Here is a 72089-nt window from a genome sequence, read left to right on the forward strand (position 1 = left end):
TCAGCGAGTCAGGGAATGTGGTCAATCAGGGTGTTTAGCTGGTCCCAGGCTTGGCTGCAAGTCCTGATTCCTGACAACCTTGACTTTGCACATTACATCAATTTGCTATCCCATATCCATAGAGACGTGAAAGCCAAAACAAATGCTTTCCAGGCCTATGCACAATTAGTAGGGTTGAAAATCAACACCGAGAAAACTAGAACCAGGGAATCAACACACAACAAGAAACACCAATAACACTTTCTGGGACTAACATAGAAGAGGTCTGATATTTCACATACCTTGGCAGCATTGAAAGTACGTCAGATGGAAAAGATGAAGACCTCATAGCATATAGTTTTAACATATTTGCTTAAGTAAGAAATGAGGCTAAAATAACTGCTGTCTGTATGATTTAAATAAACACAATCAGGTCTTTTCTTGCAATACTTTTTATTGGACACAGATTTTTACTGTTTAAATATTCTGAGTTCATAGTACCAATATACAGTTTACTTCAATTATATATATATATCTAGATACAGATATTTGTTTCCTTAAAGCATAAAACTTAGAACAGAAACAAAATTAAGATGCTATAAATACACATTTACATTTGCCATAAATCTATACTATGTTATAAAAATAAAAATGTCACTAAAATATTAATTTTGTATTCTTGTAATTCACATACCATAAAAGGTTCAGATACATTGTTATAGCATTTCCTGCTGAACTTACATGCATAGTGTCACTGAGACTACTCACAGGGATAATGCCAGCAGTATTTTATCCCTTCAAATGCATCACCATTAAGATTTCTCCCACTTCTGTCTGTTCATTGTGGATTTTTATATTCACGAGAATCCTCTTTTTAAGTGAGATATCAGTCCATAAATATCTTTGAGCACAGTCCAGCATTGGGTGAGTGGGTGGGTAAACATGTGTATAGGCTTGGGAGGATTAGATTTTTATCAGTAAACATTGATTTCACCTTACACACACAAACTGATGAAAAAATATTTCCATTGATGATCAGAATCAAAATTTACATATAGGCAAAGGAAGAAAAACGTTGCTGAGAACTTGTTAGAGTTTGATTTATGGATATTTACTTTGTATATGTTGACATTTGATGTTGATAGTTTGTTTTTTAATGGTTATATAGCTTTAACTTTTTGAATCTGTTTCTACTGTCATTAAATAATTGTCTGACTCCCCCCATTTTCCTGCAACTCTGAAAATTTAAATAGATAAAAATTAAAAATGCTTAAAACCCATAATTTTGTGCAACTGTGAAAATTTAAATTAATAGTGAAAAAATGCTTAAAATAAGCAGATATCAATCAAAATTATTTAAAAAATAATTTTGCCAAGCCTATATACAGTATATGTTGGTATATATTGCATGAAACCTTACCATCCTAAACCATTTTGCAGTTAACAGGTGGATTTCAAGTGTCATCAACATGTTTATAATAAATCATTGCCACTTGCTATATTAATGTAATTATATTGAATGCATCCTGCCAAACAACATTCTCAAAACACTTGGTATGAGTGATCTATTCACAGCTTTGTAGTTGAATAATATGTAATAGTTTTTGGTTTGCTTTGCATAGATTCATATGCTGAGATTGTGTTTTAAAGCTGCAGAACAACATTTTATTCTACTGGTCTAAAACAACTAATTTTAAATACATTAACCAAAACTAACCACTTCCTGAAAGCCACAAAATATTCCACTGCAACACAGTTTCATAGAACATGGTGATATGCGATTTAGTTAACTGAGAGGCTGGACCGTAACTGAGAAATTGAGAACACTTTCTGGCATCACAGTTGCTATGAAGTTTTATCCAATTTGCATACATTAAGTACAAACTCTGCATTTCTTGTGCACAGAGACCCTGATTCAGTAACGTACTTCAGTACATGATTAACTTTAAGCATATGAGTAGTTAATATTAAGTATGTACTTAAATGCTCTGCTACATCATCCATGGTGGCATATAAGGATTTAGTGATGTGAAAAGCAGATGAATAGGAAAAACAGGTCAATATATCTAAGCCTGGAATCATTAAGTAATTGGTGGTAATCAGCAATCAGTAAATATTGGTGGCTGTTGATTTCTTATTCGAATGAAAGGATGATGACAAAACCTTCCATTGTTAATCAGTTTGCAGCGAGGAAAATAAAAGCATCTGCAGATGAGTGATGCATACTTTTGTGGTCAGTTTTTTCTGCCCGTCAATTAATAGTAAATGAATATTATAAAATACTATGATTTTTTATCCAATCTGAATTTCAATGCATACAGTTGTATGCTGAGTACATAATAATTAGTCTGAGCTATTTTATGGCATTTGCTTGTGCCAAAAAAGGTGTGCAAGTAATACTTTGAAATACACATTGGAAAAATTATTTTACATTTCGACAGATTTCAATCTTAAATATATCTAATCAGAAATAATCATAACCACATTTTCTATAAATTAGCAAACTTGGAACTTGGTCATAGTTTCAAAAAACTCAGAGACAATTTTGTGATAAAAAAATCAAGATATTTTGGTGTCAAGTTTGTATTAAAAGTGCGGACTGCCTTCATAGTGACATAGAACAAAGCAAGATTATATTGAGAATGTTTCAAGGTAATTCTCATAGCAGCAGTATGAAAACAAAATGTAAAGTCACATTTTAAACAGCAGATTAAAACAATAAAAAAGGTTAATTGCTAGACAACAAACTTGCTACATAGTTAATGTAATTTTTGTTATATTAATTTTGGAGCAAAATCATGCCATAGTATTATTTAATACTTTAAAAATAGTCTCCCTTTTTACTATTGACTGAAGGCAGTTCTGTGCTGTAATGAAACTGCTTTTTTAAAGCAGCAAATATGCATTAAAATATGGGATCACATCCTCAGCCACTGTAAATTAATTACACAAGTTGAGGAATAGGCCCACAGTGCTTAAATGTAATAGAGCCCTTTATAGCCCTCATCCAGCAGAGTACCTCAGCATGTACTTAACTGGAAGTACATGAATAGTTCCAATAAAGTTAATGGGACTGCTCGTGTTAAAAGCTAAGCATGCGCATATGCACTTTACTGGGTTGGTTTCTAAACTTAATTAAATAAACTATAATTATCCTTACAGCTATCCAGTTAGTTTGGTGTACTGGATCATATCTGGTCCCATGCTCTTAGGGCTATGAATGATGAGAACAGGCATTCATTTCAATGGGAGGAGAAAGCACAGATCTCTACTCCCTCTTGTCCAACTAAACATCCCTGGCTAAACTCCTGAGAGTGACCTTTCTGGCTAACTATGGGTCTCCTCCTGCTCCTAATTCAATTAACAAGAGTCTTTCTATTGACTACCCTGAGAGTTGGGTAGGAATCAGGATCGAAAATCTCTAGGCTGAACTAGCTGTGTCTTTCAGTCAGAGAGAGTCACTGAAACAGAGGTGGAAAGTATGGGGGGGAGGGGAGAGGCTCAGGTTCCCCCACTCCCAAAATATATTGTTCCAAAAGTTGTACTGGTGGTATATTGTTCTTACCATTTAGTTAATTATATTAAATAACATTGAAGCAAATGGTTTATTTAAGACACATACTCAATGCAAGACTAAAATGCTCTACAGTATATACTGTGTGTGAATCACTAATGTCTGCATCTAAAAACAAAAACAAAACAAACGGGATAATCAGAGGTTAGAACCAGTGAAAAGTATTCTTAAAAATGGATCATGTCTGTTACTTCTATAGTGAGGACTTCTGCATCTTGTAGAGCACATTTAAGTGCCTGCCTCTCTACTCCAGGTATTTGTAACTCTTGAATTTCTTATGGTTTCATGCAGCTCTACTGTTAGTCATGTGACTGAAATTCATTCCTCTGCAGAAAGCTGACAAAAGGATTTAGTGGGAAAGGCACATAGGCTTTGTGCTGGGCCTCTATAAAGGGATGTATTTCACCCAGTAAGAGGAGGAAATAAGTACATTTAGGGCAAAATTCTCTCTGCTTCACTTGACTCTGATGTACTGCTATGCACGCGGAGCTCCTCTGATGCACAGAGCCCATGTAGATTATTCTTGGCTTTACTAGGAACAGATGTGTGCTTGGGGCTAGTCAAGGTCAGAATAAAGATGGATGTTAAAACTACTTTTGCATATTGATAGGAATGGTGGTACAGTATGGTTCCATATTATTGCCATCTTCAGTTCAACTAAACCAATCATTATTGCTGACTCTAGAGCAAAAAAACTGAAACTTCAGTGTTATAGAGAGTCCTGTGGCACCTTTAAGACTAACAGATGTATTGGAGCATGCGTCTGACGAAGTGGGTATTCACCTACGAAAGCTTATGCTCCAATACATCTGTTAGTCTTAAAGGTGCCACAGGAGACTCTGTTGCTTTTTACAGATCCAGACTAACATGGCTACCCCTCTGATACTTCAGTGTTATAGTATTCTAGCTTTCATATTGATAAATGATAATCATACCTAAAACAAGCTGCATTTTTATTCTACAATAAAATGTTTCTCATTATACCTTGCCTTTGAACAGTTGTATCATTGTTTCTTCATAAGGATTTGCAGAGTGGGGGAAAGGAAAGGTTGCAGGAAAATAAGTCACACAGACAGTTAGAGCTTGCGTCCATTTTGAGATTTTGCAGCTGTTTCTTGTTTAGACAGTGATTTTGTCGTAGTAGAGTTGCATTTGCTGCACAAATCTCTCATTTCCATGAGACTTTCTTCCACAGCTTTAGCAAACATGACTGAGGAGGTCTCTTTACATTCTTTAAAGCTTGAGATGCAGAATAATATATGCTCTGGCTGTGGGTTATAACATGCACCATAACCACTGGAGACCACAGGCCCATAACAGCAGAACATTTCCATGGTGGTTGGAACCTGATGGTGGGGAAAGGGAAAGAGTGATTTCAAGTTTAAGCAGTGCCACTGAAATCTAGTTAACATTAAATAATTATTTTTTAAAAAGCCCCAAACATTTTAAACATAGAGGATCCCCTTACCAAATATGGTTGCCTTAATAGGAAGTCTGGAGCACAGAGCTGGACACCAAAATCAGCACTTTGGCAGATAAAACAGCTATGTATGGCTCTAAACACTGATCTGAGTGTCCAAATGCAGATTTTGGATGTTCTATTCAGTTGGCTATATTTGAAAACTGGGCTCATTGTCTGAGACTGAAATGCATATATTTCACTTATTCTACCATTTTAAATAGACCTTTAATGGCTATTAGCTTTGCATACTGATTTCTACAGAATAACTATCAATTTCTACAGAATGCCTTTCAACAATAATGCTGCCTAAAATTCCCCTAAGATTTCACTCAGCTTATCTCAATGTTAATTTAAACTTGTAATGTGCAAAGTTTAATTACTTTTGCAGCTCTTAACATTTATTATCAGGAGGCCAGGAAAAAAAACAGTATATTTTAAATCATTCAGCTATTAGTTGAAACAATTTTTCTGTTACAATTCAAATTTAATTGTGACATAATGCTGGATAAAACACTTCCTACTGAAGGAAATTTAAGATTTGTTAGAAATCTATACGTTTCAGACTTTGTGTACATGAGCCTTCAAAAGTGACATTTGGCTTTTTAATGGCGTAGAACAAGCCATTAGTCCTGCTAATAGAGTCATAGAATTGTCAAATAAATTTGCTGTGCAACAGCCGAAGGCCATAAAGCTATTCAGAAGCACTTTTTTGCTCATGGATGGTTTCTTGGAGAATTTATGTAGTGTATTCTGGCTACATTCACTCATGTCTGAAAGCCCACAAACATTATGACAAGATCAAATTACTTATTAAGGTTTTTATGCTTCAGCACAATATTATCAGTCCTTTTTATTGCACAGTCCCAGTCCTATATAGTTGCGGTAGAGTGTCAGTAAATGAATTACTATGTAGATTTCTTTTTTCACTAAACCTGCTACTGTATGTAGAGAAACATTTAATTTGTAAGTTTTGATGACCCCGGTATTATCGTTCAAAATGTTGAATCTAGGAAATATTGGTGTGGCTAATCATCTTGTTACCAGCATATACCATCTGTAAATGTAAAAGCTCATTTGCACATCAGGAATTGCAACTCTGACAATTTTTGTGACTATCTGAAGGATGAATAAGGCTATAGGTAGGATATTTACACTCTACATTCCCTAATCTGTTCATGTTGTTACTGCCTGTACATGTTGGACAGGCAGAGCCAGTGATGGTCTTAGCCTGTGCCAACTCTGAGCTTGCCTTTGGGCTCCACACATATCCAACCCACCAGTCACAGGATCTGAATAGCACACCCTCATTTCTAGTTGTTGTCTTGACAAGTTTTCATCTCACCTTCTGATTAAAGCTCTTGAATGTGTTTCTCTGCTGCTGCCTTCCTTCTAATTTACTGTTCAGTAGAATTTCCCATCTGGTCTATTTCAGAGACTGTAGACTAAAGTCTTGCAACCAGGTATATGGGAAGTGTGTCACAGTCATGTAACAGCCAGTCAGTATTGTTTTAAGTGTGAAGAGGTGGGGGTATTCACAGGTGAGGAAAGGCTGCGCAGGGCCTTGTACCTCTTAGTAGCATGCATAGGTCCTTGCAAAACCTAAGCTAGCACTAGCCTGAAATTTCAAACACAGCTGCTTTTAAAAAGAAATATTTGTTCATGCTTCTTGGCCTCTCTCTCCACAATGTCACCACATCTGGCTTGGTGGCTGTGCTGTCTCTGGAACACAAAATTACTACAGGATACCTGTAGAATGCCTTCAGAAGGGCAAGGGAGGAAGGGAGACCTAAAGTGGAAGGGAAGGAAGCACAAGGCTCTCATACAAGTTTTGTTGTTTGTTTTTGTGTTCAAGACTAGGCTTCACAAAGTTTGTCTGTCAGTTGGGGTACAGCTTTGGGATAGAGAAGGGAAGTTATGGCTTCAGTCAATTTTTATGTGTATTTTGACTAGAGAAAAATACTGTGGAATGAAAATCAGGAATTTTGCATGGTGGTTAGTGTCACTGTCACAATATTTCAAAGCCACCATTCTCATTGTGAACTATATAATCAGCTGATTAGGAATTAATTAGTTCTGTAACAGGGAATCTTGCTACAAGACGACCCATGAATTTGAAACACTCACCTGACTGGTTGAGAGGATAAATCGACTGCTTGTCAAATATGTTTCATCTGTAAATATCTCTGGCAGTTCCTTGAAGTGCTCCCGTGCTGTCTCTCTGAGCCCTAGCAAGTGATTGTCAATTGCCATTCCAGTAATGGCCTAGCAAAATATAAAAGAAAGCACATGGTTTTACTGACAGTATGCAGAACTACAGAACTCCCAACTGTTGCTGTCATTTCCCTTGGTTAGACTTGGGGGACTTTGTGTGGAATAATGCCCTAAATGTATTTTTAAATTACTCAGCGTATATACATTGTGGCTAATCAATAATAAAAGTTCATAAGGTACTTTTAAGTGCTATGTAAGAGCCTGATCCTGAGAAATGTTGAGCACCCACAACTCCTTCTGGGGTTATGGGTGCTCGTTCTCTCTGAAAATCAGGTCCTGTAAGTATTATGGGCAGGATTTTTAAAAGAGACGAAGTAAGTTAGACCAGTGTTTTTCAACCTTTTTTTGGGCAAAGGCACACTTGTTTCATGAAAAAAATCACGAGGCACACCACCATTAGAAAATGTTAAAAAATTTAACTCTGTGCCTATATTGACTATATATAAAGTAATTCTCTTGAATAGGAATCAAATAAACACAAAGAAAGTATTTTATAATTACTTTATTATGAAATAGTAAGTAAACAGAAATATGAAAAATTATAAAATACTTTATTCAGTGCGCAACCTGGGCCTGTTTGGCTGAACACAAAGCTGATATTCTGAGCTATTTATAGTCCTTAACGTCAGTGGTGGGATTCAAAAATTTTAGTAACCAGTTCCGACATTCAAGCATGGTTTAATATTTTTTTCCCACGGCACACCAGGCAACATCTCGCGGCACACTAGTGTGCCGCGGAACAGTGGTTGAAAAACACTGAGTTAGACATCCAATTTCCAATGAAACTCTGTTAGGCACTTGTGAAAATCTTACTTCACAGTACTTTTACTGGTTTCAAGGAAATTTTCTAGGAAGCTCCAAAACCTCTCCAAACGGTAGCAGATTATTCTCAGAAATTTCACTGCTTGTGGATCTGGGTCCGGGCTGATAAGGGGCTTAGGGTCCAACAGAATTTATATCCACAGAGTTATCTAGGGTTCCCAGTCACTTGAGAAGAATGGGGCCAGGTGGTGGGGATTCCCTCTGCTCCTTAGTGTTTGAAGCGACCACTGACTTAACTTCCAAAGTCCTATCCTGCCATGCATTGGCCTGGGCTGAATTCTCTTAGGGCCAGCTCTCCTCTGATTGCTCCAAAGTCCTTATCAGGAATGTGGAAGAGATAACCCTAAGAGCCATAACCACTTACTTGTTCCAACCTTCCTGTGCTTTAGGAGACTAGAATTGAATTTAAAATTATTTAAAAAAATCTTGGCCACAGCAGCCTAAGGCTAGGTCTACACTGCAGCGGGGGTCCGACCTAAGATACGCAACTTCAGCTACGTGAATACCGTAGCTGAAGTTGCGTATTTTAGGTCGGCTTACCTGGCGGTGAGGACGCGGGAAAGTCGACCGCTGCCGCGCTGCCGCCGACTCCGCTGCCGCCTCTTGCCGAGGTGGATTTCCGGAGTCGACGGCAGAGCGATCAGGGATCGATTTTACCGCGTCTTCACTAGACGCGGTAAGTCGATCCCCGATAAACCGATTGCTACCCGCCGGATCGGCGGGTAGTGAAGACAAAGCCTAGGTTTTGGCTGTTCTGAAGTGGGTGGAAGGTCATTCCAGATTAAAAGACACATTTAAATCTAACTTTTTCCTTCAGTTTATTCACCACAACTGCCAGCCATGGATGCCGTCAAAAACCCTTTTGGTACATATTCAAGTTCCTGGTGAATCAATTGGTGAATATGTAGACTTTATCTGGGACAGAAAGCTAGAGTTCGTCTCTGATGAAATCATTTGGGAAGGGCAGATCATTTAGATGTAGAACAAGAAAGTTCAAACAGCAATTAAAATAGAACCGATAGCTAAAGGGCACAGAAATCCTCAAGGATAGGGAAGACAAGATGCTCTAAAAGGGAAGGAGAAGAGTAAGAAGGCAGCAATTTGTTTTTTCTCTCAAGAAAAGAATTGTCCCAATATCTAAGATGAATGATGCAAGGGGCAGGGAGTAAATAACCTTGTCTGGCTCATGAAGGAGAACGCACCCTTTGGTCAATGGTCTGTACGCCCATCAGCACACATGGTTCAGAAACACTGGAGAAAGGATTGTGCAACATAACAGTGATTACCTTGGTTTTTCCTATCGAGGGAAATTGACTTGATGATCAAAGGACATATTTTGCTATTACACAAGATTTATAAGGCTCTTAGCAATGACATTTTTGCAACATAGATCAATGCCATGTCTGAAGAGAGACCGAGACAGGCTAACGAAATAAACAGTGAGTCAACACATAGGAAAAAATTGTGCTAAATTGAATTTTAGGGCTCCAAGTTTAAGATAGCAATGTTGCTGGTAAGCCCTAACAAGGGAAAATAAAATCACACTAAACTGCTGTTTGTGTTATGAGATGGATGTTTTATTTTCTTCAGGGCTGGTACGTTTCAGTCTGTAACATATACAGTTTAGTCAGATTGTGTAAATCTTCACTTGAATTTTCCCATAGTTTAAAGCACATCAGTTACATTATGTTTTTTATGAGAATGAGAGGGAATGCCCAATTATCAAAACTAGGTGGAGTACTTTTACATCTAAACTTGAATTTCATTGTCTCTTCAAGTGCATGTTAATATTAAGTTGTCCTCAAAAAAGGCGGGGGTGGGGGGAAGCTAATGAAATATTAAGGTTGAGATTTTAAACTTCTTGTAAGCTAGGAAAGCCAGAATTAAAGTTCCCAAAGCAATTTTAGCTCTGCCCCATGAGTTACACAAAGGTCTAATGTTTGTAACGTTTCATTAGACTGAAAATGAACTACTGCATATTTTTGGTAATTTTAGGGAAAGGAGTGCCCAGAGATCTCACTGAGATTGGGGCCCTTTTGTGCTAGGGACTGTGCATACTCACAGTGAGAAACAGTCCCTGTCCTGAAGAGCTTAAAATCTGCATAAACAAAGACAGACCCAGAATGTGATAAAAGAAGTGTTAATATCCCCTTTTTAGAGATGGAGAACTAAGGATCAGAAAAAAAAATCTGTGGCAGAACCAGGATCTGATCCTCCAATGTCCCAGTGCAGTGCCTTCACCACAAACGGTCATTCCTCATCCCTTTCTTCATTCCACAGTCCGAAGAATACCTCCTTTTACATGTCTTCCCCTTCACACTCTGCACATGCTTTGGGATAAGTACTAGTGGAGAATGCTTTTTTGTCTATTACTGGTATTTAAGCAGTAATCAGCAATGATTATGCCCAGCAGCTTACAGTGAATTTGTTACGCATTGGACTGAGGCAAAACTAAAGGTGGTAAATTCTCCAACAAAACTAGTTATTAACAATTATTAACATCATGAGTGACTTGAGTAAGTTATTAGTATTGTAAGTCAGCACTTTGTCTTGACGCAGCAGGTTGTGAAGTGTTACCAAGACTGAGCTGCTTCACATTTAATCAACAGAAAATGGGTTGTTTTACTAGTAAAGTGATTTCTTCACTGGGGGGATCCCCTTGTTTTATTGTCGAGCACGTTCAATAATCTTTTAAAGGGAGTATCATATAATCATTCATTTGCTGTTAATAACCATGCAAGTTCTAGGTCAATGTTTGGAATACATTTCACTCTAAGGACCAGATTCTCAGCTGGAGTATATGAATGCAGCTCCATTGATGTCAATAAAACTGTGCTCACTTATCTCAGTGGAGGACTGGGCTCTAAAGGCATAGCTGCTTCCCCCGAGGGGTAATATAAAAATACATCAGTAGCCAGCTTTAGAAAAGTAACCCGTGGTATAGTAGAGACTTTCTTGAACAAAAGCCTTGGATCTAAATCCCTGTAAACTCTGGGAGAGATGTGAATTTTGCAGTTGCCGTTCCATCCGTGTGTGTATGTGTGTAGGTATAGGGGGAAGGGCTACAGAAAGGCTTTGCTGATTGCTTTTATGCATGCTTGCTTCTGTTCCCTATGAGACCCTTTAACATTCACTCACCACATTATCTTAGGAGCTGGCTGGGGGTGTGATTCCCAGCTCGCGTAGACATACTTGCTCTCGGTCTCTTCAAGCTAGCACACTAAAAGTAGTAGGGTAACTATGGTAGCACAAGCAGCAGCATGGGTTAGCCATCCTGAGTACAAACCCACCTGGACCCTGTGGGTACATACCTGGGGTGGCTAGCCCATGTTGCCGCTGCCCATCTAAGTGCAGCTTCACTACTATTTTTAACTCGAAGAGAGCTACTGCGAGAATGTCTGTGTGACCTGGGAATCACATCTCTAGCTCAAATATAGATGTAGCCTTAGTGTGCCCCATTTCCTCACCCCACCGCCCCCTGCCTTTCCCCAGTTGTCAGCATGCTTAATGTTTATTGATGATCAAAAAGAGAAGTTACAAAAGCACATTACATATTGCTATCACTTGGTTTCCCTTGGTCTAAAGTTTTAAAAGTAAACAGACCTTTTCATGGAGTTTTTGGACACCAGAATAAATACTGTGCTGAATAAAGGAAATATAGGTGGGTGTCTCATTGTACTCTTGCATCTGCCTGCCTGTCCGTATCTACCTATTGCGTCTTGTTGTATACTTATATTGTAAGTTCTTTGGGACACGGAATGTCTTTTTGTTCTGTGTGCGTACACTGCTTAGCACAATAGGTTCCAGGATTGGGGCTCCTAGATGCTACTGCAATACAAATAATTAATAACAATGTTAATAATAAGTGTCACACAAATGCCCAGTGTCCATCTGGAGAGGTCATCTACACAAGGCCATCTTCTGTGACAACACTATATAAGAACTAACATATTTAGACAGGTTATGTCCAAGAGTGTTATGGCCAAAGGTTATTATGTAAGCTAACGAGCACTGTCTTATGCAGACATTTAACTTTGCAATATCAGCTTCTGGAAAATGTTTCTTGAAGTGAGATCATAGAAGATGGAGCCATATGGCTGTTTGGATGGTAGGTCAGGTAGTCAACAAGATAGTGTGAGACACTGGGGTCCTCCATATTCAGAGGCATCTAAAGTTTTTGAAGTTCATGTACTTAGTGATTATGTCTTCATGTTTTTGGTATAAAACTGACTGGTTTTCATCCAGGCAGAACAACATTTTACTCACCAAAATAGTATAATTAGTCTGTGCTGCGATTGCATCTTTAAATCGTTGCATCTTCTCAGATTCCTGTTGGTGGAATAGAAACATAACTATTACTGAAAATCTCTGCAGGAAATAACTTCTACTGGCAATGAGCCAACAACCAATAGTCAGTACGCCCAAATGCCCCCGGTTACCCCAAAATTCCTACTTTGTTGTGGGCATTCTGAATGAATGGAAGGCCACTATGGTTCAAAGTTATGCTCACCGGTATTGCCTTATTTTTTTAGGGTCAAATAGGTCATAGGACCTAATCTAAAGCCAATGGAAGTCATGGAGAGACTTTCAGTTAACTTAATAGAGTTCGTATCAGGTCCATAGCCAACATAATGCCTAATATATTTTTAATCATACTCTTATCTGATTGGCAGCAGGTATCAGTTAATAAATTAAAAGCAGAATGAACTGTGTCATTACATGTATTGTATTAGTGAACAGAACCAGTTTACTGAAACTAAAATCTGATCAGTAGAGATGAGATGAACTGGTGAAGAAAATTCTCAGTAACTGTACACAGGGTCAGTCAATGTAGGTCCCTGTGAGCAGTCAGTAAAGTTTGCAACAGATGAAGGTATGAGTAATTAAAATTTAAAAGGTACAATAATTGCATAGTTAAATCCAGCCTTGCAAAACCATCATGGAAATTTACCAGACCAGGCACTAAATCTGTTGAGTGTCCTTTTATCATGATGACAATGACAGTGATGTTAATGAAAAAAAGTATTGATATTTTACCAGCTGGTCAAGAAAATCATTCCCCTGAGTGAATGGGCAACTAGAATTTTCCAGGGCTGCTTTAACCTTTGCAGTTACAGTTACTTCACATCTCTGGTTACAGAACTGTAAATTTTGGCTCCTGCCAAATAACGGACTTTAGGTCATGGGATCAATCTTAGGCAGAATTGCTACTGCATATCAAGCGAGATGTTTCAGATTAGGGAGATCTTGAAACAGCCAAAAGTTACTGGCTTCTTTTGTGTAGTTCTAAATGAACAGGGAAGCTTCAGCTTGCATGGACAATGAATGATCTTTTGAATAAAGAATTCATTTTAGAAGCAATCCAAGGGCATCATCAGAGACCCTCACAGCACAGAATCTGATATCTCTTCATGAGACTAGAGCCAGGTGCCGGGTCCTTATGTAGATTACATTACAAAATGCAGTCTTTAAATCTGATTTACTGTTTCTCAAGCATTCTCTGCAATATCAGAGGTTCTTTCCTGTGAAGATGGTGTCTAGTGTATGATATATATCTCCTGTGTTAGATAATCAATCTGACTCAGACTCAATCTTTGGTGACTGTTCAAACTGTCATTTGAAAATCATTTTCTTTGGTATCAGAAGCAAAATATTTTCTGATTTGATTTGGACTAATGGCTACTAACAAAAAATACTTCAGAGAGTTCAAGGCTACTTAAATCAAAAGACGTGTCTTTTAGTCCAACCAAAAAACACACCCCTTTTGCCTTCCGTTGGTGGAGTGTAGGTCAGCTAAGGGAATCCTGTTTCTAATTCATTTTGTAATTATAGTATATATGGGTCTAGATTGGAAAGGAATGGTCATATCTGAACAAATGTTTGTGTTCCAAAAATTATGCGTGAAATATCCACAGAGTAATTCAGATGCCTGCACCTTTCCAAATGGATATTCTAACAAAATATGCATACTTTATAATCTCCAGGAAAACCATAATTCAATTGGGCAGAACTGCATGATGTTTACAAGATTCTTTAGATGGAATAATGACATCATTATCCTCCATATTTATTATTGCCAAGGGGTGAGATAAAGATTTGGAAGGTTGGAGCACACAAAATGAGGCACAGGCTGGCAGAGGTGGTTCTAGAGAAATGAGGACTGTGTGGTCACATGTGACATTCCCTTGCTCACTCACATGATGCAACACCATTAGGATATCACTGGTGGGTACTCTCAGAGCTGAGGCAGTAAAGTACTGGGAGATGATGAAGCTTTGCAAGCGCTGGAGAAGCCAGATAGTTGAATCTGAGTGGACAAAGGTAGGGATAAGAGCCACCAGCAATGGTTCAAAGGTGCAAGAGAACTTGGGGGTGGAAACTGATTGGGGCATCTGTCTTCTGCTAGAGGTTCTGAAAGAGTGAGAGCATGCACGGGTGTGGCGCCCAGGCACTGCGTGCTTTCCAGGGGCAGGGACTGATGCACGGAGAAAGGACTGTTCTGGGGAAGTACCTCAGGGCTTGCCCACTCTGGACAAACTTCATCTTCTTCCCAGGCAAGCTGCATTGTTGACAGTAGCACTGTATCACCAGAGCGGTTACCGGTAGGCAGAGGCCATTTTCAGCATGACAGTGAGTCCTGTGTAGGATGGGTTGGCCAGATTGGAGGAGAGCTCAGGCCAAAGTATAGTGATTACCATTAAAAAGTCACCATTTTCCTAGAGTTATCACACAGTTATGTCCTGATCAGGAACCACCTCAGCCTTCATGTTGTCAGTGAATTTTTAACATGGAGTTTCTGAGAGCCCTGTTCAGCACAAGATGGGTTTTGAACTGGACAGCTTACAGAGGTGGAAGATGTGGTGGGGGAATGGAAACTGTCACCTCCTTATACAGTTCTCATGCAGCCTCTGGAATTTTGTACACAGGCCTGTACTATACTAAGATTTCTTAAATCACCATGCCTCATTGCATTGCAATGTTTCTGTTCAAGTTTTGATAGATACTTGGAAGCAGCTACCCTGACTATCACATGCTAGAAGAGGCTCTGTACAAACATGTCCAAATTCTGGCAGAGTGACACATACAGGCACCCACCAGAAAATCTGTGCACAGCAGAGGTGGACGACTCCCCTACAAAACCTGCAGAGAGATGTACAGAGAGGCTTTCCTGCAGTCTGCAAAGGGGAGAGCCTGGGACAAAAATTAGGGTAAGCCTGTTTGTGCATGTACACTCCCTGACCTGGCAATTGCATCTCGCCACACACCCACCCGCCAGTGCAAATTATTCATATTCCTGGTAGGCGGATGGAGTGTGTGCAGGAGGAATCTGCACATGCGGCAGCTGAACAGTGCAGTTCCAGAAAGTGGCTATCAGTGCATTATGGAAAGCTGTTTCCTAAGCATGACCAAGACATAAACATCTAATCTCAGAAGTTTTAGCCTGACTGGGCATATTAGATAAACACTATATATGTTTGGCAGAAGCATGGCTATAGAAACAAACAAACCAACTAAAATCCAGTGTGCAGTATATGACCCTGAACTTTCAAGTTCAGTGTGAATTTCTCCAAAGAGTTGAATTTGGCTCTGCGGGTGTAAATTACAAAAGATTCTGTTAAGTAAGTTTAGACACAGATTCTGTTTCTCATGGTGTAATTATCTGTATCATGCTTTTGGGTGCTCAAATAATAAAATGAATATTCATATTTAGCATGAAGGTCTGGTTCTCACAGAAATGAGTTCCTACCTGACTATAGTCTACGAGGTCTACATTTTTGTCACCCTTATATATAGGTAAGAGAAGCATGATTTTTTTTGTTCTGTTTTAAATAAAAGCAAAAGAGAGAGATTAACGTACCAGTAGAGATGACTTGTCATCAATCATTGCTTTTACAAAAGCTAAAACTTCTGGGGTTGCAGACCTAATATTGTCGACTCTTCCCTCTTCAAATCGGCGTATGGAAGCACTTTCATAGGTAGGAACAAGTCTCCTGTGGCATCTGAGAGAATGAAATAGGAAAAGCAGAGAGTAATTGTTTCAGGGAATCATAACGGCAAAAAGAAAAATAGGCTCAGTATGTTTTATTTTTACAAGGTTGATTTTATTTTTGTGTAATATTTCATTTTAATGTTAATAGAATTATATAAGAAATTGCCAAAAGATGGATACTATGGCCCTTTCAATACAAAGAGCTGTGTACAGTTGAATATATTTTATTTATGGAGTGCTAGTAAAAAATTACTTGGTATGTAAAAACAAGGCTAATAAAACTAGAATTTACTGAAAGATCTCAAGGAGTGTTTTATTAGTGCCACATGATAAAATAATTGTGTGATTAATCATTTATGTACAAGATTGGAACATGTTTTATTTAAAACAAGAAAGAAATGCATTGCATGTTTTCTGTGTGTGTGTATGTCACAGAAAATTAAAAGAGGAAATGAATGCCATTTCAGATTTAGAGCCAAAGGTGAAAACCCAGATTACAAGCAGAACTGTACATGGAAATTAGCACGTTACCATCTGTTTACAGTCCTTTGTCCCCTGCTTTTGCAACCAGTGGACTTACTGGTATCCCCACTGAAAATAACTTACAAATTACTTTGGCTTGTCTATACTACAGTTGAATCAGGGGCTGTCTTATAGCTCAGTTGTCCACCAATCTATGCAGCAGAGTTGAAATCTGTATTATAGTTGGGACTCACCATGCTCTCATAACCAGGCTATAGACAGTCCTTTGTTGGCATTATTGGATTTCAGCTAACAAAGTGGGTGAAACAAGCTTGGCATCTGGTCAGGTGAAAGACCATTTCAGGATTTAATATGATAAGTTTAGGGATTGTTGGTGTAATGGGTCTACTGTAAGAAACCCCACAAGTGGTCACTACCCTGGGACATTAAGTGTCCTGAGAGTCCATAAGAGAGCCTGTGACAATGGGAATGCCACAGAGATTAGTAGAGTAAAAAGAGCAACCAAGGTCAGCTCTTAGTGTCAAACCCTGGGATGTCCATTTTGCCTGGGGGAAGCCCAACAACAGCTGTCCAGGGGGAAATAAACAGTAACTACTACCTTGCAGTGGAGCTCCAACCCTATATGCTGCTGAGATCTCTTCAGAAGGTCTCTGTTGTTCCCTGTGGATGGGGAACTGAGGGCATTATGGCAGGTTGTGCAGTGTGCTTCAAGCTGCACCCCCGACCGGCAGATGCCATGCACAGATAGGTGCTTACTGTTTGTTGCTTTCCAACAGAGGTCTAGGGCTTCACTTTCCCTTGGCCACTTCTGGTGGGGTGGGCAGCTCCTGCCACATTCTATGCCCGTCCTCCCTGCTGCCCCTTGACACAGTGAAAATGGAGGGGAGGTTGTTTGGGACAGGGAGAGGAAGGGGTGGGAGAGAGGGCAGACAAAGTGAAACAGAGAGTGAGAGAGACAGAGAGTGAAAGGGGGACTGTGAGTGGTGGAGAGAAGGCAATAATGAATGTGGGGTATGGGATGAATGAGGAGAGAAGGAGTGGTAAAATAAGATGGAGAGGCGAGGGGATGGGAGGGGAATAGATTGTGCTCATCGGTTTTAACTATGGCTCAATCAGTCATTGATTCCTTACACAGAAAAATAAATTAGAAGTGATGTTGGTGTGCACTGCACAGAACCTCTGGGCCCAAACCCATATAGGATCTACTATTCCTGGCAGGGTCTGTATCATTTGTTTATGTATTAACAGCTGCAGCCTGCCTATGCCTATTTAGACAGGTTGTACTCTTTCCCCGGGACTTCCTTTATGCTAAAGAGTCTACTCAGTCATGTGCTTACTCATTTCAAGCTTTTGGGTGACTTGATTGTGACCTGTAATTACACACCATTATTAGAGAAGCCCAGGACTGAGTTTGTTCTCATTACATTTTATATGCTGAATCTGAGCTACAACTTGGATTATAATAGACAGACAAGAGGCTGTAACCATTCTCTGATTTATCTGCAAATGAGAATTTGCTTCCCTTCAGCTTTTTAAACTATAGGCCCTGTAACTTTGCAGTAACTGTGGATGTTTTGCTTACTTTTCTAGCTGATTTAAATAGTTCCATTATAATTGTAAAACAAACATGTACCATATGAGAGGGTGCTATATGTCAGAACAAAGTGACTACTATTATGGGTTTCCATCCTGCTTTTTAAGGACCCCATCCAGCAGGCCTAACCTTTTATGCCAATGGGAGTTTGTCTGGGTGCAGAACTGAGCCCTTTGTTTTACTGATTAATTGTAAATCTGTGCTCACAATATATTATTCCCATGATTTGATAAACATACCTGTAAAATGCCAGCTGAAGTGCTACTTGAATGTAGGCATCGGGGCTAGTCTTTTGTTTCTTGATAAACTCTTTTCCATAGTTTTCAAATGTATAAACAATAAAATCTAGATTGTTTACTATCCTAGAAAACAAGCAAGGGCATTTGTTGTAGAGGAAAATGCAAGATTCCCATATAATGAGGTTTGCAAGCAATATTTAGAAAACATTTTCCCCATGTACTGTTCACCACATATCTCAACTAGCACCTATTGGGTAGACGTTTTCAGTCTAATGTCTGGCACTTGGCAACCAGTAAATTGTTCTCAACTAACAGTCTCTAATCATGCACTATTCAACATGCAACTTTAATCTTCAGCACTGCTTATGAGCTGTGACACTCATGTAGTTGTGCTCATTTGAGGTAAACACTTCTTTTCCCAGCGATTCTGCTCCTGAAGGTTAAACATGCTCTTCTTTGTTCTAGATTACATGTCAGTGAAGCACCTGTATTTAAATAATGGAAAGATTAAAAGTCTAATGCAGGCCCTGATTTTATTATGAACTCCCATTTCAAAGAAATGTCACCTTTTGTTTATTTAGAAACAAAACCAATCTTTTTTTATTTTTTTTTGGTATCTGGCCTGAGCTAATGCCTCTCATATTAGATCTTAGATTTTAAACACTTTGTTACCAGTGCTGCCTTACCTAATGGGATCACAATAAGCAAAGATTTAAAATTGGTCATGTGTACATTATGTTAATTTTCTGATGAAAATTAAACAATAAGCTTAAATCTCTCTCAAAAAAGTTTTGTCATTCAAAGTCACCGTGAAAAATTCTGTGCATATCCATTGTGATCTAGAAAATCCAGCTCCAAAGAACTGGCCTTTGTAGTAACAGTGTAGATACAAGCAAATTAAATGCTTGAATTCAAATTGTCTATTCAAACCAGTTGTTTACAATTCCCCTAAATACATTTCCCCCACAGGCGTGGCTATGTCTGGGTCAGATCAAACCATATACCTGTACAAATAGAGGCCACTGTTCGCATTTTATGTAAATAATGAATGCTGTATCAAATTTATTTCCAGTGGTATTTGTAGTTATCATTAGCTTCTCCTATATTTACATGAAAGGAATGTAATGATAGTGCAGTTCCTAGTGCATTGTATTAACCGTACAGCCTTAAAGGCCTGATCCTGTGATGCACTGAGCACCTTTTGTTTTCATGGGAGTTGAGGCTATTCAGCACTGGGTGGGATCGAGCTGTATAATAAATTAGTTGTTTGTTAGGTGGCTCACAACTTGAAGCAGTTCAGAAAAGTCCAGGAATCTGCCGTACCTTCGAAGTTTTTCTGCTGATGATGCTAAGTGTCCCTGAATTTCTGGAGAGCATTTCCATCTCAATCTCCTTGGAGTAGGAAGCTCACTCACTGAATCAGCTCTGACTAATTTCTTAGAGCTTTCCTTCCTGTAAACACGTCAGAGAAAATACATAAGGGACATGGTAACAACCTATTTCAGTAACAGGAAACTTGGAAATGGCAGAGATGCTTAATGACTTCTTTGTTTCGGTCTTCACCAAGAAGTCTGAAGGAATGCCTAACATAGTGAATGCTAATGGGAAGGGGGTAGGTTTAGCAGATAAAATAAAAAAAGAACAAGTTAAAAATCACTTAGAAAAGTTAGATGCCTGCAAGTCACCAGGGCCTGATGAAATGCATCCTAGAATACTCAAGGAGCTAATAGAGGAGGTATCTGAGCCTCTAGCTATTATCTTTGGAAAATCATGGGAGACGGGAGAGATTCCAGAAGACTGGAAAAGGGCAAATATAGTGCCCATCTATAAAAAGGGAAATAAAAACAACCCAGGAAACTACAGACCAGTTAGTTTAACTTCTGTGCCAGGGAAGATAATGGAGCAAGTAATTAAGGAAATCATCTGCAAACACTTGGAAGGTGGTAAGGTGATAGGGAACAGCCAGCATGGATTTGTAAAGAACAAATCATGTCAAACCAATCTGATAGCTTTCTTCGATAGGATAACGAGTCTTGTGGATAAGGGAGAAGCTGTGGATGTGGTATACGTAGACTTTAGTAAGGCATTTGATACGGTCTCGCATGATATTCTTATCGATAAACTAGGCAAATACAATTTAGATGGGGCTACTATAAGGTGGGTGCATAACTGGCTGGATAACCGTACTCAGAGAGTTGTTATTAATGGTTTCCAATCCTGCTGGAAAGGCATAACGAGTGGGGTTCCGCAGGGGTCTGTTTTGGGACCGGCTCTGTTCAATATCTTCATTAACAACTTAGATATTGGCATAGAAAGTACGCTTATTAAGTTTGCGGATGATACCAAACTGGGAGGGATTGCAACTGCTTTGGAGGACAGGGTCATAATTCAAAATGATCTGGACAAATTGGAGAAATGGTCTGAGTTAAACAGGATGAAGTTTAACAAAGACAAATGCAAAGTGCTCCACTTAGGAAGAAAAAATCAGTTTCACACATACAGAATGGGAAGAGACTGTCCAGGAAGGAGTACGGCAGAAAGGGATCTAGGGGTTATAGTGGACCACAAGCTAAATATGAGTCAACAGTGTGATGCTGTTGCAAAAAAAGCAAACATGATTCTGGGATGTATTAACAGGTGTGTTGTGAGCAAGACACGAGAAGTCATTCTTCCGCTCTACTCTGCTCTGGTTAGGCCTCAGCTGGAGTATTGTGTCCAGTTTTGGGCACCGCATTTCAAGAAAGATGTGGAGAAATTGGAAAGGGTCCAGAGAAGAGCAACAAGAATGATTAAAGGTCTTGAGAACATGACCTATGAAGGAAGGCTGAAAGAATTGGGTTTGTTTAGTTTGGAAAAGAGAAGACTGAGAGGGGACATGATAGCAGTTTTCAGGTATCTAAAAGGGTGTCATAAGGAGGAGGGAGAAAACTTGTTCACCTTAGCCTCTAAGGATAGAACAAGAAGCAATGGGCTTAAACTGCAGCAAGGGAGGTCTAGGTTGGACATTAGGAAAAAGTTCCTAACTGTCAGGGTGGTTAAACACTGGAATAAATTGCCTAGGGAGGTTGTGGAATCTCCATCTCTGGAGATATTTAAGAGTAGGCTAGATAAATGTCTATCAGGGATGGTCTAGACAGTATTTGGTCCTGCCACGCGGGCAGGGGACTGGACTCGATGACCTCTCGAGGTCCCTTCCAGTCCTAGAATCTATGAATCTATGAATCTATTTCTTACGAATGGTGTGATAGCCGTTTTCTTGGTAAATCATTAGTTCCTGACATGCTGGAGAAACCAGAGTAAGCTCTGATATTACAGATGTTCTTTTTTGCTGGGAAAAACACACAAATGCAATGGGCCTAATTTTAATGTCACTTACACCAGTGTAAAGCAAGAGTAACTCCAAAGAGCCGATCAGTTTGAGTTGTCTTTAGACACATGATTTTTACTTGGGTCCGTTTCCACTTGTTGGGGCAAAGCCAAGGGTGAAACTCCCACTGATATCAAGGATTTGGTCCGTTAAACAAAAGCGGAGGAAAATGAAAGTCCTAAACTGTTTCAATGCTTTCTAATGTGCAAACTGCGATTCCAGTTATAAAGAACCATAATTAAGAGTGTGAAGTTGTTCCGGGGGGGCGGGGGTGGGAAACATGAAGTGGGGCTAAAGCCATAGGGGTGAATTTCACTCTGAAAGAGGATCCCAGTATGTTTAGAGCAGATACCGCATTTTTTGTTTTCAGGCACATTCATTTCTTTTAACACTTAAGAGGCCCAGTTAATGCATTCGAGTAAAAAAATACCTGGATGCTGTCCTGTTATGTTAATAATGAAAGAGGACTCACATGTGCTTGAGCAAATGTTCGGTGCACTGTACCAGGACGATCCCATCGAAAGGGGAGTGTTCACACACAGTGCCACAGACTCCATCTCTTCCCACAACAAACTAGCAAGGGAAATGCCATCGTATAAATAATAAGCATAGGATAATGTACTGAATGCACTGTGCTTTGGATAGGAAAAAGCAAATATGCTGATGGCAGCAACACAGCAGGATGACATTGTTATTTCTCTGCTGTGTTATTTGCACACGTCTGGAACCTGCTACCTCCAGAGGTCCACTATAACCAGAGTTGGGAGAGCTTGAGGTTAAAGTGAAAGACTTGAAAAGGAGAAGAAATATCAGCTGCTCTCATCCTTTTTCTTGTTCTAGATTTCCTAATTTAACCTTTTTTCTTTCTTTTAGTCTGGGGTAAAGACATTTCTGGAATGTAGACGAGATAGATCTCTTCTCAGCTGCATGGGTAAAAGTAGCATTATGAATTCTGCAAGTGATTAAGTGTTAAAAAGGACACACTATACACTGCAACACTTCCTATTCCCCAAGTAGGTCTTGCTTCCCTTGTCTGCCGTCACTCATGGGCAGGAAGCCATTCTGGTCTCAGTGCCAGTGTTTCCCAGCCTCTTGCTTGACATGCTGCTATGACCCCCGCCCCTTCACTCTGCTGATTCCCCATCTGACTATCCTGCCTTTGCTCGTGGTCTATGCTTGATACTCCAAAGGAAATGAAAACCCTCTGTGATGTACTTGGCCTACTATGGCATGCAGATGGGTATCCATCCGGACCCCTGTGGTGATCAGCCCTGACACATGAGACTTGAGTATGTCATTGTTAGTGTGTATCAGAGCAATTACATGTCCAAGTACAGTAAGATTTTACCTGCATGGGTTTGTCATACCAGCGATTGGCACCATTTTTATCATAGCCTCCCCCATGTAGAAGTTGCAAAGCCATATTTGTATTGTTGAGTTCCACCCCACTTGGGCCATCCAGACACACCAGGCATATACACCGTTCAATCATATCCAGGGAGTCTCGGTTAGTAGAGTCTGTGGATAAAACATTGACACATTTACAACTGCATCTTATTATTTGCATTACAATAGCACCTAGAGGGCTCCATAGAAGGAGGTGGTGTGCAACTATAGACCATAATCCTGCAATGAGCTCCAGGCAGAAGGGCTCCTCTGTCCTGCAGAGCCCTGTTGCCATCAGAACTCATTGAAGGATCAGATGTATAGAGTAGGAGGACAATTCTTACTCCAAAGAATTCAGTCTTTTGTGTTAATTTTGCAATATAACTATCTTTCTTTTATAGTAGTTCAACAGTATCAATCTCCAAAAATTACCCACCTTACCATAACTCATGGGGCAAAGTCAGGCCTTTGGTTTTCCTGAAGTAACCATGTAGGAACTCAGGTCCAATTTACTTCACCTTGGACTTTTTCATCACATCATATTTGGGCAGTAAAATGACATCTGTTAGCTTTATTCCTATCACATTGCTTTTCATAAGAAATATTTAGTCCCATATGGTGAGAATTTCCATTTTGGGCTTCTTCACTCCAAGTCTCGTGTGTAATAAGACTGGGCTTTTGCTTGACAAAAGTTCCAGGCGGGACATGTGCAACTAGATTTTATCAAAGCAGATGTGACCCCTGGGATGTGTCTTGATAAACATTCCACGATGAAATAACTGGCTCTCTTCAGCGTCACCCCCTTTCTTTAAGTAGTTTTCACAGTAAAAATCCTTTTGGAACAAAGAAACATTTATTTGTTCTCTCATTTATCCTGAAAATTCTCAACTTGGGAGCACTGAAGAGAATCTGCCTAGTCAGTAAACTCAAAGTTTCTTGTAAAAAAACAAAACAAAAAGAGTCTCCAACTTTGCCAGCTTCATGTCAATAAAGAAGATAATTCTACAGTTGAGTGCTCAGCTGGTCTCAAATCACTATCTAGAGGACAGAGCACTGGACTGGCAAATGGGAGACCTGGGTTCTGGTCCCAATTCTGGCATGCTGGAGGACCTTAGGCAAGTCACATCACTTCCTGTGCCTCAGTTTCCCCATCTATAAAATAGGGATAATGATACTTATCCCCTTTTGCAAACCACTTTGAGATCTACTGATAAAAATGACAGATAAGAGCTAGGTATTATTATAATTTGAAAATGGAAAAATATGAAGTTGTGGGGTTTGTTTCATGAACACTTTATTGTGTAATCCATGCTCTGCTTCTCCTCCATCCCTTTCTGTCTCTGACACACTTTGAACTAAATGCACTTATTTTGGTTTTCAGTCCATGCTTCTCTCCCCCATTCTGACTCTGTCTCTGTATGTCTGTCTCTCTCTCTCTCACTCAAAGGTGATGTGCATAGGATTTTTTAACAGTTGGGCTTGCGCTCCTTTTTTCTTCTTGGTGATGGATAAAGGCATGAATGGTTTCTTTGTTTATTTTCTGTATGGCTTTTAACTCCAAAACATTAGGAATGTAAAGTCTAGTCTTCCCTGGGAAGGCCAGTAGGAAGTGTCAGAAATGTTTATTGTTAGCTCTTAATCCCTTAATTGAAAAGGTAAAAGTGTGGCATCTTTAACAAAGTCTGTGCTTGTATTCCAAGGTATATTAGTCAGTGATTGACATTAAATGGTTGTTCTCAAAATCAAACAAAAAATAGTTTCATACACTGCCTTAAAATCCCTCTTAACAGCTTAGCTTCTGCTCTCTTGCTTCATGTGATGTTGTCATTTACACTATCTCTTCAGTCACTGTGCAGTGAAAAGGAGAAAGAAAATGCACAGAAAAGAAAAAGCTACACGGGAGACCGAAAAGAAAACAAACAGAAAAGGACATGCGAGAAAATGAAAGCGAAGAACTATTCTGGGAGTTTGGGTGAGGAGGTGCACTCCTCCACTAGCTCAATCTAAGGGGCAGCTCCAGCAAGAAATAGTTGGGATCCACTGGTTTAAAGTGATGAATAGGGCCAGGTTGTGAGCCCCTTGCTTGCTGCAGTGAACAGTTACAGGAGTAGTCTCACTGACCTCAGTTTACCCACAGGAGCAGACCTATTGTTCACCAGTACAAGTAAAGGGCTCATAGTCTGACTCATAGAATTCCTGTGTGGTCCTACACTTAGACTTTAACCTCGAACTTGTAAATTAATAGATAAGATGAGCTTGAAGAACTCATTTATCTTTCTTAGGCTTGGTCTACACTTACCCCCCAATTCGAACTAAGGTACGCAACTTCAGCTACGTGAATAACGAAGCTGAAGTTCGAAGTACCTTAGTTCGAACTTACCTCGGTCCACACGCGGCAGGCAGGCTCCCCCGTCGACGCCGCGGTTCCCCCGTCGACGCCGCGGTACTCCTCTCGTCTAGCTGGAGTACCGCAGTCGACGGCGATCACTTCCTGGTTCGACTTATCGCGTCCAGACAAGACGCGATAAGTCGAACCCAGAACTTCGATTCCCAGCCGCCGAACTAGCGGCTGGGTGTAGACATACCCTTAGATTACAAGCCGTGGCTTCTGTTAAATTTAATTGGTTCCCTTGCAGCATGCATGGTACACCATAAATACAGAGCGCTTTGTTGCTGGGCATTGGGTTTAAAGCTACCACAGCACTTTTTATAAGAGTAGGTCTTGTCCCAGTGTCCTTACCCGTACATCTCTTCTTTCACCAGTGCGTGCCATTTTGAGGTGTCCTGAGATGGCTATATTTCACTGGTGCTATGTGTGCATTATTGTTACATCCATTAGCATTCTTTAAGGTGGAAAATGCTATATAAATGATTAATGTTGTTATTTGTATACAGAATGCTCCTAATATTATGGAAACAAAAACTGGTTGCATATTGAATTACAAAACTGTTGTCCATGTTTGCTTACTATTTGTTCAATGTTTTGCTTATGTTACCTCACAGGTTTATACATTTTATTACAGCTGCTGCCTACACACCAGCAACCCTCACTCTGACATATGGATTCAGGGCTGCGATAACCTAGGTTTTTAAAGTGAATAAAATGAGACTCCCATGCTAGAAATAGCAAAGCAATGGGAAAATGCCCTTACAAATGAACCAGAACATGTCCAGAGAACCAATCAGTCAAACACTGACAAGTTTATCATGTAAGCAGAAAATGAACTGAACAAGAACTCATATACCATGACTTGGGATGGGGGAAAAAATCTAGAAGGAATGAAAACAAGGGGCTAGCAGAGAACAAAAACTGCATGAACAATTTGTTCTTTTTACCCCCTTATCTAACATACAGAATTGCATTTAATATGGTAAATCAATCTTTCTAGAGGAACTATTTTTTAATAGGAAAAGAAGGGAAGGGAGTCATGGGCCTAATTTAGACACTGTAGGTGAGACTGCAACTCTAATGACTTTAGTAGATTTGCACTTGCTTACATCAGATCTGAATTTAGACCTCTGTATCTTATTAGCTTTGCAATATGAACTCACAGTTAATGACTGTGTGTATAACAATGGTGACTGGTGTCCAAGTATGACACCCTATAGCTTCTTTGCACCCTCACCCTCTTAAATACCCATTTACCATCCCCATCATATCTGAATGCCTCACAATCTCTAATATGTTTATTCTCACAATACCCCTTTCCAGTGTAGAAAACCCATTCCTGCTGCTTCGCTCCCTTGCTCCCTGCACTGAAGAACTGCCACTGGCTGACACTTTCAGTCTGCCCCATCTCCCATTGTAGACCATCACCTGTGCCTAGATGAGTTTGTTGCCAACTATTGTGTTTTTATTGCAAGTTTTGCAATATGGTTAGGGTACTAGGCTAGGACTTGGGAGACCTGGCTTCAATTCCCTGCTCCGTCACAGCCTTCCTCTGTGGCATTGGGCAAGTCATTTAGCCTCTCTGTGCCTCAGTTCTCCACCTGTAGCAATGACTTACCATATCAGTAGCCCTTCCCTACTTCACAGGAGTGTTGTGAGGATAAATACATTAATGATTGTCATATTCTTTGAGATGCAAAGCTCTATCTAAGTGTTAGGTATTATTATACTATTAAAGCAACAGTTCCTGGAAACAGATGATTAGCTGAAAACTCTCAGCTTCATTTTTAAAAAAAGTTTCTGCCCTCATGGTTGCAGAGAAAAGCCTGAAAAAGTGGTATGAGTGTACTCTACAGGCTCAGCAACCAGAAGGCAAAGATTTTTTTTTTTTTAAACCTCATGCTTTTTAAGCCAATCTCATGACTTTTTTTGAGGTCTGGCATGTTTTTTTGTTAATGTTTGGGATGTTTGGGACTGATAATACTGTGTTTCTGTTATCTTCCAGAAAATGGGAATAATTACTTTTAAAATAACAAAATCAGGATAAGCTATACTAGCTCTTTCTGCAAATGTTTGGAGCAACTCAGCCGACTGGTTTGTCTTTCCTCTTTTGCTGAAATTCACTAATTCAGTAGCTATGATTTTTTTATATCTAACTATTAATCTTTATGTCCCTTCAATTATTTTTTCCCCGTGACATCAGTACAGCTACGGATCTCCATCCACTAGTGGCAATAAAATTGTAGGGGTCCAAAGTCAACCCCGCAAGCATATTTTAATGCTATTATATCTCAACATCTGCTCTGACTCACCTGGATGAAGGTAAAAGTAGCAAAGAGTCCTGTGGCACCTTATAGACTAACAGACGTATTGGAGCATGAGCTTTCATGGGTGAATACTCACTTCGTCGGATGCATGCACGGATGCACGAAAGCTCATGGTCCAATACGTCTGTTAGTCTATAAGGTGCCACAGGACTCTTTGCTGCTTTTACAGATCCAGACTAACACGGCTACCCCTCTGATACTGGATGAATGTGTTTCCTGAAAGTCTAGCCAAACTCCAACAGCATGAGAGTGCCATGGCCATGTTGATATTTTATTGGTTTTTAGAACATTGAGATCTATGAGACCGACAGACTCAGATAATTGTATTAGGATAGAAAACTTTTCATGTCAAAGTTACTGGTATGAATGTAGCATGGGTTGATAGCTTGGGGATTTGAGAAAGTTATTGACACATCTTATGCTGTCTCTGATCTGTTGACTTCAGTTTCCAGTGCTGTGAATCTGGTATCCTTTGTAAACACAAGACACACTTTTTTTTTCTTATTAGAAGCATACTCTGATCAAAGGATAAGCTATTTGCTATGAGAGGGGAGCAATAAGAGGGCATCAAATATGTACACTTATATCCCTTGCATACATGCAGAAGTAAAATGTGTATTTCCTTCTAGCACAGGCTCAAAATGTATGGCAAGTAGAAATTCAAGGAGCAGACCATTTGCAAAGCAGAATGAAAAATGGATTTAAAGGAACTTTGGAAAACAGAAAAAAAAGTAGGAATGTTTTAAAGAAAATGTTCTCTTTCTACAAGTTCATACAAAAATGGCCACCATTTTGTTGTATGCAAACTTGTACCCCCAAATGTTGTGATATTTTTATAAAAGCCTGAACAAAAGCCCACTGAAGCCAATGAGAATCTGTCTGTTGATTTCAATGGGCCTCTGATCAAGTCCTTCGTGTTTTGGTGGCTGTTGCAGGTCACAATTAGTGACAAAAAGAATGAACATTTATTTCACCATAGTATTTACAGAATTTCCTGCAGGTAGAATGGAAAATACCACAAATGCTGTGGTAAACTTAACTAGGAAAACCATTTTTTCCCAGTGTAACCCAGGATAGTCTTAATTCAAAATAATTGGCACTAGACTACCAATCCAATAGGGAAAAATAAAGGAGGTAGGTTTGATTTTTGGGACCAAACTGTCATAACCATGACATGCACTAACATCTACATGACATTTACTTGTGCAAAATCTGTTTGTCTTGAGTTTTGCACATCCTTTCCTGTGCCTCCACATACAGTGCCTCCAATCTCTCACCTGAACAAGTAGGTGTCAATACTTGAAAAGTGTTTGCATGCATAAAATGGCACACACAGAAAAAGAGTCTGGTTTTGCTCATATATGTTCCAGCACTCAGTTGTGATGAACATTAGCATGAAACCTCTGAGGTTTGAAGCCTTCTTTCAGAATCTGGCCTTTTAAATAACTCTTTTTCCATCTAGATACCCTATTTATCATCTTAGGTGGCCTCTCTTTCTTTGCTGGTATCTAGACCAGAGAATTCTCTCAGAAATACACTGGCATTGGCACCCTGAGAGCAGGATTATCTAGCTATGTAGACTCTCTCCTCAGGCCCTACGCTACCAGCACTCCCAGCTATCTTCGAGACACCACTGAATTCCTGAGGAAACTACAATCCTTTGGTGATCTTCCAGAAAACACCATCCTGGCCACTATGGATGTAGAAGCCCTCTACACCAAAATTCCACACAAAGATGGACTACAAGCCATCAAGAATAGCATCCCCAATACCATCACGGCAAACATGGTGGCTGAACTTTGTGACTTTGTCCTCACCCACAATTATTTCAGGTTTGGGGACAATTTATACCTTCAAGTCAGTGGGACTGCGATGGGTACCCGCATTGCCCCTCAGTATGCCAACATTTTTATGGCTGACTTAGAACAACACTTCCTCAGCTCTCGTCCCCTTACGCCCCTACTCTACTTGCGCTACATTGATGACATCTTCATCATCTGGACCGATGGGAATTCCACTAAGATTTTAATGATTTCCACCCTACCATCAACCTCAGCCTGGACCAGTCCACACAAGAGGTCCACTTCCTAGACACTACAGTGCTAATAAGCGATAGTCACATAAACACGACCCTATACTGGAAACCTACTGAACGCTATACTTACCTACATTCCTCCAGCTTTCATCCAGACCACATCACATGATCCATTGTCTACAGCCAAGTGCTAAGATACAACCGCATTTGCTCCGATCCCTCAGACAGAGACAAACACCTACAGAATCTCTATCAAGCATTCTTAAAACTGCAATACCCACCTGGTGAAGTGAAGAAACAGATTGACGGAGCCAGAAGGGTACCGAGAAGTCACCTACTACAAGACAGGCCCAACAAAGAAAGTATCAGAACACCACTAGCCGTCACCCTACAGCTCTCAACTAAAACCTCTCCAGTGCATCATCAAGGATCTACAACCTATCCTGAAGGACAATCCCTCACTCTCACAGACAGGGAGACAGGCCAGTCCTCGCCTACAGACAGTCCCCCAACCTGAAGCAAATACTCACCAGCAACTACACAACACACGACAAAAACACCAACCCAGGAACCAAACCCTGCTACAAACCCCGGTGCCAAATCTGTCCAGATATCTATTCAAGAGACACCATCAGAGGACCTAACCACATCAGCCACACCATCCGGGGCTCATTCACCTGCACATCTACCAATGTGATATATGCCATCATGTGCCAGCAATGCCCCTCTGCCATGTACATTGGCCAAACCGGACAGTCTCTATGCAAAAGAATAAATGGACACAAATCTGACATCAGGAATCATAATATTCAAAAACCAGTAGGAGAACACTTCAATCTCTCTGGTCACTCAATAACAGACCTAAAAGTGGCAATTATTCAACAAAAAACCTTCAAAAACAGACTCCTACGTGAAGCTGCAGAACTGGAATTAATTTGCAAACTGGATACCATCAGATTAGGCCTGAATAAAGCCTGGGAGTGGTTGGGTCATTACAAAACCTAAACTTAATTTCCCAATGCTAATTTCCCCCTACTGTTACTCACACCTTCTTGTCAACTGTCTGTAATGGGCCACTCTCTTACCACTTCAAAAGTTATTTTTCCTCCCTTGTATCCTGCTGTTAATTGATTTATCTCATTAGACTGACCTCACACTTGGTAAAGCAACCCCCATCCTTTCATGTATTTATACCTCCTACTGTATTTTTCACTTCATGCATCCGATGAAGTGGGTTCTAGCCCATGAAAGCTTATGCCCAAATAAATTTGTTAGTCTCTAAGGTGCCACAAGACTTCCTCGTTGTTTTTGCTGATACAGACTAACATGGCTACCACTCTGAAACCTGTGTTTACACAGTGATTATTTACAAACCACATCAAGAGAAATGTTGCTTGCTGCTCAGGAATTTGAAGGAATGGAGCTCAGAGAGTGAAAGGGTGCTGCAAACACAAGACTCAACAATGAAAGCAACTGAATACTTAGACAAAAGTATTGAGCCGACTCGAAAGGAAAATCAGAATATCCGAGTATTGAATCAGAGCCAAGAACATTAGCTCTTTGGGCATTCCAACAACCTGGCACATTGCCAACCCAGTAGAATTTGCAGAATTTCCTAAACACAAGTAATTTTAGTGCAGGACAATGGTATCAGATTGGCACTTCCTTGATACAGATATTCTCTATCCACAGAATAGATACCACTGCTGTAACAGAGGGTAGGCTGCAGGGAGCTGCAGAGTCAGCCCTCTTACAAAGGCAAAGTTCCTGGGGATCCTGAGTAGATGAAAACACCATGAGCCAGATCCTTAGCTGATTAAAATTGGCTTAACTTCCTTTGAAGTCAATGGAGTTACACTGATCACACCAGTTGACGATCAGGTTGAATAAGAAGAAAACACTATAAGAAATGAGCCCAATAATTCTTCAATAAGGTTGATTCTAAGAAAGATAGAGAATTTTCCAATCTATACTTAACACTGTAATTTATAGATAGAAGGTCTCCAGAAACTCATCATTTCTATACTATGCATTCTTATAGAAAAGTTAATGCTTAAATTCCATTTTTCTTGTTTAGTTGTAATGAGGGTTGAGGGTGGGTGGATTGTGTGAAAAGCCATTATTACTAATCTGCAAGGGAAATGGGTATCCTCCTCTGGGGAAATATTTTGAAATGACAACCTGTTTGGTAAACTCTGGTGCATTTCTAAAGCACAAATACTATTCTTCCTAATATCTCTGAGCCAGAGATAAAGGGATGATTTAGCATTTTTCAGAGAGAAAGATAAATAGGAAAATTTCTCTTACCTTGCTTCAGTTTGAACACGGTGTAAAACATAAAGTGCTAGACTATCCAACACTTTCTAAAGCCTATGGATGCATTGTACTCATTATCACAGTTTGACCATGAAGAAATAGACAAATCACAAACTCTGATGGCATGTTCAGAATTTATCAGAGGAAAGACAAAGCATGGGATGAAATCTAGCTACATGGTATTGCCCCTGGAGTTACACAGCTGGCTCAAAATCATACTTTCTTTTCCTCTGTGTGATGATACATCTGAATGCTTACAAGAATTGAACTTCCTCATGCTAGAGGAATTCAACAATAGGTCTGAGATTTTAGCCATCTATTTGCCTTAAGGATCACCTCCCATCAAGGACCAGTGATGATGATGAGGATGAAGAAGAGAAGGTTGGGGTTGCCGCTGCTAACCTTTCATGAGGATTGTCCTGGCCTCTGCCCACTCAGTTCTTCCATCAGATGTCAGTAAACCAATTGGAGGCAGCCTCTCTTCTTCGTTCTCTGCCATTTTGACTATCTTTCTTAACTGAGTGAACAGATCCCCTTCGCTGAGACGGCGGAAATTAATAACAACATCCAAAACAAAGAACTGCAGGGAAATGATAAAAGTCAGAAGGATCACAGGCAGATTATACTAAGCTCTGTAAGAAAACATCTCGCTCAATGTGGGATTGCCTGGAGGTGCTGCAGCTCTGCACAGTGAGAATTACATGGCTGAGGGAAGTGGTGTGCTAACATGCTGGGGCCTGATACTGTGCTCTCACCTGTGTTTGGGTTTGATACCAGTGTATCTCCACTGACTTCAGTTGAGTGGCTCCTGATTTACACTGGAGTGAGAGCAGAATAAGAACATAAGAACATAAAGAATGGCCATACTGGGTCAGACCAAAGGTCCATCCAGCCCAGTATCCTGTCTACCAACAGTGACCAATGCCAGGTGTCCCAGAGGGAGTGAACCTAACAGGTAATGATCAAGTGATCTCTCTCCTGCCATCCATCTCCACCCTCTGAAAAACAGAGGCTAGGGACACCATTCCTTACCCAACCTGGCTAATAGCCATTAATGGACTTAACCTCCATGAATTTATCCAGTTCTCTTTTAAATCCTGTTATAGTCCTAGCCTTCACAACCTCCTCAGGCAAGGAGTTCCATAGGTTGACTGTGTGCTGTGTGAAGAAGAACTTCCTTTTATTTGTTTTAAACCTGCTGTCCATTAATTTCATTTGGTGGCCCCTAGTTCTTATATTATGGGAACAAGTAAATAACTTTTCCTTATTCACTTTCTCCACACGACTCATGATTGTATATACCTCTATCATATCCCCCCTTAGTCTCCTCTTTCCCAAGCTGAAAAGTCCTAGCCTCTTTAGTCTCTCCTCATATGGGACCCATTCCAAACCCCTAATTATTTTAGTTGCCCTTCTCTGAACCTTTTCTAATGCCAGTATATCTTTTTTGACATGAGGAGACCACATCTGTATGCAGTATTCAAGATGTGGGCGTACCATGGATTTATATAAGGGCAATAAGATATTCTCTGTCTTATTCTCTATCCCTTTTTTAATGATTCCTAACATCCTGTTTGCTTTTTTGACTGCCGCTGCACACTGTGTGGACGTCTTCAGAGAACTATCCACGATGACTCCAAGATCTCTTTCCTGATTAGTTGTAGCCTAATTAGCCCCCATCATATTGTATGTATAGTTGGGGTTATTTTTTCCAATGTGCATTACTTTACATGTATCCACATTAAATTTCATTTGCCATTTTGTTGCCCAATCTCTTAGTTTTGTGAGATCTTTTTGAAGTTCTTCACAGTCTGGCTTACATTGTTTGAATAAGATTAAAAACACCTGAGCAATTAAAACTAGGAAGATGTTAATAATTTCCATAGTCCCAGCTCTTTTAAAAATAGCATAGGGATATGCAATACTGTTACATGGGGAACCCACAGAGCTTTTTATAACCCATTTATTATGTGCTAAGTTACGCTGCTTGCTCTCTAAAGTTTTGCCAGCATTCAAAAGCTGACCATTAGCAATAAGTAAACTGTAGAAGATTCAGTGATCTATTGTGGATGGATAAACAGCCAGGTGTCTGGATGCTTTTTCCAGATTAATCCAAACCACCTTGATAGAGAAACTGACAGGGTCAGATTAAGACCATCTGGGACCTAGATCTACCAGAACTTCCCCTTCTGCCAAAAACAACAACAACAACAAAAAAACCCAACCAAACAACAACAACAACAAAAACCCCACACCACAAAAAAGATTACCCAGATTCTTTCCCTCTGATTCCTGACTCTTATCATCCTTCTTCAGCCCCCACAAATAGACTTTCACTGCCAGTTCCTTCCCCATAGACATGTCATTCCTCACTCTTCTCACTACCCATAGGTTCCTTAATCTTCTGCCCTCCGATTATTACTCTTGATTGGCTTGTTGTTCTGTTAAGCCACACAGGCTGGCAGGCAGGGATTCCAAGGATGCTGCCTTAATCCATCCAGAAAATTTCATGAGTACAGGATTTCTCATTACATTGCCAATGATTCTGAAACTTCAGCTTTTCATCTCGATTTAGAAAGAAAACAAATGTCAAAATGTCAGAATTTTCTGTGGAAGAGAAATGCTGTTTTGTGATCAGCTCTGCTCCTTACAATACATTTAAAAAAAGCAAAATCTTTGCCTTTGGAATGCACCATATTGTATTAAATGTCAGGGACTTGCAAACAAATGCTGTATGGGAGGGGTACTGTACAAGGTCTCTTCTCCTCCCACCCTCACTCTAAATTATACAGGCTGAACACTATGTGGTATGCCAATATATCCAATAGAGTTTTCAGGTGAAAATATAAACACTTCAGCAAATGTACTTCGTATAATTTTTTTTGCCTGTGGTGTTGCTTCCCTGTTTAATAAGTGTTTTTATTTGAATGGAAACTGAATTAGTATTTTCCCCAGTCCCACATCTTTCCTCGCTGTAGCAGTGTACTCAGAATGTAAGCTGGGCTAGGAAGGGGAAAAAAAACTATGGGAGCTTCTTGTTAAAATGTTGGCAGCACATCACTGATAAGAACTGAGTACGGGCTTCAGGACTGAGTCCAGTGCCATCATGTATTGTACATTCAGTGAGATCCTGGAGCAATGATCGTATTACATTGTTATCAAGCAAATTTATGCATACCCGATTTCTGAAGGAAAGAGGAAAAGGTTTAAAAACAAAATGCCTACTCACCTGATTGTTACAAGCAACAATGATGTGCTCTGGTTCTGGCATTATGCTGCTTTTCTGGGCCACAAGAGTATCTTTGGTATGGCCTGGAAGACGATAGGAAGAAAAGAGTCCATAGTATTGCTTCATACAGAGAGGATGACCAGACTGCTGTCCACGAGCAAAATCAACAGGTATAGCATTGCTGGAGAGAGAGGAGAGAAACAAAGCCAGAGAAAAGTAGAAAGAGAGAGAGAGAGAGACAGAGACAGAAAGGAAAAGAAATCTAATCTGTCCTTTGTTCTGTTACAATTAGATTAGGTACAATACAAATGGAATAATAAAAACAAGATTACAGTGTAAGGAAATAGATGAATTCCCATACCAAAGTTAAATACATCATTCCTGGCAGATTCATGCATATTCATTAAGGAATTGTATTTGCATTCAATGAATATGTGTTAGAGACTCAAACAATAGCAGGGCATGCAAATCAGTGACTGCAACATATATTCATCATCTGTGAATATACAGTACACTTGCACTTTTCATCATCCAGTATAAAATCTTTCACATATGTATCCCCTGCCCATCCAAAAAAAAAGCCTGCTTTCCACCAAGAGTCCTGAGGTAGGAGTAGGGAGCCTGCTTAGAAGGGACCCTCAAAACTCTGTAGGATAAATGAAAATCAGTTGAACATCTGAAGCTGACATGCACCCTAGAAGGCCATGTGTGCTTTGTACTGGAAGTCCAGGCTAGAGTTGCTTAGAATGTTTAAGGGAAACATCTCCATCTCTGGAAATCAGTAGAATGGGCAGGATGGAGGGGAATCATCTGGACAGTGAGGAGTTAATTTAATCCTACCAAACAACTCTGGCCCTTAGAGTGACACATGGGGGAAGTAAATGCTGAAATTTAGCAGCTGGATCCTTTTTAATTGCTAGGAGTCTGGCAACAATACACACTAAAATGCCTATTTAGTGACCAGAACAAAATCTGTTACTTTGCTGTGGAATATTTTCTTTTCTGATTATGAATTGTAGGACATTGTACTGACAATGTAGGACATTGTACTGTCAACTAATGTAGTTGTCATTGTAGGTAGGGGGCCAAAGGGAAATTACTGGTCTTGTGGTTAAGATACTAGACCAAGAGAAAGTTCTCTAATTCCCAGGTCTGCCATAGACTTCCTGTATGACTTACTTCCTTGGAAAAGTCACTTAATCTCCCTGTGCCTCAGGTCCTCATCTGTAAAATGGGGATAATAATACTTCCTTTCTTTCCACCCTCCATCTTTGTCTTGTCTATTTAGATTGTCAGCTCTTTGGGCCAGAGACAGTCTCTTATGTTCTGATGTAGTACAAAGCCCAATGGATTCCCACTCTCGTTTTGGGCCTATTTTTACAAGAATAGTAAATAATAACAATGATGATAAGAAAGCCCGTGATTATAATGATTTTAGAAAGGGGACATTATACTATATTGTTCTGACAACAAAACTTGCACTGATTTAATATGTTAAGCTATATTCTTGTGTTATATATTTCTGTCTGTCTAAGTTAGGCTTTGTTTGAAATACTTTAACCAGGCAACTAGGCTATCTACATAGCTAAAACCACATACAAGTAAAAGCTGTGTTATCTGGCACTTTATCAACCAGAAAGCTCTATTAACCGGCATTTCTGATATTTCCCAATACAAATCTTCAATCTAATAACCAGGACTAGTATACTGCCCAGGAGGTTATGCAACTGCATATTCTGCACTCTACTTTTATGCAAAAGAGGCAGAAGACAAGTAAGCAAACTGATACCAGGGATTTATTCAAAACACCAGCTTCCAGGGTATGTCATAGGGTCATTACAGATTCAGCCCAATCTCCTACACCTTCTACATCTACAATGATAATTGATGTTGATAATGATGACGCCAAGGCACTGCAAGATCCTGAAGTACCTTCTGAATCATCAAAGATTAAATTATGTTCAGTATAGTTTTAGTGTTAAGTGTATTTTTAGTGATCTGGGTGTCCGCCGTGTGCTGCCCATAGTGATATGTAGTGTCATAAGATAACCTACTGTATAGAAAACTTTACCTGTATACACCTAAGTGCTTCAAAAAACCAACCACTTTGCAGTGCACTACTACTACTGGATTGGTGAGTACAGCACCTTTATGCTATTTTATATTTTATTCATTTTATTGTATTCTATGTCTTTGAAAATTGGTATTCCATTGGTAAGTATAACTCTTAGGTAACCGGAATTTTTGACTAACCGGCACCACCATTCCCCCAACATGCCGGATAGCAAAGCTTTACTGTACCTTGGAAAGTTATGAACTGCTTTTGCATACTAGTTTTGTGCCTATTGTGTTTGCCTATGTAGTGATTCAAAAGATGCTAGGATTACATTGACTATCCTACGGCTGTAACAGGGCAACAATGGATACTGGAATATTAATAGTTATAATGAGGAAATATTAGTGTTGGTACCCAAAGGTGAGCAACAACAGTAGAACTTATAGAAAAGGGAGTAAATAATTATTAAAGTGAGGCTAGGAATACTGTGACGAGTCTTCTTTAGATCAAGGAACCCAGGTCAAAATATTAAAGATGAAATGTTACATCTTTGCTAAGCAATATGTATTCCTAGCTCTTCACAGATGCATACCATGCTGTCATGTAAAGATGTAGTGACAAAGTAGTTTATAACATGTCAACATCTGTATTTTTAGATATGCAGATACGGCATACAGTTCTATAGTTTATCTTAGACAAAAGCACATGTTCCTGAGCAACCAAGTGTGATAAGTTTTTGAATAGTTTCAGACTTTGAAGTAAAAAAATCCAACAACTCCTTCCAATTTCTTTTCTTATAATCAATTCACAGGTGGTGAGACTAGGGTGACCAGATGTCACGATTTTATAGGGACAGTCCCAATATTTCGGGCTTTTTCTTATATAGGCACCTATTGCCCCTTCCCCACCTCCTGTCCCGATTTTTCACACTTTCTATCTGGTTACCCTAGGTGAGACCTCAGATGGCTAAATATCGACTTTGCCTTTCCCTGGCCCAAATGAATGCTGGTCAGGATGCATGACAAGGGGGCTCTCATTATCCCATGATTGAAAATGTTCCGTTCCTCCACTATGGTGCAGTGTACTGTACATTGGTTGTCTGCCACATTCCACTCTTTGGGTGGATGCATTTCAGTGGTACTGCTGGAATGTAGTTTGTGAATTCTTTTGGATGAACAGGAGTACTTGTGGCACCTTAGAGACTAACAAATTTATTAGAGCATAAGCTTTCGTGGGCTACAGCCCACTTCTTCGGATGCATATAGAATGGAACATATATTGAGGAGATATATATACACACATACAGAGAGCATGAACAGGTGGGAGTTGTCTTACCAACTCTGAGAGGCCAATTAAGTAAGTGAAAAAAAACTTTTGAAGTGATAATCAGGATAGCCCAGTACAGACAGTTTGATAAGAAGTGTGAGAATACTTACAAGGGGAGATAGATTCAATGTTTGTAATGGCTCAGCCATTCCCAGTCCTTATTCAATCCTAAATTGATTGTATCTAGTTTGCATATCAATTCCAGCTCAGCAGTCTCTCGTTGGAGTCTGTTTTTGAAGTTTTTCTGTTGTAAGATAGCCACCCGCAGGTCTGTCATTGAATGACCAGACAGGTTAAAGTGTTCTCCCACTGGTTTTTGAGTATTATGATTCCTGATGTCAGATTTGTGTCCATTAATTATTTTGTGTAGAGACTGTCCGGTTTGGCCAATGTACATGGCAGAGGGGCATTGCTGGCACATGATGGCATATATCACATTGGTAGATGTGCAGGTGTGCAGGTGGATGAATGGTGCTATATATGTAAAATACTGTTATTAATAGTATAGTTCTCAAGGACTGCTGGAGATACTTTCCTACATTTACATTTTCCATGTACAACAAGAAAAATGGATTACAACTTTTTTGGTTAAATACCAGCAGTAGAACCTGGGTGTGATTAGGCTTCCTCTTGTGGGGTTTATTGTTTTGGGATGGGGTAGGGGATGTCTATTAACAAATTAACCATGGTGGAGAGGCAAATATCAGAAATATGGAAAATTGTACAGATACTTGTGAGGGAGTTTACCAAACTGGTGGTTCTCAAGTAATACATAGGGGTGTTGGCAAACTTTGCTATGACACACTACACAACAGAAACACTAACCCAGGAACCAATCCCTGCAACAAACCCCATTGCCAACTCTGTCCAGATATCTATTCAAGGGACACCATCATAGGACCTAACCACATCAGCCATACCATCAGGGGCTCATTCACCTCCACATCTACCAATGTGATATATGCCATCATGTACCAGCAACGCCCCTCTGCCATTTACATTGGCCAAACCGGACCATCTCTACACAAAAGAATAAATGGACACAAATCAGACATCAAGAATTGTAACATTCAAAAACCACTAGGAGAGCACGTCAATCTCCCTGGACACTCAATAACAGCCTTAAAAGTGGCCATTCTTCAACAAAAAACCTTCAAAAACAGACTTCATTGAGAAACTGCAGAACTGGAATTAATGTGCAAACTTGACACCATCAAATTAGGCCTGAATAAAGACTAGGAGTGGCTGGGTCACTACAAAAAGTAATTTTCCCTCTGATATTCACCCCTTCTTGTCAACTGTTGGGAATGGGCCACATCCACCATGATTGAATAGGCCTTGTTAGCACGGACCCCCCACTTGGTAAGGCAACTCCCATCTTTTCATGTGCTGTATATTTATACCTACCTACTGTATTTTTCACTCCGTGCATCTGATGAAGTGGGTTATAGCCCACAAAAACTTATGCCCAAATAAATTTGTTAGTCTCTAATGTGCCACAAGGACTCCTCCTTATTTTTGCTATGACACTGCCACACATTGATCTGCAGTTGGAGAGGATGGACTCCTTAGGTAGGTCTGAAACAGTCACATTAGTCAGATTTTTATGTTGTATTGTAGATTGAACTGTGTATCTGACAGATGACTGACATGACTTATGAAGAATCCTCATCTGGCACCTCATATTGTAGTAATAAAGGAGAAGCATGTAAAGCTACCATGGTGTTGCCAAAGCTACCATACCTGAACCATTTCAGTTCCTAACATTAGAGTGGTCCAATGAATTATGGCCTAATGTAGCATGACTTTGGACACCTCCAAGCATTCCTAATCAGAGCTCTTTATATTTGTAGTCAGTCAGTGATTCTATTTCCAAAATACTTACGCATCCAGTAAAGCTTTATAATCCAGCACTCCTGAAATGAGATTAGCAGCAAACCTGTAAGTAAAAAATAGAAATAACCTCACTCTTTTGCCATGCAGCAACATGGTGCCATTTCTGGGAGTTCAGTCTGAGCCCAAGAAGGCCCATAAAGATCAATTATGCTCTACAGTAGTGGTTCTCAAACTTTTTTTTCTGCAGACCACTTGAAAATTGCTGAGGGTCTCGGACCACTTAATGATCTTTCCAAATGTTGTTTGTACCGTTAGCTAACTATTGTAATGCGCTTTGGATAAAAGCACACAACTCATATTTTAATATCAGTAGTTTTACCTTTCTAATGTGATGGATGTGCACTCTCTCCCCCACCGCGGCAGCCCCCGATCTGGGGCTGGGAAGGAGAGGGGTCTCTCCCTCTCTCCCCCACCACAGCAGCCCCCGAGGTGGGGCTGGGAAGGAGGGGCATCTCTCCCCGGCAGCCGCAGCCCTGGAGCTGGGGAAAGTTGCCTCTTTCTCTAGCCGCTGCAGCCCTGCATGTCCCAAATTCCCCCCACCCCCTCTTCTCACCCAACTGCCCCCTCCCACCTACCCTCTATTCCCCCCAAGGCCACCACCTCACCTTACATGTGTGTCTTCTCCAGGGTCCAGGCACCTAATTAGTGGAGCCACACCTGCATGGCTCCATTAATTAGGTGGGTGACCCTTCATTCTCTCGTGTGCAGCCATCTAGGAGCGCACATTTAGAGAGAACTAGCCTCAGACCACCTGAATGGAGCTTGCGGACCACTGGTGGTCCACGGACCACAGTTTGAGAACCTCTGCTCTACAGCATGACAGAGTCTGTCTCTTGGCAAGAACGGGGAAAAAACTATGATTAATTTTAACAAACACATGCAGAGGAAAAATTAGTTGACTAGTGTATATAATTAGTGTTATGTATTTTTATGAGCATAGTGTCTAGTCATGGACCAGGACCCCGTTGTACTAGGTGCTATACAAACACAGAACAAAATGACAGTCCCTGCCCCACAGAGTTTACAATCATGTAGTGATGATCCTTATTTAACAATTAAACAAAATTAGACTGGATACTTGGAAGTAGTTGTTTACAGAACGGGATGGGGGCTGCATCCTTGATAGGAGTCTCAGCAATATAAATGCTTAAGTACTACCTGGTGTACTGAAGTACTTGCTGTCCTGAAATATATACTCTTGCTCCATGGCTGTGGGGCAGGAACATTATTTCCTCAGACCGCCCATTTGCTATGTTTCTGAATGGGATCCTCTATGTTAAAAGTATTTGTTTGTTACAAGTCATATGCATTAGAGAAATGCAAAGCGTAGTTTCATAGAACAGAATGTGCACAGTGAATCTATTCAGTAACAAGAGGAAGCACATTTATTCTAATGTTTAGAGTAGGTTTAAAAAAAGACATGGTGCTCTGTCTATGCAAAATTTTAATATAATACAGATCAGCTTCAAGGTTCTGGCTGTTTTTATAAAATTATAATAGCATAAATTCATATGCAATTTACTCTTTCAGTAATGTGCAGCTGGAAAGTGCTAAAAGCAAAGAGGAAATCTGCAATATTTGAAAGTAGATTTGCTTTGTATTGCTGTTTAAAAAGGGGGGAATGATTTGGCAAAGGTTGAGAACTGGAAGCTTACTTTTTTAATAGCATCTGGGGATGTATATTGTGTACTTGGCTTGTATAAACTTTGTTTATTCTTTATGTTTTCACTTTTTAAAATAAATTTAGCCACCCTTATATCCATATAGGGAAATGGTCAACACCAAAAATGTTCTTTGGATGCTGGTGATTTTAGCAACAGGGCTCCAGAATTCATTGGTTATACGTGCAGCAGCAGGTATAATCAGGAGTAATGCAATTACTTTTTTATATAAAGTAATTTTTGAAAACACTGTCTGTTAAAGGGACCCTTCTCCCCCCAACCCTGTTTTCTTATCTGTTCTGCTGGTTGTACATAGCTTAATTCTTCATGAGTCCCGGAAATGTTTTTCTTCTAGCTCATGTTTTAATATTGTATCTCCAAGTTCTTATCTTTGGGCTCTGCGGCAGTCTTCTCCATTAATCTGTTATCCTGATCAATGACAACAAAGCACTGACTGTTGTTTTAGAATGGATTTTATTGTATTGTCGGAGGGTGTTGATTTTTCTATACTAGTTCTTGGTAACCCAGTTGTTTCCATTGCACTTTCAGGTTGTTTTGACACTAGCAAAGTTAGTGCCCACTTTCCAGCACTTGTGCAGCCTTGGGGTACATGGTGGGAGATTGGGCAGTATACTAACTTTGGGGCTTATATTTTTCCATACTCATCAGTTCCCAGGAGATGCCAAACTGAGCACAAATGTTTTTCCTGCATGGCACAAAGACCTCAAATTAGGGTGGCTGACATGTAGGGCTCTGCTACAGCTTGCTGAGTTGTAACTGTAGCATATTGGAGACTGTTCCATTCTAAACAGCGTGCATGGAGTCAGGATTTCTTTTCCCAGCAAAGAGCTCTGATTTGGGAAAGTATCTGATGAGAAGTTTAAGATGCTTCACAGATATCCCTAGTTTTAAAAGTTCCACCAGTATATTTTGTCTAAAATGATAAATGTGATGGCAAAATTTTCTATTTAAAGTATAATTCTTAACTTAAGGTTTCTGCGTGAGTGAAATTAGAAGCTGCCTATAGCCAGTATGTACGATAGGGAACGGTTTAATGACTGGCACCCTCATTTGTTTAAACAAGCTAGTTATTTGTTTGCCAGAGTAGCATATTTAAAGGGTTTTTTTCAGAGGCAAAAGCTGTGGTCTTTAATACATTACCTCAGCTGGTCATTCACATCCTTGAAATGTTGACGGGCAAAGATAATTGCAGGGCTGGAATTGACTGGAAGAGCCAACCGGTTGTTGAGGTACATGTCATCCAACCAGTAGTTAAACACCTAAGGGAAGGGGAGGAAACATCTTACAACCAAGTAAAATTGTGTGTGTGTGTGTGTGTGTGTAAGTGGTTGGTGGCACAATGCATCAAATGTGGGCTTTGATTAATGGGGCCATTAATCATTTTCAGTCTGGGCTCAGTGGTCTCAGCTCACTCTAAATCAGCCACAAATCCATTATCCTATCATTCAATCTATGGTAATTTACAGTGTGCACCATAAAAAAACAACAAGTTTATTGTATTATTACCTATATATTTGTTCACAGCAAAGTATTTTTAAAGAAACAATGGTAAGTGTTTATTTCTTAATGACACCAACTGTATGTTCAAGGATGGATAGAATTTAACCAGTGTAGGCTTTCCTTATGCAGATAGTTGGTACAAATGTTGGTTGATATTGCCTAGATGCTATTTTTATTATCTATCAAGCACCTTCAGTGTATTTACTACTGTGCAGTATGTAGAGATATACATAGCGCCAGCGAACTTAATAATCTAAGGCCCTGATCCTGCAGATAATAGTGGATGGGTGGAATTCTGAGCCTGCACAGAACCCTATAATAGTCAATGGGGCTTCATGCATGTGCAGCAGTCCACTTACATGCCATCGGTTGCAAGATCAGGGCCCAAATAAGACAGACAATATAGTTAAAAACAAACAACAACAGGACCTAAATTTTCAAAAGTGACTAGTGATTCTGGGTGCCTGAGTTTTTGGATGCCCAATGTAAGAAACCTCAAAGGGACTGATTTTAAGAGGGGGATGGTACTTAGCATTATCTGATCATCGGGACTATTTGAAGTGGGGAACTCCAAAACTGAGTCATCTAAAACACCAGTCATTTGAAAATTTAGGTCCACGTGACCATGTGAAGGTCAAAATTTCAAAGCAGTTCCAGCATGGCGTGTTTGCTTGTTTTTTAATTTAACAAATTTGTAGGTGGATTATGCCATTGAGAGGTAGGGAGAGAAGCACATCAACTGCTGGCATGTCGGAGTGTGATTGTTATCAGTACTTGGCCCATATAAGCACAAGTAATGACCTCCTAAGCATTTGTGTACAGAAGTTGAAAGTACAACAAAGACATTCTCATATCCCCAGCCACTATTTCATGCTGTTGTTGATCACCGTGTTTTGGAAGACAGAGAGTTGTTTGGAAAATCAAGTTGTCTGTCTGAATTTAGCAGACACACTTTGAGTACAGTAAATATAAACAGAGAAATTATGCAAAACTAATTATGAATTTATGCATCTGCTGAAAAATATTTCCTTTGAGATTTTTTTCAACGTTATTGGAACAGATGCGGAAAATAACTCCTTCCCCCACATTCCCTGGAGTCTTCAGGAGAAGAGGCCAAAGCTTTATTCCTGGGAAGTTAAATTCCAAATTAAAATAACTCTAGTTTGTCTTAACAATTGAATGATTACTTTTACTAGACAGACTGGATGTTGTGATATTTCAGAAAAGCCTTATATGTGGCTCATCTATAATTCTTGTACCCTTCAGGCGGGTCACATTTCTTATTTGAATGATCAGCTCCCTCCTTAAATAGTTATTAGAAACACTTTTTTATTTAATAAATGTATTTTTTCTCCAACCAAGAAGATTAATTATTATTTTAGGAACAGAATAACAAAAGGAGATTTGACCATTCAGTGCAACTTGCAGATGATATCTATGTGTAGTCTGTACAGCAGGGAGAGAATTTTTTACTTGGAATGTGTCGGCTTTTAAAATCCAGCTGTCGTGTCATCATTACAATCTAGGTCTGAATATAGAAACACTTTAATTGTTCAAAGGTTCATGTGCATCATATCACTAAAGCTGGGGGGAATTCTGGCCTCACTGAAATCAAGGGCAAAACTTCCATTGACTTTAGTGGGACCAGGATTTCATCCTCTTCCTAGATGATATGGATAAACCTTAATACATAACATTTAGTTACAATTTCTGTCACTCATTCATTATCCAATATGCTGTCACTACTGCCATTTTTCAGATTGGCCAGTAGAGACAGCTTCAGAATGGATGGCCTGTAACTGTCTGCAAAGATCAAACACAATTTATCCATAACGTATTGAACTTTTCCTGCTTTAGGGAGCAGAAACCTAGATTGTTTAAAGATTGAGGCCTTCAGCATGGAGCATACAATTTTTTTTTCTGCAAAGATGGTATTTTAGGCAAACCTTTTGACATACTATACAGAAAAGCAAATAATAGTCTTCTTTAAAACCATGTTCCCCATGTATACAGCCCAGAATAATTTGATTTGATCAGAGTTCAGACGGAAATGGTACCCAATAGTACACCATGCCCACATTCCTTTTGTAGCCCCATCAGTTTGTGAAGAATTTAAACTTTTTTTTTCAATAAAAAATTTCTAGTGCCCAAGGCTGTCCAGAGAGCCTTCCAAAAGGGATATAGCGCTCTCTGCCTGCGTGTGCAAATAGCTTAAAACGATGGCTCTGAGAGATGTGAACTGCCCTCATCCATCCTACTGAGTTGTTGACCCTGAAGTCTAATGATGGCATTGCAAATATCTAGATTTTTAACTATGTCAGTGGCTAGTCATTTTAGAAACATTCCAGTCTACCCTTCTGGGATTGTGGGTAGAAGCTGAGTAAAAGCACGAGCACGTTTTAATCTAGTCTGACACCTGGACTTGATCCAAAAAGGTGACCTGATTTATAGCAACCTGATATAAAGGTTATTCATGTAAATCATGTAGGACATCACAAATAACTTATAAATGAGCAGCCTCACACACAAGCCATTCCTTTTCTAATGTGCATTTGCTTACCCAGTTTCCAGTCTTCTCCCTTCTATCTAGAAGTTTTTGCTGTAAGGATTCTCCTAGGCCTCCTGAAACTCCAAATTGTTCTACTATGGCCGTGGTCTTCCTAAATTGCTCCTCTGGAATCAAGTGTTTCACGCATTGTAGGTACATGTGCAAGGTCTGTTGCAGTGGAGGCACTGGAAGCTTGGGCAGTGTCTAATCATAAAAAGATGGAGCAGTAAATAATTTTATGCATTTGTAGTATTTCTTTGTTTTTGGTTGAGTTACAACAGACGATGTGAATATTTTAGAGGAATATATAGGTTTGGATTGGATCTTGGTTTTGAGATGTTATTATCTGAGACCAAGCCCATACTCCTAGCTTTGCCCAAATGTCATTTTTATCACACATTTTTTTGCGCTAACTGCTATAGAAATAGCATGAAAATGTTTTTTCTTCTTTGTATTAGAAAGATGAGCCAGATGAAGGCAATGCTTAAAGAAATCTCCCAGGAAGAGTTAAAGTTCTCTTTAAGGGAAGCCTTCCTGATGGCGCTGGAATCTTACCAAGTTTAACTGAAAATATGCAGAGATTCCTTTGGAATTAGTTGGTGCTGTCTTCAACATGCAGACTGATTTTCAGGGATAGATGCCCAGAGCTTTTCTTTTAGGGCGACTAAAAGGGGAAATATTGGAGGACCACATGACCTATTTCTCTAGAAAAGGTTTCAGCCACCTTAAGAAAACTTCCCTTTTGGACCCCTTTAATTCTCCTGGGGAGATTCCTTTAGTAGCTACTATCTATGTCTGGCTCATCTTTCTAATAAATCTGCATGCCATGTGCAGTATCAATGAATTCCAATGGGATCCTTGTATATTTTACATTAGCGGTATCTCGTAGCAGTTGTGGTTTTGAACATTGTGGGTGTAACTGCATCACTTTAGTGGAGTTGGATCAGTGATGATGTTGACCCAAGATAACTTGGGTGTGTAAGATCTCTGATGAAGAGCATAGTTAGTTGTCTATGCAATAATGAACCAATGGTGGTTCTCAAACAGCATTCCTTAGTGTTCTCATGCATTACTTTTGGACATTATCACTTTGTTTTATAAGTTGGAATTAAGCCAAACAAATATGAGCTTTCATTAAAAATAAAAAGAGCAGAGAAGTATGGTGGAGGGGGCAAACAAAGTGGAGATCCATGGAAGGATGGAAAAATATGAAGGATTTTGAGTCTATCAGAAAGCACAAGTGTAGTTCCCAGAGAGGTGTACGATGGCCTCAGAGTCCTGAAATTGATTTTCACCTAGTGAAGCCATCCATACCCACCCATTAGTATTTCTCATACAATGGGATGTTTGTGTGGATCAGTTCTTATAATAGCTATTCATTCTTTTGTTTTGGTTTTCATCTGTTTCATAAACAGGCAGTCTTCAGATTGCTTTTTCCTATTTGATGTACTAGAAATTCATTTTTAACAGGTTTGTTCCTTTATCAGAGAAAGTATGTGAGTGAGAGAGAGCTGTGCTCTGAGCCAAGAACATGGAACTCTGAGTTCAAATCCCAGCTCTACCACTGTTACCACTTTGTCTCCATATCCCTATCTCTAAAATGGAGATAATACTTAGCTACCCATGAAACATGTGATGGGATGAATTAATTGATGAAGATGAAGGGCCAGTTCAGCCTGTAATGCATCTATATACATCATAAGTGAAAAAGTAATTAAGCGGTCTCATTGTGATTTTTGTCCATTTGATGCACAATACAGGCATACAACCTCCTTTGGAATTTATTTGAGCAGTTCAGTGGTAATGGGCATGGAAATGTTTATGTCCTGGTGATGTCAGATACTCTGGTTCCATCGTGTTTTGTCCAAGTAACATTGCTGTTAGTTCCACGTCTTTACTAAGGCCAAAAGTTTCACACTTGATGGATTTAGGTAACTAATTTTGGGCATACTCATCTGAATTTCTGGCCTAAGCTCCCTAAATCAGTGCATTAACTCTTTAATATTTTTCATATTTCATCTGTCTCACAGATGAGTTGTATGTGAAACTGATAGGTGGCCTGTACTAGTAAGAAATTAATATTGGCCATTTCAGACTTTGTTGTAAAGAATCTGCTCTATTTTTTTTTGTTGGTCTCTGTTTCTCCATCTGTAGAATGTGGATAATAATACATAACTACCTAGTAATGCTCACAGGGGCCTGGTGAGGATGAATTGTTTGTACTTTGAATACGAAAAGTGCTAAGACTAGTTTAAGGTCTTGATACTAGACTGTTGCAAGTGATCATTGTTTTCCAAAAATCAAGAAACGAGGTCAGGAATAGTGTTTGTATTTACCACTGAGTTTCATTGATAACACTGCTCTTATTGATAATAATTAAAAATCATCTTTCTTTAATCCAACTCTGTTTTATTTTTGTCCAAAAACAGTCACTTACTGTCTCATCTTTGCTGCATGCATCTTTCTCCTTCTGTGTGGGTTTCTCTAGCACAGGCATCCTTGCATTTCTTTTGATATCTTTTACTGAGGCCAGAAATTGAAGCCACTTGGGGGCACTTACAGAGCAGCACACCTCGGTTCTGGAAATGGAAAAGATTTAAAGCCAAGTAGGTGACAGTTATTACCAAAATGTGCACAATATATAGTGTTCCCTGTGCAAACATACACTGAAGCTTAAGAATGCAAAACTGAAGAGAAACAGAACTACAAACTGAATCGAATCCTTTGGATATTACTTTGTCATTCAATTTGTTGCATTTCTCTATAAATTCATTTTTATAGAAATATCCCATGCACGTAACGGGTTCTCTTTTGCCAGGTTTGATGTGCTTTATTTTGTCAGTCTAATTTGCTTCAGAGTATGTCACCCCATTTCAGAGTTAGGCCTGGTCTGCAGACAGCTTTTGTACTAATGTAACTATGTCAGTCAGGGGTGTGACTTTTTGCTGACATAGTTAAACCAGTACAACCCCTACTGAGGATGCAGTTATGCTAGTATATTCTATCCAAGGTACTTCCAGGGCCCCTGTTACCACAGTATCAGAGCACCTCACACTCTTTTAATGTGTTTTTCCTCACAACACACCTGTGAGGTAAGGAAGTGTCAAGTGACTTGCCTAAGGTTACAGAGGAAGTCTGTGGCAGAGCGGGAAATTGAACCTCCTGAGCCCCGGGTGAGTGCCCTAACCATTGGACCATCCTTTCTTTTGCCTGTGACACAGCCTTATAACAGTATAGCTTGTTCTCCTTCCCATTCAGGAATAAACTATGCTAATATAAGCAGATATATTGGTATAGCTGCATCCACATTAGCGGATTGGGCTGCTTTAGCTATAGTGGTATAGTTAAGGTAGTCCAACTTTTGTGTGCAGACAGGCCCAGATGCTTCCTCTCAATTCAGGTGTCACTGACATTTTCAAAGCTGCTGCTCAGCAGCTGCCAAACCTTGTAGGCACCTAAATCCCTTGGACACCTAGACTTCTGCCAGCCAGCATTTGCAAAGCTGCCTAAACACTGATGCCACCCCACAAGTAAAATAAATAGATGTTGATCAAGTAGATTGAAGGTTCTCTATGTTTATAAAATACTTGTGACTACACAAATGCAAGGTAGTGGCATTATTGCTACAATGGGGTTTTAAAAGAATTGGTAGGAGAATTTTTGTGTATGAAAGTGAGGGGTGAATAACTGGGCGTGCTGTGGAAGGCGCTGGGGTTATTTCCCTCACATAGTTCTATGCAAGGGAAATTTAGTTTAGATGGTAGGAAAAACTTTCCAGCTCTAAGGGTAGTTAAGCTCTCGAATGGGCTTTCAAGGGAGGTTGTGGAATCCCCATCACTGGAGGTTTTTAAGAGCATGTTAGACAAACCCCTGTCAGGGATGGTCTAGGTTTACTTGGTCCTGTTTCAGCACAAGGGGCTGGACCTGATGACCTGTTGAGGTCCCTATGGTTCTATGTCATCTTTGCTATTCCATCTTTTGGCCTCTGCACAGCTCTGCCAAAAAAGTGTCATTTGCATCCCTTTCTGTGATTCCAGTTGAGAGCCTTTGCTGAACAGACTGACTCCTGTGCCGTATTGTGAGATAGGTTTTAAAACACTGGTGGATGTCCACAGGGCACTGGAATGAAGCATATCAAACTTTTTGATCTGTGATGTGCTTTATCATAGATATTATGATGTGAAAGGCTGCATTAACCCACAGTACCACTCAGCTCCCTAGTATTTGCGAACCATTAAGCGAACAACATAAACTCAAAAAACAAAAGAATTTAAACTTTCTGTAATGCTCACTGAAGTCTGTGGCGTGTGAAACTGTGATGCCTTAGTTCTCTGTGTACTGCCTTTAAATTCGTAAAAACCTACGTTCAAAGACAGAGCAGCCAGTTTGTCTTTGAAACTGCCGCAGCCTGTGCTGAGGACGTACACATGTGGTGCTCTTGCAGACAGACTTTCCTTATTGTTTCCTTTAAGTTGAAATAAATGTCATGCAATCTCAAAGTACATGTATGTTCTTTGTCTGTGGAAAAATCTAGCAAAGGCAAAGCCCCTGGGGTTAATAAAATCATAGAATCATAGAAATGTATGGCTCGAAGGGACCTCAGGTCATCAAGTCCAGTCCCCTACACTGAGGCAGGACTAAGTCAATGTAGATCATCCCTGACAGTTGTTTGTCCAACCTGTTCTTAAAAACCTCCTGTGATGGGAATTCCACAACCTCCCTTGGAAGCCTGTTCCAGTGCTTAACTACCCTTAGAGTTAGAAAGTTATTTCTAATATTTAAATTAAAACTCTCTTGCTGCAGATTAAGCCCACTACTTCTTGTCCTTCCTTCAGTGGACATGAAGAACAATATAAAGAAACAATATGTATCATGTACAAGGACTTGGAGTAATATGGGAAAGCTGACACTGTAGTTGCTTTTGTTTTGTCTCTTCTCTGGATAGAGTCTCACTTTCAGTCGCAAATGCTGTCAATCTAGCATCTCTCACAAATCCTGACTTCACTTACATGTTGTACAAGGAAGACAAATGTTGCCCCTAATGATGGAAAATCCCAGAGAAAAGCAAGATGACTTTATAGTTACTCACTCTGATTGAAAGGAACATTGTCAAAGTTATTGGACCAAAAATTAATTTTCATGTCTTTGATTATGGGTGGCTGAAGTACCCTCACACTGTTCCTTCAGTTAACTCCATGTTTTTCAGCAGGATGCTGACATTTGCAGGAATCATGTAGTGTTCGTTCATCGTACTTCAAAGCAGCAGCAAAAATCCACAACAGAGAGGACTGACATCTTCTTTAGCAGATAACAGAGAAAGACTGACCCATCTAATCCACTTATTTGGGTTTGTTTCCAACTCATTATTGGAGTCAATAGATAAGATTTAGCTATCAGTTAAAATTACTTCTTGCCATTTATACTGTAGTGGTAGTTTTACACAAGCAGCTCACAACCAATCATGCTTAGTCTCTTTGTTATCAAGAGTATGCACTTTGAGCTATGCATTACTATGGCTTGTTAAATGTTTGGAAAGGCTAAAGTCAGGGCTATTTAATGCCTAATTTAAGTCTCAGCCAGTCATATGGCCATTGCTTGATATATGATGACTAGTACGAAATCACAATTAAATCTTTTGCTCTTCTTTTTCATATTAGACTTCTTTAACTATTTCATGTGGTGGAAGGGTATATAAGTACTGGGATGAAATTATAAAGGGGAACATTTAGGCACCATGTTAGGAGAAATTGAAGAGTGAAGTCATTAAGCTTTCATCCCTTGAGACATTTATAGCTACATTGCAAGAAATAGTACACAAGGCAGGCAACAATCCTGGATTCGCTATGAGATAGATCAAGTTGACCCAGTAGGTTTTTTACAGTGTGTCTCAATGAGCAATGGGCCTGATCCCTCAATATGCCAAGTGCCTCCTACAAGGTCCTGATCCACTTCAACTCCCAATTACCTCAATGGGGATTGAGGGCTTTCAGCACTTTGTGAGAGACCCTCAGCACTCCTAGGCCCTGTTTTCTTGCGTGCTAACCAGGCCTCTCAAGGGTTGCGCAGCCAGGCCCAGGGTATGCCAGATGAACAACTCCAGGATCCGCGAAGTCAGCTGCGGAGGGGAAAGAAGACTTCGAGGGCTATAGCCCATGGGTGGAATACGTACCCCCGACTGAATGAGAGCTACTAGTGTGAACCCAGCATCTAACCTTCCTCTCTGGTAGTGTTGGGTGAGATCCCGACAAGCTGCCCAGCGCTACTGGGGTGCAGCCACCGCTGGGCTGGGGAGGGCAGCGGGGCAAACAGCAAATTTGCCGCTGCCCGAGAGCAAGCGAGAGACGGAATATTGGCCAGGGGGTAGGCGCGCAGAGGAGGCATTGGAAGGTCTCCGCACCAAGGCCTCAGTCCCTTGGACAGCACAGGGCGGAGAGCTCCGTGCCTCGGGCTGCTGCAGAGGGCTGCGTGCTGGGCTGGGCTCCAGGGCAGGGGGCGGTGCGGGTGAGGGATGCGGGCTCCCGCAGGGGGCACTGGAAGGGGGAGAGGGTGACCGGTCCGGGTTACAGGGCGGAGGGCCGCTCCAGCTGATCAGCCCGCTCTCTCTGTGCGGCGCTCAGCCCCTGGAGCCCGGATCTCTCGCTGCTCTCCCAAGCCAGCGGTTACCTTTAGCTTTCGCTTTGCCCGCAGCCGGCATTATCCTGCTTCCTTCTTCCTCTGCCCCTTCCCATCTCCGCTGGAGCCTCTCTGGCCCTGCCCCTGGCTAATCCCCTTTCTATCCATTGGGCTTCTGCGTCCATCCCTTCTCGGTTCTCACCCTCCTTCCCCGGTTTCTTTCTAGGCGATCCCGAGGGAGGCTATAGCAATGGGTAACCGCGGAAAGCAGTAGATAAACCTTAGGCTTTGCGCTGGCGGGGGCAGGCGCGGAACACCCTAGTGGAGTTTCTGCAGTGAATAAAAAGTTATTGCGCTCCAGCTGTGCTGAAAGTAACTGGACTAAGCTGCTGTCACTGACTGTGTCTGCTGCGCGCGGAAAGCCTGGCAAACTCCCACCTGCCCCGAGTCCTGGGGAAAGAGTTTGCTATCGAGATTGGATCTTCCACTTGAGTCCAGAACCCGCCCCTGGTCCCAGCCTTTCCTCTTCGCCGCGGTGGTGTTAGTGCAGCCACCTCTGGGGCTGGCACCACCTGGAGGCGGATTCGTCTGTTACAAACCCATTCACAGAGACACTGGTGTCCCCAAGGAAGTGCTCAGAAAGGGCGGAGCACTGAGTTCTAGACCCAGCCCTGGTTCGGACACCTTGACAATCTTCCCGATCTTCCAAGCTCTTGAGCTCTGATGGGAGGAGGCAGCCTGTATAAATATTTAAAGGGACAGCAAAGATGCTATCTGCAGCCAGCCCCTTTGAGGAGATGGTTTAACGCGCTGGAATAGACAGGGATTAATGGAATTTGCCAACTACACCAACATAATAAATGGTTAGCAGCAGAGCAAATTAACAGCAATAAAAGTCAAATCTTCCCCTTACCGTTGCTCTGCGCTCGGGGTGTTAAATTGATTATAAACTGGAGGCGTCTACAACGTGTAAAAACGGATGTAAATATTCCCACTCCTCCCCCTCTTCTGGTTTTAGTCGCCTCCCGGCTAAATGAAGGAGCTGGTTCAAATGTCTTTAGCCGATTCCCCGGCCATTCTGCAGAGACTAGGGATTGGGTTTGTTCGCGGGGTGTCATTCTACGGAACAGTGTCTGCTGCAAAATGATTACAACGCGCGCGCACACACACTGGTGTGAGAAAGGCACATCTGTCTGGTGCAAAGGTAGGAAAAGGCAGAAGCTAAAGAGCCTCTGACATGCACCCCTGACGTGAGTGCGAACAGCTCTTGAGTGCATCAGTGCCAGCGAGCGGCTGAACACCCCTTACCTGTTCCAGCGAGTTGATTGAAGTCAAAGTCTCAAACACAAATGTCAGGAGCAGAGGGAAACGTGGGGGGTGGATATTTCAGGCTTCAAAACGCTTCTTGCGGGCTCAGAAGCGCTCTGGGCAAGGTGGAGGCTTTGGAGCCTGCTTTTGCTCTGTCCAAGGTACTTTCATGTCTCCCTTTCCTTCTGGACACATACACTGGCGTTGGGAAAACCTCTTCGTTCAGCCTCCCCAGGTCTGCCTGTCTAACTCCTCCCTCCCTCCCTTCCTATTCGTGCAGTCTGAGTGGCCTCCCCTAAAGCAACCCAGCCCAACCTCAAAACATCCTCCAGCTAGAGTTCAGCTTTCCTACAGGCTGGACACGAGGAGAGCATCCTCCTCTCCGGGGCCAGCGGCAGGGGTTTTGCATTGTTTGCTGTCCCTAGCCCAGCAGCAGACTGTGCATTTAAAAGCAACATGGCACTAGCCTCTCTCAGCGACTAGTTCCCGGGAGGGGGTTGTTGTCAGAAGTTACTGGGCCTCGCCCCATGGCGTGTATTTCAAACGGAAGGTGCCTCTTTCCGAGTGGAAAGCTGGTGAAGGGGAGGCAGGGTCCCCCTTCTGCGCTGACTTTGATAAAGCCACATTTTCTTTAGGCCATTCGTTGCTTGGATCGCAGATTAACCTGCCACGTGCGGCTGTCTGGGAAGGGAAAAGGGCAGGCACGCAACTGGGTACGCAATATACATGTGCACTGACCCCTCCTGATTCCTGATCTGCTTCCCCGGCCCCATTGGGAATCCTTAATACTCTCCAGCCCTTAAAGGAGCAGGTTGAAGGATAGCGCCTCTCCTGGGCAACGCTTCCAAGCTTTAATTAAAGTTCTTTTCTTCGGCGTTCATTATATGATTAACGGTGTTACTGGGGGTAGGGGAGTGGGAGGGAAATAAACAGCTCTGACTCCAAGGAAAAATTCAGTTCCCCATTTTTTCTGCTTTTAATTCAGTTGTAATGCAAGTTCTTCCGCCCCCCACCCCTTAAACAATAGCAGCGAATGTGAAAAATCGGGACGGGGGTGGGGGTTAATAGGAGCCTATATAAGAAAAAGACCCCCAAATCGGGACTGTCCCTATAAAATCGGGACATCTGGTCACCCTAAGGTTCTCCTTTGACCAAGTCAGGTCTTTATTCCCCGCGTTCGTTAGAATGGAGTCACATCTTATTTCTAAATTTCTAGCCCGCTAGCCCCGGGGGTGCGGGTTTCATTCTAAGGAGCAATTGGCAGTGCATTTCGAAAGAGCTTATTAAATACCCTCTGCACCCAGTGTTTAAAGTAGTACTAGTCTATTGACGAAGATGGTTAACCAAAGGGTTTTGAATAATAAGAATTAGAGTTCTGTAGAGAAATTATTTGATCCCCTTGAGTCATAGCTGGACAAGTCAGCGGGCTCTTTTTTTTTTTTTTTTTTTTTTTTTACGAATTATCTGTCCTGAAAAAGGTAAGCACTCTCTTTTTCGGCTGGTTTAAAATGAAATCAGAATGTGGGTGTTTGATTAGTGTGCAGTCCCTGGGTTTGTAAATATTGCTAAACTGGCTGAACCTCCTTACCCGCACACACACACGCAAATGATCATTTGAATCTAGGCACACTGTAAAGAAGGTAAGTTTTCAGTAACATTAACTAAAAGTCGTAACAGATTTATCCTATTACCAATAGCACTATGGAAGGATGCCAGAGAAATCTCAGTTATCTGACTCTGAGCGAAAAGATTTATTACATCCTTAAATCTTCTTCTTTTTGGCAATTGCCAAAATCGAGCTTTATTTTATAAATGTGGGACTCAACTTGGTCCTACGGTCATTATTTATTCTTTGTTACCGAAACCGAAATGCCACTACAAAGCAGCGTTTTCATTATTATTTGTTCCTCCGAGCAGGGACTCTGAAGCTCCGAAAGCTGCTATCATAACGCCCTATGTCAATCAGAGACCTTGATGACCAAGTGAAATTGATGAATGGTTTGCTATGTTTCTTCTTCATTTTTCTAGGAAGCTAGAAGGAACGACATCAGTTAATATACACTCTAATAGTGGATTCTTTATTTTTTAGAAAAGAAGCCGTTTGTTTTGTCTAATAGATGGATGGACATTTAAATAAACGATGTATTATAGCGACCTATAAGCCAGGGGGAAATTTACAGGGGAAAAAATGTAAGCTTCGGTTTCATATTTGCGTTTGGACCAAAGGTTCTATCATTCGGATACCTTTGAATAAATCACTTTCGCTCTTTTCAGCCCGTGATACTGACATCCTTTGTGAAGCGCTTTGAGATCTATAGAAAGCATTGTATAAGAGCTAGGTATTATTGTGTATTTTATCCCCATAGATTATAATTATGTGATATAGACGGGACTACATTCTGGGCAAAGTACTACATTTTCCTTACCGTAAATCTACCTGCGGAAAATGCAAAATTCGGAAGCATCTGAGTATTTAAAGTCTTTATTGGAAAAGTGCTGTGTTTAAAAAAACAAAACAAAAAAACCCAATACCTTAATACCAAGACACTGTACGCAGCGATGTTTGATGCCGTGTTTGCAATTCAGTACACAGTTTCTGTCGGAATATTTTTACATAGAATTCAAAGATTGACAGAGATTCCACCCCAGGGTTTTATCTTTATTGAATCGGTCTTAAGAAATAAACGAGGTTGATGTTATAGGGAATTTCTTGACATTTGTTAGAGTAATATCCTTGCTCTCAAAAACAATGAAACAAAGACCATGGACCCCTCAAACTTCATTTATTCAGATCATATTATCCTTGTAGATTTGGACTTACACATGATACAGTATATTGCATTTACCAGGTAGCAGCACAACAGAAAAAATATTACAGCGCTTCAGCTGATTCCCAAAGAAGAAATAATACGATGTGATTTTTGTTGCTGTTGTTAAATATGAAACCAAGTGAAAGTGTCAGTACATATATACAAGATTTAGTAAATTTAAGTCCCTGAATACGCAATCTGAATTTTATTACAGACTTCCCTAACACAGAGATATACAGTATGCCACACAGAGTTTCAACCCGAGAAAACTTTTGCACAAGAGACCCCAGCTAAAAGTTTTTGGAAGGACCACCACAGATTTATGTAAATATATCATTCAATTAGTCTTCTTTGTGATTTTCCCCTGCCAGTGTCTAAGGAAATACCAACTTACAACAAGTCGAGAAGAAGACGAAAGCCATTACAGCATGACAAAGGTTAAATTGTATATAGTGCACATTGGTACATAAACAGATGGCAATAATGTTTTCACAACCTCCCCACCCATTTTAACCTTTGTTCTGCCAGCTCCGTGTAGCCTAACTGTATTCATAGTCTGAAGAGTCCTCTTCCGAGGGCCCTGTCAGGTCTCTGTGGTAAGAGTCCACGCTATTTCCTTCCATCCCCCCTGCTGGATGGGGGTTTTTCCCCTTGCCTTTGCGCTCCTGCATTTTGATGGTGTCATAGAGCCCTTTGGGTCCTTCCTCCAGCAGGATGTTCCTCTCGGAGTGAGAGGCTTTCATTTGACAGACGTTTTTGAGGAACAGGAGGACCGGGGCGTAAAGCACGTTGGCAAGCCCCATGCCCAGGTTCAGCTGCACAAAGCCTAGCGAGTGCACGATCTGGCTGGCGACTATGGGCCCAAGGGCATACGCCACGGAGTAGGAGATATCCGCTATGGCATAGACGCTGCCGTAGACGGACACGTGGCGCAAGTCCACGAGGAAGGCAAGCGTGGGCAGCAGGGCCGTGTCCACCAGGGCGATCCCGAAGCAAATGCCGCACAGCGGGACGATGAGCTGCCCGAAGTTCCGGCAGGCGGGCACCGTGCACGAGCTGGCCCCGATGATGACCATGCCCAGGGCCCCATAGAACCACTGCAGGTGCGGGTACTTGGCGGCCAGTTTGACGGTGATGTAGACGCCCAGCACGTGGGGGAAGAAGGCGGGGAGCCACGTGACGCCCATCTCCCACTCCGAGGCGCCCATATTCTTTTTCATCCACGTGGCGATGGTGGGCTCCAGGAAGGCCAGGGGGATGTTGCACGTTGTGAGGGCGCCGGCCACCACGGCGATGTAGGGGTCGATCATGAGCCTGTGGATGGGGGTGCCCACGAGCATGTTCTCCCGAGTCCGGCTGCCGAAGGGCTTGATGACGGTGAGCAGCAGCAGGCCGTCCAGCAGGCAGACGCTGGCCAGCACCAGGAAGGGTACCCGCCTGCCGGCGAACTGGTAGAGGATGCCGCCGAAAGGGGGCGCCACCAGACTGCCGAAGGAGATGAAGGCCAGGGCTATGCCCAGGGCCCGGCTGCGCTCCGACTCCTCGGTGTACTTATCGGCGATCATGGCGATGCCGGAGGTGTCGGCGAAGGCCGAGCCCAGCCCCTGCAGGCTGCGGGCGGCGAAGAGGGTGGCGTAGTTCTCGGCCAGGGCGAAGATGATGGTGGAGAGGAACATGACCGTGAGGCCGATCAGCAACGGGATGTCGTAGCCCACGCGGTCGATGAAGGTGCCGCTCAGCGGGTTCACCAGCAGCTGCAGGATGGCCTTGGAAGCGAAGAGCACCCCGATCTTGATGTCCTCGTTTTCCGGGGGATACCCGGGCCCCAGCACGGACTTGGCCCAGCTGGCGTTGGCCCCCCTGGCGTTGGCCCCGCTGGCGTTGCTCTCCCGGGCGGGGATCTTGGCCTCCCACATGGCGAGGTAGCTCGGCATGATGGGCACGATCACCATGTAGAGCATGTTATCCAGGAAGAGGGCCACGCACACGATGACCAGGATCAGCCGCCGCTGCCGGTGCACGTCCTGCATGGCCGTGCCCAGCTGCTTGGTCTTCTCGCCCATGGCATCGGACAGCTTCTCCACGGCGGACTTGGCCAGACCGGCTCCCCCTTCGGTCGCCATCCTCCGATCCGGGGGACACCCCTTCCTGCGCCCGGCAACACAGCCGCTGCCCTCCTCAAACTTCAGCCTCTCCGCTCCGCGGGTGCTTTGCTATCTGTGCATGGGGAGCCGCTGGGGGAGAATCACTCTGAGGACAGAGAAAGCTGAAGCTCCGGTCCTTTCCTCCACACACCCCTCCTCCGGCCTTTCCCTCTTGCCTTCTTCTTCCTTGGCGACACGGCTCCTTCCCTTCTCCTTCCAGACACACCTCCTCCAGTCCTGCCCTCCTTCCTCTCTCCCCGGCTCTGCTGTGCCCTGCGCTCTTGCTCGTTTGCTCCTCACATGCCCGGACGCCTTTCACGTCTTCAGTGAAACCTGCAGGGCGGCTCTCACAGTGGCGCGGGGTCCGGACGCGCGCTGGCAGCTGCTTCCCCTTTGCCTCGCCACCCCTTGACGGACGGGCTGCCAAAGCGCCCGCTCACTTCGCTTGGCTTTGCCCGTAGCTCACTCCCAGTCTGCAGCGACCATCCCTGCCAAGGCTGCGAGGCCAGCAATAATAACGCCCCCAGCCCCAGCTCAGAAGGCCTCGGAGAGCCGGGTGCCTCCAGGTCTCAGTCCCATCGCTCGCGAGCCAGCCCGTGGAAGCTCTGCCCTCAGCCCAGCGCAGGCATGCCGGCTTTGGGGGCCATTGGCGCAAATTGACTTGCATGCTTCTCGAGTCTTACTCTTATTTTTTTTCTTCCCCCAAAATAATCCCGTTTCCCCTCCCCAGCCAAGGCTCTGACGCACAGTCCGCTTTGGCCCCCAAGTGGTTACTTTGCCGGCTGCGTCTCTTTATGCTAATATAACACATGGAGGAGCCGTAGCCAATTACTGAGGAGAGAGCCGTTTCCTGAGCGCAGCCCCTCGGAATGGAGTTTTCCCCGTTTCAGGGACTAGCACCCTGCCCACGAGAGAGGAGGCAGCGCTGCGCTGCTACGCCCTGAAGCCAAGGAAGCCAAAGAATCCGCAAGAAAGTTTTTGGGACGGGACCTTGCAAGACGCAGCAGTAGCCCAGTTGTAAAACGAACCAGATCTAGCAGCAGGGCCGTGTAAAGTGTAAGCGAGTGTGGCTAAATCTGATCCTTCATTCACTGAGCTCTGCGAGCTAGGCACGTCTCGGGGCACTCTTGGGCAATGTAAATGAAGGATGCCGTTAGTTTATTCCAAACCCAAAGGAAGAAAGAGGGGTTGCCAACCCCTCTCCCCCCAGTTATGTAGGTGGGTTCAGATCCTCAAGGGAGAGCAACAAACAGGGCACAGACCTTATAGAGAGGAACAGACTCTGTTTTATCTCCCGTTTTATCCGTCCAGCGGAGACTTTCAAAGCGCACACGCTAAAATCCCCAAGCCCAATCGCGAACATTTGGGCAGAGCGGAAGGGCTGGGCTGACACGTTCCCTTTGCTTGAGGAGTCTGGCATTTCGCTATCTAAATAAGCCCATTTCTAAATAATTTCTCTGACAGGATCCTCTGTGCTTGAGGTACAGGAGAAGGAAGAAGCAGAACTTAAGACCTCACTGATCCTGTCCCTAAAATGTCAGCAGTCTTTCTCCAAACAGGGCTTACGATTGTTCATGGAGTTTTAATTAGTGCTGCTTCCCTAGAGGGGCAGCAGGTGAAATGCTCATATGGCCAGACTGAAACTGCCTTTGCTTAGGAGAGATGCTCTCGGGCTCAGTCCAGTCTCCAGCAGCGCTGATTCCTTTCGGTTTTCAGACACGGTGCTAGGTAGCAGGGGATTAACTCTTTGGATCCTGTGCTGTGTCATCTGTAAAACGATTTCCCCCTCAGCTTTGTGCCGACTGTCAGATCGCTCTGACTTTTGTTGTCATTTTGCCGGAAGAATTAACTTGATCTCTTAGGCGCCACATGTTGGTGTAACTTATGACAGGAGAGGGCATTGCGATTGAGAATTGGCACATTCACACAGTTTCTACACCCTCACACCCACCCCAGCAACATACCTAAGGAGCTCGTCTTGACTCTGCCTTTTCAAATAGGAGCGGATGATACCCCAGCAATGCTTCATGCAGGCTCTGCCTTCTCTTGATACTCCTTTTAGTATAAGCGAGAATGGCTAAATTTGGTTATAAATTAACCATACGCGATATGTCCCCACCCCCGAGTTAGGTACAGAAGGACATTTGGGAGGCACTTTCTGAACCATGCTTTGAAAATCCCCTCGCCGCTAGTTCTTATTAGATTGTCCTTTGTCTGAGCAATTTAGTTTTGCTGAAATGGAAAACATAGAAATACTCTATATTCAAATAACAACTAAAAGAGGATTAACTTTCTACATTAAAAATCTGTTTCAGATTTCATTAAATCTGGCCTGAATAATAGGAGAGAATAACTGAAAAAGCGCTTGACCCTGCAGCCCTTAAAACAGGTAACTTTCTGGGAGCCCATCCATGAAAGGGACACTGTCAGGGACAGTTCGAGTTTAGATTTTAATAACAAGACGTTTTAGAAAATTAATGTCAAGAGAAACAATTTCATGACTATTTTAAAATTCAGAGAAAAGTTTGTTTGGATTTTAAACATTCTCCTGCAGTGTTTACAGCATAAACACTGCAGCCTTGTGCTAATTTAGAAGAGGGGAAGTGAAATTGACCCAAGAGCAATATGAAACTGACTAGTCTGTTTTCACCGCCTAAAATGAAAGAAATGCAAAAACTAAACCAACAGAAGAAACGAGGAAAAATACATTAGATGTGTACATTTCCTGCATTTTTAATCAGAAAGTAGAGATACTAAGGCTGCAAAGTCTTTTTTGAATGCTGTATATAACACATTACCAGTTTGATAAATACCCAGAAAAATGAAATTTATTCAAATATATGGATTTCAGACATTTTAGACTAGGTTTTAAAACAAATACAATCAGAATTACTACTTCAACGATACACTCCTTGTAGCAGAGACCTTGCTCCCCATTGTGCCCTGTGGAGTTGGGAGCATACAGTAAATAAATAAACAAACATTCCATAGAGCAGAATTGTGTGTAGACTAATCCAAGGAGATAGTTCTGTAAATGCTGTTTAAAATAATCAGACCTCTCAACTGAATGAAAAATGGTTTTTTCATTGATATGGAGTGCAAGTCTCCTTCATTTGCTTGCATTGCACTCTGCTGGGCTTCTGAGGCCAAAGAGAAAGTCATTCATTTTGTCAGTTGCTGTGTCTTGCACTATTCAAACAAAACAGTCTAGATGACCAGAAAGACTCTTAAGATGAGTGCCTGCATAGAGAGAGAGGTATACAGATGCAGTTGTGCATATACAGAAATGGAGAAGCAAAAGAAATGTAAAATGATACCCTTTCACTGTTATTGTTTATTTATTTTATTTTATCCAATAACACTAACATTAGTGATAAAGATCCCAAACAGAGACCCTGAGGATGATGTAACATTAGTCAAAATGACTATTTTCAGAATGAAAAGAAAGCAGCCAGGAGGAAAACTAGTTGCTACTAAGTTACTTAAAGGCCATTGCAGTTACTCCTGGATGCACAGTCCAGGTCAGTTGTTCCCCTTGGAAACACTGCTCTTTGGACAAAGAATTTAGACTGGAGCTTCCACAGAAATACCCCAGGGGATCAGGCTGAGGAGGAGGATTTTAAGAATGTATAAAAGCATAACTGGGCTGGGGGAGGGAGAGAAGAGAAATGAATCTAAGGAAAAGAATAAAAATGCTGAAGGACATTCTCCCTACTTGTGATGGATGTCACGTTTACACCAAGTGGTAATGGGTTGTGTGTGTGGTGGGGATTTGATTTTGGATTATTGCTGTGCTGTAGTCAAGAGTATTGGAATCTTGGCTCTTGCTTGATGATGCACTTTATTTGATTAAAGGTTCCCTTTTAATCAAAGATATGGCCATTTCCCGTCTCTAAAATGGAATCTGGCTGGGGAAATACAGAGACTGGTTCTCTTGTCTCAGGGGAGCTGATATCTCATTTATTACCATCAAGGGTAAGCTGAATTATACTTGTAAAATGTCATATAATAAATTTAGCCTTCTTAGTAAATCAAATCAGTTGATTCATTTATCTACGACAGATGCGTCATAGCTACGTGAACTTCATTGACTAGACAGAACTAATAGGCAGAGTATGTACCTTCAAACATGGTCAAAATTAATGGAGCTACAGTGAAATGAAGTAAAAAGCAGCTCCACAAGGTCAGTTTAGAAACTAATAATACACTATAAATAGAACTCTAAGGTAAGGTAAGGTGAAAACCCTTTGTCCCTAGGTTCTGTTCTTCCCAAAGCCCAAAAGACACTAGTGTGCACACTCGCTTTGGGTTGAAGGGGAAAATGCTGAGGAGCAGATGTCCTTCACTTGTCCTACATTGCAGTACATTAGCTCTTTGGAAAACTACCATGGATATCAAGAGAAGTAAGAAGATTCTATATTTGTAAAGGGAATGAAATGGTATGGGCTAGGATTAGTTACCTCCTTTGTTCTAAAGCTTGTAGATGAAGGGAAGGGAAGCCTGCAATGAGCATTCTGTCCTACTAGTGAGTTAAATGGCAAACTGACATTGAAGGAACTTGGAAAAAGGCTGCTTTTGTTGAAGAGTCTTTATATTCATTTTATCATAGTTTTATTCATCGCCATCCACCTTGGCACTTACATAAGGGGTAAGAATCAGGAAAACACCGGACTTCTCATCACCTATATTTTCTATGTCTAATGAGCTTTCCAGCCCTCATAGCCTTCAGATCTCCTAGGCTTTTCAGTTTCCAGATACTCGTAATAGAAAATTATATCTACCTCACTGATGCACTTTTTAGGATAGACCAATCCAAAATCTGTAGGACAAAATGTTGTGATTTTTTAAAAATCAAAACAATTAGTGGAAGTGATGTTTAGGATAATCAGATTTCCAGAGAGGAGAGAATTTAACACATTCGTATAAATAAACACACAAAAGGCTAGAATACAAGTTGGATTTGATTATGAGTGGGAGTGACTTGTAGCAGAACCCACAGGTTTGTAACACTCACTTCAGTAAAAGTAAGAAGTGAAAATCCTTAGGAATGTCTGAAAATGAAAAATTTCAACCTACATATTCTAATAGGAAAACAGAGGCAATGACCTTGCAAAATCTGCAGTCACCTCACTGAATTACTGGTGACTCAAAGAAAACACTTGTGCTTTGGATTAAGAGTTGCTTTAAAGGTAATATTAGTGCAAATTTATAAATAGAGATGACTTTTGATAAGACAGTATTGTAAAGAATGGATTTGAGATAGTTATAAGGTGTTTAAGAATCTGCACAACAGAAAAACTTCTTGGTATAAGGAGACTAAATACAATGACTCAGAAGGTTGAGCCACTTCACATCCTCAAAAAACTAATCCCCTTAATAGCCCTAGTACTTAATGTTTGTAATAAAGAGCTCATCCTCTTAAGGACTTGGCAATACATTTTGGCACCCATCACAGAGCAAATTATGTGTTTCCTTTTCTAGATAATTTTTCACCAAGATTTGTGTGTCTATTTCTCTCAAATAGAGAAACCTCACCTATTTAGCCAAATACTGTATTATTTGTTTAGACAGAGCAGGGAGAAAAGGGAGGAGAGTTGAAGTTAATTTTTCAGTAAACTCAGTTTCAAGTATCCCTTTGTATGATAAACAATGGAAGGATGTATATTATTTTTGTATGCAGAATTTAAGAGTAAATACAAATATTTTGCATCAGCCAATAATATTTTTTCCCTTGCATCATTGATATACCTAAGGTGTCATCCTGATCCCATTCAAGTCAATAGGAGTTTTGCCATTGACTTAATCAGAGTAATCATTTTACACCCATCTTTTGGAATGCATCCTCGGACTGGTAACTTTAATTCCCTGATAATTTTCAGGCAAAATACAGCGGAAATCAGAGAGGTAGGCTTTACACTATAGCATATTTACTATTTGCATAAAACCAGTGTTTAAATTGTATCATTTCTCTCTGGAAATATTGTTACTGCTTAGTTGTTGACAGTAGTAAATCATCAATTTTTTTATACTGCGTACTTCATATAGTTTGAAAACTGCTATCATACTTCCTGAATTTTTTGCAAATAGTGTTTTGAGAGAGAGTAAAACAGGTGACAAATAGGAGACAACAGGCAATCAGAAACTCCTGGTTTATAAATTATGGTATAAGTTTGTGTTAGTTTAGTGACTGTTGATGTTCTTGTTAATACTTGTGGGTAATACAATCAGAGTTGAAATTGGAAGAGAGCGATTAGATTGTTACTCACCCCCTGCAACAGTGGGGTTATTCTCTACAATATATTATTGAGTATTTTGTTCACATTAGTTTAAACAGCTCAAGCTACTTGGCTTGCACCACTTCTGGGAGAAAACTCCACAGTCTAATAGGGCTCACTGATTGAGTATTCTCCTGATATTCAACCTTAAACTTCCTTTGTTCCGTTTTATCCCATTAATCCTAGTTCTATTCCCTTGGATCACATTAAACAATCTCCTTCCCTTCCTGGGTTTTTACATCCTTCAAATACTTATTCTGTCAATCACAAACCATGCCTTTTACACCACTGGCATACCCATTGATTGATCTCCTGTATCAGTCTTCTCTTTCCTTGAGCTACACATGGCATCAGCAAGATCTCAAGGAGATCATCTGCTCATTCCCACCATCAGGTCTCTTTCTAGGCCCCACTGTCATCCTTATTCTATCAAATCTCCCTTCACTTCACTGACAAAACTTGTCAAAGAGATTCCCCAACCAGCTCTAAAAACATCAACCTCACCAAGTCCTCTTTTCTCAGCCATTCAATGCTAAAAATACAGAATCTATCCTCAAGAATAATTTGCGCAAGAACTCACCTGTCATCTGATTAAGATAACAGAAAACACTTCTGACATTTCAAGAATACATATGTGTGCGTGTTTGTGTAGAAGATACATATCTAAGTTCTTTAGCTTTGAGAGGCCAAGTGAACTGAGAAAGCCACAGAATGAGGAAGAAACAGAGTTCTAATAAGAAGGAATTAAATCTGGAGTAGGAGTAAGAGGCCAGCAGCTGAACAGATTGGAGTAAACAGGAGTTGAGTGAGCAGGAAGACTGCCAATGTTTTGATGGTGTGATGATTTGGGGACCCTGTCTATGCACAGCTTATTAATTCTGTTAGATGTTGGGTGCTTTTTATGTGTATCTGTGTCAGACTGCAGACTCCATTTTGAACATACGGTTTGTTTGCCTTTGAGAGCTCTCCATGTTGGACTGGAATTCCAAGGGGAAGTGACACAGGGCTAATACTAGCGGGTTATTAAATCAGGACGGTCCTCTATTCATATAAAATCATCCTAGACAAAAGTCCAGCTCCTGCCCAGGAACTGGGAGAGGTTGCCTGGCAGGGAAGTCACCTGTTGAAGTAGGGGTCTGGGGTCACCTGTTGAGGCTGATCAGGAGGTCCTATAACAGGAGATTGGAAGGTTATTAAAGGGCAGAAGCTGCCCTGCTTTGGGTCTTTGGCCATTTTCACCAGCTCAAGCAGAGGAAAGCTGCTCAAGAGCATGATGATGAGGTAGGGAAAACCTGCCTACCTGAACACAGATGAACTCTCAAGGGAAGGGTGACTCTCAAGGGGGGAGTGTGGTGTTGTTTTCTACATCACTGGTTTTCAAACTGTGGGGGCACCCCCCCCTGCAGTGTGTGTATGTGCAATGAGGTATCGGGGACACAGGGTGGAGGGTGGAGCTCTGATTGGCTGGGTGTTCATTCTGGGGAGCATCCAAGAACTGTCATGGAGGCTTGGTGGAGACTGCATTGGTTCTGGACCTAAGCAATTGGACTGAGGGGTCCCCCCTGCTAAGAAGGGTGTCAGACACGAGGCCTGCATTTGGAGTGCGTCTTTAGTGGCCCAAAAGCAGAGAGACAGCATCTAAACTCTGCCCAGCCCTCGCAAGGGAAGGGCACATGGGATTCAACATTTGGATCCCCTCACAGCAATCTGTTGAGTATCCAGGAGGGGGAGCGTGACCAGATCTGACAGATTTTATTGGAAAAATTGTGTGAACGGGAAGACTGCAAATGCTTCGATGACATTGTTTCTAACTCTCATCTCTGCTGAACGCTCAGCTTTGTTCACCTCTTAGTACTGTACTCCCACTCGGATTAAATTCCTTCTTATTAGGACTCTTTCTTCCTTCTTCAGTGCCTTTCTCAGTTCACTTGGTCTCTCAAAGAACACACACACACACACACACACACACACACACACACACACACACACACACACACACACACACACAGGAAATGTCAGGAGTGTTTTTGTTTTACAAATTGTATTTAGCATCTTGACAATCCGCTTTGCTGGCATTTTACCTGAACATTTTCAATATGCTAGGTATTCGCACCATGCTTTCTGCATAAGAAGAGTATCTAGATGAAGCTATCCAGAATGTCACATTAGGTAATCTGTGAAGTGAGAGAACAATTCGGATATGAATTGCTTGTCCTCCCAAACTGAAAGGCAAATGTCTTGGAAAGGAAAATGAACAGTATTCCAGTGCTTGAAGAATATACTGCATGCAATGTATTCTAGTGTGCATGGTACCAATCAGCTTCTGTTCAAGTTGTTAAATTGAAGCTTCCTTTTCATAGAATCATAGAATCGTAGGACTTTGAGAGGTCATCTAGACCAGTCCCCTGCACTCATAGCAGGACTAAGTATTACCTGAGAGGTGTTTGTCTAACCTGCTCTTAAAAATCTTCAATGATGGAGATTCTACAACCGCACACCCTATCCCTGGCCCCACGAAGTTGCGAGACCTCCTCGTCAACCTCCTCCTGGCTCTGGCCAAAGTCACCATGTATAACACCAGGGGGAGGATGTTAGACGAGAGGGTGCTCTGTGACTGTGGGGCCTATTTCCGGTCCTCCCTGGTCTCACGCCTCCGGACAGAGTTCCACTGGGCAGCGTCCGCTAGCTCCCTTGACAGCTTTGAGGAGCAGTGGGCGCTGGCCAGGGTTCTCTGCTCGGTGTCCCCCTCTGGATCCCTAGTTTTGAACCTGTGACCTTCACTCCTGTACCTGTTTTTCATTAGTTGTCCCCCATCTTCATTTGGTTCCCGGGCCCAGTGGTCCCTCCCACTAGGCTCGGGGAGGGGCCTTTAGAAGTGGGCGGGCTTGTGCCCTCCCACCTCCCAGGAAAAAACAAAAACAAACAAAAAAATCCCTCCGTAGGCATTTTATTCCAGTGCTTAACCACCCTGACAGCTAGAAAGTTTTTCCTAATGTCCAACCTAAACCTCCCTTGCTGCAATTTAAGCCCATTGCTTCTTGTCCTATCCTCAGAGGTTAAGGAGAACAATTTTTTGCCCTCCTTCATGTAACAACCTGTTATGTACTTGAAAACTGTTATCATGTTGTCACCGTGCCTCCATGGGTCACAACTGAGAATACCAAATTCAGGACAAACTGCTGAGAAATAGGGCAGACACACCCCAAAACTGGTGGTTATTCTTCCATGAGATATACCAAACCAGCACCAAAAGTAAACTTCTGTTCTGTCTCACCACACTGGGTAACAAGAAGTCAGAAATGCAGCCTCCTTAGGTATTCCAGACCTGGATTGAACACCCAGAAACTAGACTTAATGAAGAGTGGTTATTTAAAACCAATTTAATCAAACAAAAGGAGTGTTTTTGATACCCAGGTCAATCTAGAAGTCAGATCTTACCCAATAATCACGCTGTTGCCAATCCTTTAGTATCTAAAATCTAAAGGTTTATTTATAAAAGAAAGAAAGAAAAGTGAGAGTTAAAATTGGTTAAAGGAATCAAATACATACAACAATTGCAAAGTTCTTGGATCAGGCTTGTAGCAGTGATGGAATAAACTGCTGGCTTGTTAAGTCTCTCGTTGCTTCCAAATCATTGGAAGGTCCTCAGTCCCTTGGTTAGAATACTCCCAGTAGTACAAGTTTATAGGCACAAAAACAACAAGGAGTCTGGTGGCACCTTAAAGACTAACAGATTTATTTGGGCATAAGCTTTTATGGGTAAAAACCTCACTTCTTCGGATGCATAGAGTGAAAGTTACAGATGCAGGCATTATATACTGACACATGGAGAGCAGGGAGTTACTTCGCAAGTGGAGAACCAGTGTTGACAGGGCCGGCGTCTCCCATGGGCCATTATGAGTTAAGTGTTTCTTGATGGGCTATTTAACATGAATAGTCCCTTCAGGATGTGCAGGCTAAATACCTTGTGGGTATTACCACATGAGCAAACATTTGAAATACAGGTACATAATTAATATTCATAACTTCAGATACAAAAATGATACTGTATACAAATAGCATAATCATATTCAGCAAATCATAACTCTTCCATAGACATCTTACGTCACACTTTGTACAAGATTTTTTGCAATTATATAACAGTGGTAGCAACACAAAATATGATCTACATGATCATATTTTAATCAGATAATGTCACACATGTCTCCTTTCAGTCGTGTCTTCTCCAGACTAAACAAACCCATTTTTTTCAATCTTCCCTCATAGGTTATGTTTTCTAGACCTTTAATCATTTTTGTTGTTCTTCTGTCTCCAATTTGTCCACATCTTTCCTGAAATGTGGTTCCCAGAACTGGACACTGTACTTCAGTTGAGGCCTAATCACCACAGAGTAGAACATAAGAATTACATCTTGTGTCTTGCTTACAACACCCCTGCTAATACATCCCAGAATGATGTTTGCTTTTTTTGCACTAGTGTTACACTGTTGACTCATATTTAGCCTGTGATCCACTATGACCTCTAGATCCCTTTTTTCAGTACTCCTTCCTAGGCAGTCATTTCCCATTTTGTATGTGTGCAACTGATGGTTCCTTCCTATGTGGAGTACTTCACATTTGTCCTTATTGAATTTCATCCTATTTACTTCAGACCATTTCTCCAGTTTGTCCAGATCATTTTTTGCCAAGAAAGTGTCACACACAGTGATTTTTATAATGCTCTTCTACAAAATTGCAATTAAAAACACAATTATGAATAAAACATAAATAGATGGGCCCTGATGTCCCTGGGATAAACATAACAATGTTGTCTTGCACCATTGCAAAATATGAGTGACAAAAATGCTTTCCTTTATGACTCATTGGTCAAAAATGCAAGGTAAAACTAGATCATCAAGAAATAATTATACAAATTCACATACTTGTGTGCATACATTGTATATGTGTGTGTATGTTAAATATATGCATAAGCTATATGTAGCTAATGCTGTCACAGGATCTCCAGCTAATGTTGCCTATACATTTTCATTATAATTCCCTATTTACAGTAATTCTGAAATGTTCACCTTTGAGCTGAAATTTTCCATAGCTGTTCTCTGCTTCAGAATAAATATTCTGTGTATGACAAGTTTGAATAAAACACTAAGAATGTGGAGAGTGGGGGAAAAGGCCCCTTTTCCCACTACAAATAAAACCAACTCATTTGGGTTTGGGGCCTGTTCATGGGCACAAACAAGGATTCAGGGTTGTGCCAGTTTAGGGGTGAAACATTAGATATGGGCTGGGGTCCATTTCAAGCCCTTGGGCTAGGTAGAAGAGAAGGGCCAGATTGTGGGCCTAGCCTAAGTTTAGGGTGGGGTCTGGCATTAGGCCAAATATAATGGTTAGTCAGTTTGGGGCAGACTCAGGTCAGTTTGGGGCTGTTTTAGGCAGGGGTTGGGGACAGTTAATGGATCCAGGCTAGGTTTAGGGTTAGTAAGGATCTTGGGCTTGGGTTAGGATAAACATTGGGAAAGTATGAGAATCTTGTCTAGCATCACATGGGGCTGCTTTATCTTGGATGCAAACCAAATATTTCTGCTTTACACTATGTTCAAGCCATTAAAGTATTGATCAAGTAATGAGCAATTTGCTTCTTTTTCTATGCATTAAATAAGCCTATTGAACAGCCTGTAGGGATTTTTACTGTATAAACAAAGATCTTTGAATGACATCTAAATGATTATATTAATTAATACAATGTGTTATCTCCCTCATCAAAACCCCACAAACCTTTTTAAACCATCCCTCCAGTAAGAGCCTGGGTAAAGAGACGTGCCTTGCAGTATGACCAGAAGCTTAGCAAACAGACTCTGCTGGACCAACAGAGGGTTGAATCTCAGAGTTGTTTACCCCTCATTGAACATTCCCAGCCTAATAGCCCCCAACATTGCTCCCTGTGAAAAGTTCCTCTAAGTAACTAGGCTGTTGCATTTTGCATAAGCTGGAATTTGTGGGTTTTCATGAAATATTGCACCAAGCAGAGCACATTGCGATAGTCTCATTTGGAGATGGCAAAGGCATTGGTTACTGTGATGAAGACAGCATCCGAAAAGAATGGTCACAGACTTGTAGCTTAGGGTAAGTGGAAAATAGCACTCTTCATCACTGCTGCTATCTGGACTGCTTAAGAATCTAAAAATTGAACTGAGTTGTAAGGTTGTAAACTTGAATAAGAAAAGGGCAGGGCCACCCAGAGGATTCAGGGGGCCTGGGGCAAAGCAATTTTGGGGGCCCCTTCCATAAAAAAAAGTTGCAATACTATAGTAACATGTATTTGGAAATATAAAAAATAACCAGTGAAATACATTCAAAATTAATTTTTAATAATTTGTAAATACACGAAATACATTATTTAAAAACATTAAATGCTTTAATGGCATGTATACATTTGCAATTACATAATGGGCTGTTGCTGGGTGATGGTTGGT

General features: G+C 41.3%; 2 protein-coding genes across 2 annotated transcripts; both read right to left on the reverse strand.

Annotated features, from left to right (window-relative positions):
- Positions 1–4629: 4629 nt before the first annotated feature.
- CHAT (choline O-acetyltransferase) lies at positions 4630–48968 on the reverse strand. Its single transcript, XM_065408293.1, has 14 exons — positions 48909–48968; positions 46484–46675; positions 43564–43682; positions 40731–40784; positions 35464–35644; positions 32637–32814; positions 23130–23299; positions 22254–22354; positions 19738–19866; positions 18415–18537; positions 15967–16108; positions 12375–12437; positions 7140–7277; positions 4630–4899 (listed from the first exon to the last, which is right to left on the reverse strand). The coding sequence occupies exons 1-14, from the start codon at positions 48966–48968 to the stop codon at positions 4630–4632; spliced, it is 1920 nt and encodes a 639-aa protein (XP_065264365.1).
- Positions 48969–57740: 8772 nt separating this feature from the next.
- SLC18A3 (solute carrier family 18 member A3) lies at positions 57741–59324 on the reverse strand. The gene has a single exon (XM_065408630.1). The coding sequence runs from the start codon at positions 59322–59324 to the stop codon at positions 57741–57743; it is 1584 nt and encodes a 527-aa protein (XP_065264702.1).
- Positions 59325–72089: the final 12765 nt, after the last annotated feature.

The sequence above is a fragment of the Emys orbicularis genome, chromosome 7 (assembly GCF_028017835.1).
Source record: "Emys orbicularis isolate rEmyOrb1 chromosome 7, rEmyOrb1.hap1, whole genome shotgun sequence".
Lineage (NCBI taxonomy): Eukaryota > Metazoa > Chordata > Testudines > Emydidae > Emys > Emys orbicularis.

What these genes read in the sequence shown, in the direction of transcription:
- CHAT (XM_065408293.1), bottom strand. Translation starts at nt 48,968, where the DNA reads ATGCCTGTGCTAGAGAAACCCACACAGAAGGAGAAAGATGCATGCAGC. An exon ending in GATGTGAATGACCAGCTGAG is followed by an intron (nt 40,785 to 43,563) that starts GTAATGTATTAA and finishes TTTTACTTACAG; the next exon opens with GTTTGCTGCTAATCTCATTT. An exon ending in TTATCCTCTCAACCAGTCAG is followed by an intron (nt 4,900 to 7,139) that starts GTGAGTGTTTCA and finishes CCCCACCATCAG; the next exon opens with GTTCCAACCACCATGGAAAT.
- SLC18A3 (XM_065408630.1), bottom strand. Translation starts at nt 59,324, where the DNA reads ATGGCGACCGAAGGGGGAGCCGGTCTGGCCAAGTCCGCCGTGGAGAAG.